The sequence below is a fragment of the Labrus bergylta genome, chromosome 13 (genome assembly GCF_963930695.1).
Source record: "Labrus bergylta chromosome 13, fLabBer1.1, whole genome shotgun sequence".
Taxonomy (NCBI): Eukaryota; Metazoa; Chordata; class Actinopteri; order Labriformes; family Labridae; genus Labrus; species Labrus bergylta.
In genome coordinates this window covers 25,283,675-25,350,903 of record NC_089207.1, presented here as the reverse complement: position 1 = coordinate 25,350,903, position 67,229 = coordinate 25,283,675, and the positions used below count along the sequence as shown (strand labels likewise).

Below are 67,229 nucleotides of genomic sequence, written 5' to 3'. Positions count from 1 at the left end.
TGCAGAAAGGGAGTGTTTCTATTGTCATTATAACTCAGTGATTTAGAAGAGAAAGCCTCAAAATTTCACCGGGTTGCAAAAACTCAGAGTCACACTGGGACTTGGGCCCATTAAAACAAAGTATTGCTCTTGTGTTGTGGAGGATCCCTCAGAAACCAGCCTGCAACACAGTTTTGGGTTGATCCATAGCAAAAGAACCGCAGATTTAGTAATTGAAAGTGACATATTTTGAAAATGTGTCTAACAAGCCCCAGATTGCAAAAACGTCCCTATGCACACACACACACACACACACACCAACATTCAGATGGATAACATTTGGTTTACTGCAACATTTTCCAACACGTGTAGGCTGTAATTACCGCCATAAAAACGCAGAGCAGCTGTCAGAGGACCTCTCTTTTTGTTGTGGATGACAAGCTGAAGACACACATAATGCACTTTGTATAAGAACAAATAGAGACAGCTAGTACACCCTAACTCACACACTCATCAGGTGGCGGGGGGATAATGAGACTCTGCAGCAGGTGAGCTCGCCTGAGGTGATCTGGGATGGAAAAGATTAGCAAAGGACTGAAAAAGAGGGGAACACAGGAATGCATGAACAAATAGGGGAGTATGAGGAAGATTAGCAAAGCAATAAATCGGCAGATGTAAGTTTCCTATAGGTGAAACAAACACAGCTGAGTTGTGAGGCTCGTAGGAAGGTGGTCTTTGGAGGATTCATAAGGAGAAAACAATACTGTTGGAGGAATCTGCATGGACGGATGATGGATATGGACAGATGTGGTCGTTGGAAAAACAATTCTAATAAGGTAATGTGTGTGTGCAAATAAAAACACAGAGACGAACGGTTATTCTACAGTGTCAGTGTACTTTTCCTCAATGAATGAAAAACAAACTGCAACAGCAACTTTGAGTGTCAAACTAACTTTGTTGATTTACTAGAGAGTGGTTTGTTCACCAAAGATGCAGCTGACAAAGGGAGTCAAACAATATTCATCAGAGCACTTTAGTCCTCTGGAAATTATTACACGGCTGCTGAGATGAGGAAAAAACGTGAGAAGCCAGACTTGGGATGTAAGAAAAGGGGGCAGGGACAGGAAAATACTGCGCTGGGAACTAAAGGTAGGTAAAGATGAAGTGAAGGGATGGAAGGACGCAGGAAGAGATAGATGGGAGGAAGTCAGGGGATGGAGAGACATCTGTTTTGTGTCAGAGGCTGATAGCACGGCACGGAGAGAGAGAGACAGAGTGGATGAGACCGAGTGGAGAGAGGGGGAAGAAAAGGACGGACTAAAGAGGCAAAAAAAGAGTGCAAAGAGAGTGGAAAACATTACAGAGAAAGAGGTGCCTAATTGGAAGAGACGGGCATTATCACACACTGCATAACTCTCTCTCTCTCTCTGTATCTCTGCTGTTACTGTGTGAGCTGTTTCCAGATATTGTTGTATCTCATTAGGGAGACTATTTCTGTGCGTAATGTGTTTTAGGGTCTCTGTGTGTGTGTGTGTGTGTGTGTGTGTGTGTGTGTGTGTGTGTGTGTGTGTGTGTGTGTGTGTGTGTGTGTGTGTGTGTGTGTGTGTGTGTTTGTGTGGGGAAAGAGAGATTGAAAGAGTCAGAGATTAAAACAGACAGACAAGAGAACGACGACGAGGAGAATATCTACAAAGAGAAGAAGCCATAATAAAAGATGAAAGAGAGAGCTCGGTGTGGGAGCAATAAAAAGACACCGTGACATGGAGCGAGCTGGTTAGTATCAGGGAGCCATAATAATACATCGTCTGAGAGAGGCAGGAGGCTTGCAGCGGGGGACTTTGAGGCTTTACTGCCCCCAAGAAATACATTTCGGAGTCATGAAATCAAAGATATTTGCAGGAATCTGGACACATTTTCTCTTTAACATGGTTTTTATTTGAGGATCATGGTTAGGACATTTATTAAGCCATCTGTAGCTTTTCTCAAGATGGCCATGCATCTTTATATATGCCCTACTTGTCCAATGCTTATCCTATCAAACCTCTTTTATAAAGTGAGTAAAGATTTTCTGTAAACACAACGCTACCATTTCCATTTTCAAACTAAAGTGTGACAGCGCAGCGGTGAAAATTAGGTTTCTCTCGACACAAAAAAAAAAAGGGCCTAGGGACTCCAGCTAAGGCCCAGACTCAGTAATTATGCTCTCCTCCTGTGAGAGACAAGAAAGAAGGTCTTGCTAATGTAATCTCAATTTGATCTCCTTTAGGGGAGGCAGAAGAAGGAATAACAAAAAAAAAGAAAAGGGAGAGAAACATAAGGAAGAGAAAGAGCATCGACTACAGGAGATGGTATGGCAGGGACAGACTGGCAGTAAAGGAAGGATAATATCAATCCGAGGCTTTTGTGATGTCTTCTTACTCCCTCGTCTCTGTCACAACCTACATTTATATTAAAGTCACTGAAGCGCTTCTCCTCTCTGCACAATGACTTTTACAAAGAGCATCAGATATACTAAATATACCCTCATCCCCATGTGTCTCTTCTAGCCTAAATGTTACAATGCTTTGACACCATGGGCACAGAGCTGACAATCTCTCCTGCAGTGACTTGCAGGAAAAGCACAGACATATATTGTATATACATATTATACTGTTTTCTATATGCAGCTCATAACTGTGTGCTGCTGAAGCCAGCAGAATGCTTTGTAGTGTATTCTCTGACTGCAAAGCAACTCATAATGCTGAAGAGGCTGAAGCACAAACAGGATTAACTTTGCCAGATAAGAAAGATGAAACAAAAAAAAGATTGAAAGCAGACTCTTGCAATGTGATGCACATTTCCTGGACGAAAAAAAAAAAAAATGCAGATGAAGTGTTTGCGATTATGTCGAGTATGCATGTGAATCAGTTCATGAGCGTCAAGTCACATTTAGAGCAGGATCCTTACATGTATGTCAGTAGATTTACTCAGTGAGAATCTTGGTTTGTTTTGGTTCTATGTGTGTCTTTAATGTATATTTGAACAAGTGTGCTATGTGTATATTATCTTATGATATATAACCAGTCCAAAGTAAGCTGCAGTTAGCCGGACATAATGAGATCCTTTCCTGATTGTGTTTCAAGGAATTATTTTAAGCTCACAAAAACATACCCCATCGAAACAGAGCCCTGTGATCCCCTTTGAAACATGACGTATTGACTGACTCTGCTTTACGAAAGAGTACTGTTAGATTTGATAACCAGTTAGCCAATGGAGAGCTGGAGAAAACAGAGTTCAGAGTGCCCTCAAGAACCAGAAATAGTGTTTTTGCAGAAAAGAACAATTAGGTTTAAGCAATAGGCCTACTTCAGTACATGTACAGAACAACATTTAAACAGCCTCATGTTCATGTGACATTTAAATCCGTTTGTCATTCAATCATTTCCAGTAGACTTCACAATCACTGATGTCTCACTGTTTTTTGTACATTGACAGATGTAAAAAAAACAAAAAAAATAAACCAGATAGATCGAGGGGGTAGGAATGCTTTTTTTCTTAAGTGAATCACATAGCATTGAAAAGACATCTTCTCTGAAGTCTGAGCGCAGCTGCGTCGTACTTTCGTTCTGTTTCTCACACACTCTCCTGTCAACTCTTAGAAGCAGTAGCTTTAAGGACCAGGGTATGATTTTCTTCTTTTCTTTCTGTTAAAAGAAGTTTTTCCTTGCCGTTGTTGCCAAGTGATAAGTCAGTTTTGATTAATATTGGGTTTCTGTTGCAAAGAGCGTGATTCCAGCGAGTATACCCTGCGTTAAAATGTCAACTTTTGTTGTGATTTGGAGCCATATAAATACAAAATTCATTGGATGTTGTGACAAGCTTTCACATTTTTCTTTAATGACCTGCATGTTTATTTTGTGACCTGTGTTTCTATGACCACCGAGTGATGAAGCATATCAGCTGTTAAGAACTTTTAGCAAGTCTTTAGCCCACACAAGCTGAAAGTCATATCTATCCTTCACACTGTTAGCTCCAGCTTAACACTATGCCATATCCCACAGACAATAGCGTGATTTAAAGCCTTGAATTTTTTTTGTTTAATGTGCACACCTATTGCGATTGTGAATCACTAGCCCTATTCAGACAACCCATTCAAGGCACAATATCTACACCGCTTTGTCGTCCTGTCTTCACTATTAACGACACAGACGCATAATGGGGGGGCTAAGTGATCCCACCTATGAAGAGGGGCAGGAAGGGATCGGCGGAGCCAGCAGGGTAGAACAGTACTTTTCCTACAGGAACAATCGACGTTAACGTTTTGAAGCGTATTGCCTTGCATTGCACTACTGCTGCTGCATGGCTAAAAACTTCACAATAAAAAAAGGATCATAAAACACACAAGAGCTATGAAGATGAACAATATTTTATTATAATTGTTTGTTAATCGGTTTTATTGTCCATGTATGAAGTGTGCATGTGAGGCAGCAATATACAAGTGTGAGCATGTACTCCATTATGTGTGGGCATGCAACTCTGTGATAATGTGTATTCAGATATTAATATATTATCCTTTCTTGAGACTGTTAATGTGTGTGTGTGTGTGTGTGTGTGTGTGTGTGTGTGTGTGTGTGTGTACCAGCAGCTTCATGAAATACAGGCAGTGCCTTTAGAGATTTAACAGAAGAGGTTTCTGAGTCAGCAAACCTGAGGGGCTCTGACTCATCTCTCGACTGGTGGGTGCTGCTTGAGTGTGTGTGTGTGTGTGTGTGTGTGTGTGTGTGTGTGTGTGTGTGTGTGTGTGTGTGTGTGTGTGTGTGTGTGTTTGTGTGCGTGTGTGTGTGTGCGTGTGTGTGAGAGAAAGAGTGTGTGATGTTGATGCATGTGTGTACAATCAATGTGATGTCAAGTGTAAATGAGCCACAGGTTTAAGTCCAACATGTGAATACGTGAAAGGGCAAAGGATGGTGATGATGATTGGTATGCCACGGTCAACTAACACATTCACGAAATAACGGACGCAGTGTCTCATCGTTCTTGCTTTAGACACATCATATTACAGTGGCAACATCTCTAAAGACTTTCAGAAATTGACTGCAATTAAAAAAAACACACACATGTCGAAGTCTTAAATAAGTCAGAAATTAATAAACTGTTGCAAAAAACATAAAGCCTAATCCCACCCCAAGACCCCCTGAATACAACAGAAGATCTCCAGGCCTGTATGGGGCCTGGTACAAGGCCCCATACAGGCCCCATTTTTTTTTACTCCTCAACACTCCTATTTCCACCATGTCTAATATATGTGGCATCAATGTAAATTTCCCCGTTGTGGGATCAATAAAGGATTATCTTATGTTATCAAATTCCCCGTTGGAGCTGACACACTTTGGTAAGCTACAGCTAGATAGAATTTCAATGACATGCCAAGATGCTCTTTCAGTTAATTAGCTTTTTACAGCATAAAATAGCCTATTTTGAAGCTTCACATAAACTGTAGATGAGAGAGATTAAGTCCAGATGAGAAAGGGCAGAGGGCAGGGAGAGGCGATGGAACTAAAGGAAGAATCAGCTTAGTAAGGAACACTGAACAAACTAACAACTGACTAGAATAACTAACAGAAAACTAACAGAAGACAGAAAGTTAAAGAGAGGAAGAGGAACCAGAGAGGGGATAAAGTGATGCTGGGACCCAAAAAGGACAAAAAAAGAGGAGGAGGGGAAGGAGAGGGAATATACCCTGAAGCACTGGGCTCATATTTAGACAGACTCACAAACAGAGGAGTCAGCCTGCCAACTCTACTTACCCAACTGATTCAGATTCACTGGCTGCTGCCGACTTCAATATGCTGCTCCGATCAAGCGTTCCTAAACATTTCAAGTTGAGAAAATTCAAAACTTATACTTTTGCCTCAGGACCTACTGTGACATAGAATCGGCCTTTTACCCTCAAAGTGTGGCTCCAAACACCAACACTCACTTCTTCTGCTTCTAAGTAGAAATCTATGTCTTAAAGAAAAGGCATATTAAACCTCTAGTATCACAACACAGTGGTTTGATTTGGAACGAGTTAGTGCGATGCATACTTTAATGCATCCACTGTAATAATGAGATACTATTACGCCTACAGTGAGACACAGAAAGAGCATGATGGATTTTCTCTGAGTTATGTTACACCCTTTGGTTGCAACACAAATGAAAAGAGCTCTGTTGTTCAAAATCTTCCTCAGGCTGTTACTGCAATCTGTTGGGACGATTGAACAATGGTGCAAAAAAAGAAACCAACAACAACCTCTTCTCTTTCTCCAGTCTGGCGGCCGGTTGCAAAGACTGCAGATTCTTTTCAGTGGAATAATCAAACGAGAAATCAAGAGGAATCAATTCTTGGATCCTTACTCTAAGTGTTTTGTGCATGGCACCAAAGTGAGTGTGATTGTGTGCTCAGGCAAAAAGACTATCATACAGTAACTTAAAAGTTCTTTGAAACTTCTTCAAGACAAGATAAAGACGTTGGATAGGTGATGTACATTAGGATTTTCAAATGTCATTTCAATAGACAAGAGGGGTTTCATAGATGCTAATACAGAAAACTCTAGCACTGAGACTTTTTACTATATATCACTCCGCTTCAGGAGTTCTTTTATTATTGTGCAAAGCAGGTGCTGTACAGGAACATGAACTAAAATGTGACAGGGTAATAAAGAGAGATGGTGAATACTGAGTAAAGATATATAGATAGATAGATAGATAGATAGATAGATAGATAGATAGATAGGTAGATAGATTAAAGCCAATCAAAGCCCATCATACTGTACTTGATATGCATTGTTTCAAATTACGCCATAACCAATCATGGGTATGACTCAAGATTTCAGAAACTGAATTATTTGAGGTCATGTCAATAGAACCCCTAACCATGCATAGGCCATGTTTATGAACTTTAAATGACTGTGAATTTTGTAGATGAAGCTTTATGTAACATTCAATGGCAGTCCAAAGGTGCAATTTGGTAGGTGTTTTAAATCAGCCTTGAATTTCCATACCAGACAAGATAGGCAGAGAGGCATCTGTTCATGACTGATAACATAAAACGCAGTGTTGCTGACTATAGTTGATATAGCATTGACCTCATTGAGGCACATAAAACAATTAACACAACTAAATCAATGTTTCTTTCTTGATTTTTGCAGGCTGTTGAAAAACACAGATGAGGGAGTCTTTCAAGACAAAAATTTCATTACAAGGTTCACATTTATCTGGGAGTACGTCACATTTCATTTTGTTTTATGGAATTTTAAGGGCTGATAACCGTCTTCACCCTGTCCTCAACTGGCTCCACCCTGATGAAGTTCAGCTGGTTTAAATGAGGAAGACCACCCTTTTGTGGCAAACTATTTGTTTCACTTGCTTCAAGCTGCTGTCATCTTCAGACAGAAAGATGATCAAATCAGAAGACACTCTCATAACAGATGAGGTCAGCGCTCCACTGATAATACTGTCTTTTTTCCCAAAACAATTAGGCCTTTTGAATCATTTTGCTTAGGAGTCTTAAGTGGAAAGCAAAAGAAGGAAGTGAAGCGATAATGCATGAATGACACCAGGAACACAAGCCCAAGTGTAGTGCTTGACATCAAAGAATGTGTCTTGGCCAAGTGCTATTCCAAACTAAAACCCAGTAACCTTGAAGGCCCTCAATGAGTGATGTTCAGTGAAGCTCCCTGTTGTCACAGCTGCTTGTGTGCAGGGAACTCTCCACTGAGCAATAGTGGCTTTATTCAGCAATACACCCTTTAACCTTAACTCAGTAGTTTTTGTGCCAAACAGCACATTTCTGAAGGGAAATACATTGTCTTGTCAATAACAGAATTGGTTGCTCCAACACAAAAACACACTGGGGATGCTTTCCAACATTTTGTCAATATCAGTTTGAAACAGGTGTGAGGGATGACCTACATATTTTTAATGATGGTAAAAGTATGACCTCACTCCTACCACTCCCATCTCCTTTTATTTTCTTCTCTTTCCCCTCTCCCTGATTCTTTCCATTCCAACGTACTCTCTTTCTCTTGTGCTGTTTTTTTTTACCCAGATCTGGCCTGAGTCCACTCTTTCTTTTCTCACCCTCATTGCTGTTTTTCGCCCAGCAGAGTGACTCAACATTCTTACCCCACCACTGTCTCCCTCATTCATTTGTTTCTCATTTAAATTGAATGATTTAATTAAATATACTCGTTTGTATTGTCTGTGACCATAGTTAAGCGTGACATTGCTGAAACATGTTTGTCAAAGTTCAGAAGGCAACATTCATTAACTTAGATGTTAAAAGATTTATTTCCCCCCAGAATCAAAGGTGGGGTTTGGCAAAATTCAGCATTGCATTTAGTATTTGTCATGTTCCTATAGAAGGCCTTTTGTGTGGGAAGTTTCATACTCTTTAGGTTTGTCAGTAAGGACACACAATTCAGTCCAGTAAGAGATTTGTAATATTTGAGAGATGAAAGGTTTGGAATCTGATCAGAAATAGAAACTCATCCCATCATTCCCACAGCATTACTGGGTGGTGGCCCAAAATGGGTTAAAATTATCAGTGACAGCCTTGGAAGCAAGAAAAGTTCACATGGAATAAGAAGAAAGCCTTTGTAACAACTGGTTGACATTGAGAAAAACATTATGGTTTTTGTATTAAAGTATATGACTACTGTAAGTGTCAAAACGTTCTATAGGCTACGTACAAATTTAGCTTTTTCCTCTATTTTAAGGCTGTGACTCAGTTGGTAGAGTCGTCACCTCTCAACTGGAAGGTCAAGGGTTCGATCCCCAGCTGGGCAACATGTCCGATGTGTCCTTGGGCAAGACACTTAACCCCGAATTACTCCCGCTGCTTCAGTGGCGGTGTATGAATGGGATTAGTTACTTCTGATGATACTACATAGCGATCACTAACATCAGTGTGTGAAAGGGTGTGAATGGGTGGGTGTGACAGGCGGTGTAAAAGCGCTTTGAGTAGTTGGAAGACTAGAAAAGCGCTATATAAGCTCAAGTTTGTTTACCATTTACAAGGCCATATAGCACTATGTTACGCCGGTTAGGCTGTGCTACATGACACTATGCTACTGTATATCACACTGTGCTATGTTGCGCTATGTTAATATTACACTATAACATGCTACATTAGTCTACATAGCAATGCAAAATAATATGTTACACTATGCTATATCATGCTAGGCTACTTCAGGCTACAGTTTGCTGCATTAAACTTTAAAACAATGTTTAGCTGTAAATGTTTTTATTACATATAACATTACATTTGACTTCTTTACATTAGGCTACTTCACATTGCTCGACTTATATTTCTGCCACCTCATGTTGCGCCAATTTTCTGTTGCACTACTTTTCGTTGTGCCACTAAACTGATGAGGTAAACTCTAACTTTTCTCTGAGATCACACTGCAGTTTTGTGTTCACAAATTGAATGAAACAAAGCGTATCATTTGTCATTGACAGCCTAATAGAAAAAGCCTTAGTCTTAAACGTACACTTTTGTTTTTTATTAAAAACAGCTTTTTGTTTTTGTGACATTTTGGACATTTTTCAGAGCTCTGATCTAAGTGTGCACCTTATTTACAAATAAAACTGAATTTTAGCTGACAGCTACATCTTTTTCACTGTAAAGCACATACAGAACTCTGTCAAATCTTGCAGCCCTTCTCTCCCTCATTCTCTCTATGCTTTTCAGTCTTCTTCCAATCCCTCCCTCATCAGGATAAAACAGCAGAACATTTTCTGCAGACTTAATCCCTCATGTTTTTCCAGGACATCAAAGAACTCTGCTTTGGCCCTTTATATTCTCATCGGATGTTGGCTTTCCCCCCCCCCCTCAACTATCATTTTCCTCCTGTGACTGTTTTCCCCTCTCAAGCTCTCACCATTTCTGTCTCTTCTTCCCTTCATCATCCCTTTCTCTTTTAAGAGCCAGAGGCCCTCTCTCCATCCCAAGCTGTCTCTCCTCATCTCTCTCTCCTCCTTCCTCACATCAATATCCCTCAATCTCTCCTCCTCCCAGTAAACAGAGTGACCCTTCAGACTGCTGTCGCCTCCCCGCCTGCAGACTCTCCGCTGTCTCTCTCACACTCCCTCTCCTGTGGGTAAACATGACCCATGCTTCGATCATCCTCTTGTCATTTTGTCATTATTGTGCCCCCTGAACCCTTGACTCTTAATGTCCCTTCTCCTCTTTCTCTCTCTCTCTGTTTCTCCCTCTCTTGTCCCTCTGCTCATCTCACTCTCCTCCTCTCATGTCTCCGGTGATGACAAATACTTCTATCAGTCTCGAGCCATCTCTCAAGAAAGCCGCCTCTCCTTTTCGCTCCTTCAATCTCCTGTGTCGTCTCTCTTTCTCTCTCAAGTTGAGATGCCCCTCTTCAAACATCAGTCAGCTCTCTCTTTGCTTTTATATCTCCCAAACAGAGTGACCCAGACATCTCCACTACATGGCTTTAAAACGAGCAGCCTCCAGAACTTTACCCCAACTGTATATGCTTTTTGAACTTTTAATGGCATGAACGCACTCCTGTAACCGCCTCCACCTCTCTGGGGAAGGCTTTCCATTTTTTTTTTGGAAACCTGCCTGCAAAGATTTTCTCACATTCAGCCGCACGAGGATTAACGGTTTAGGCGAAGATGTTGGGCAGAGATTGAAGTCAGTTCTCCAATTAATCCCAAAGGCCTTGAGGAGGTTGAGTTTTGGGTTTTGGTGCAGGTATGATGACCAAAATGGAATTAAAAAAAATAAACTTCTAGGGGCACTAGTTTAGTTTTGGCACAGCAGGCGCCCGATACAGAGGCAACCGTCCACGTCGCAGGTTCGACTCCCGATCCAGATGTTTGTTGCACATCAGCCCACACTCTCCCCCCTGCGTTTCCTGACGATCTCCAACTGTCCAATCTATTAAAATACCACTACATATACTTCACTGTGTCAATTAATTATAGGCTGTACAAAACATGCAGCAGAATTTAGCTTTCCTTTTGTTGAAAAATGTAAGGCTTAGCAAAGAAAGAAAAACGTATATCTTTAATTTATTTCAAGAAGCAATACAATACGTAGAAATAGCTCTCGTTGCGCAAAATGTCCCATTTCAGAATGAAGAAACGTTGAATTATAATCATTTATACATCAGTCGATTTATAACCTAAGTGGCGGCTGGAAAATGGGACTAATTTTAATAACTATATGAACCGCTGGGAAGTCGTAATTTCTCCCTTTGGATTAAAACGTTTTAAACCTAACAAAGTCTTTAACAATATATTTATTTTTGGATATTATTTCTTAGTCTTAATCTGAATCAGAAAGGAAACAGAAATCAATAAATGAATAGAATGGAATAAAAAGTGCAATTATTTTATTCTAAGGTGTTGTGAAGAAACAGTTTAAAGTAGCTGATGTAGAAATACCCAAGTCGGACAAACTATTAGAGAACAAATTCAGTTATTGAGCAAATGTAGTTAGAGTATGAACGATAGTGTAGTGTTCCTCTAGCTTTGAGAGCTCCTTCTGTCTCCCTCTTTACGTCATCCCTACCTCTTTTTTTGTGCGTGTCAAGATTATAAAGGTTCTTTTGAAGAGATTGACTTTCTCAGTCTATTTCTCAAATAGATTCCCTTCTCCCCTCCACCATGGTACTTTTTTTATCCTGACTTTTTCATCCTGCACCCTAAGCCCGACAAGGTTTTGATCTGCATCTTGCAACTATTTTCTCCCTCTCATCCATTTTTCAGCCTGTCTCCTCCTATTTTCTGCCCCATCATTATCATAGGCATGTCTTCCACCACCTGCCCATCTCCCTGTCAACCTCTGACTCACATGAAACAAGTATGTCCACCCTCCTTCTCCTTCTCTCTCAATCTCTCCTTCTCTTTCTCTTTCTCACATATACACACATTTTTCCTCCCATGAGCAATAAAAAGTTTCTTTTCCATTTGTCATCAGCCCGTCTGTATCATGTTGGTCACACCTCAAGCACTTCTCCTATTGTTATGCCTCCATTCTTCTCCGTCCTCTATTCCCACTATCATTCGTTCCATCAGACATCAGCCCTCCCTCCTTCACTGACCATCGCACCATTTTTCCATTATTCATTCCTGCTCCGTGTCCTATCCCTCTGCTCTTCACCAGCCGAGACCCTGTCAGGATGACTTATGGAGGGAATATCTGCTGCTTTAGCTTTAAATACTTCAAACTGGCTTTTAGCTGGATTATCATTCTGTTGGTCTTAATCTTAAACGTCATGAATTTTCACTTTTGATTTTATTTTATTGTAGAGAGTGTCTGTCCCTTTTGTTGAGGTTCTGCTTTGATATATTTTTTCAGATTTTTTAAATTTTGTTAAAGTGCTTGTTGTTTGAAATGGGGTTGAAGGTACACAGCAATAGCCTCCGTTTGGAGCAGCTGTCGAGTATCCACATGGAAGCTAAGCTATGTTACATCACATGAGGTCACCAGAAACACCATCTAAATAATCCTACAATAAATACATGTTTCAGTTTAGATGTACACTATATTATATGATCATTTTCACCACTTCAACATGACACCCTACAGCCCCCTCCACTATGTTTCTGAACTTGCAACATTGAATGTATGGCACTTTCTCAAACAGCTGAAATGGGCATGATCCATGGCACAGCATGTGTAGAATTACAACAGTAATTAAAAACAGTTTCAAAGTTTCTGACATCAAGATGAGGCTGTGAAATATAAAAAAAAATGTTAGCTTGAATCTGAAAAGTGTTTTTGTACATGCAGTGGAGAAGATGTTTCTTTTGACTGTGGCTCAGTGTTACTGTCGGTCATCCCTCAAGAAGATTGAAGTGTCCTCGGGCAAGAAACTGAACCCCAAATTGCTCCCATTGCATAACAAGCGACAAATGTGAATGTGTGTGATTGGAATAGTACTGATGGGCAGCTGGGCACTTTAAGTAGCAGCCTCTGCCATCAGAACATTTGTAGTGTTTAAACGCTTTGAATGGTCAGAAAAGTGCTACAAGTCCAAGTCCATTTACCATTTACCCTATGGTCAGCAGTACAAAGATAACCAACCTGTAGATTACTTTAAATGGCTTCTCCAAACTCAGACCATGCTGACAGCTATCTGCTGTACATAGTGTACTCACTAAAGCTGAGTACCTCACATTATCCTCAAAAATCCCCAAACTGTCTTCTTGAAATCCAAAATCCAAACTCTATTAAATGCTAATTTGAAAGTACTTTAGAGCTGCAGCTACTTTCAGTTTCTCCTATTAGTGTTACTTCTTTATCCATAGGTCTTCTTGAAGTGACCTTGAGTGTTAGCAGAGTTACCTATAATTAATAATTATCATCACACATTTCAGTTTCACAGTAAGAATTTCTCTGAAGACTTTCTAAAGTTATTTTGTTCTTCTTCTGTCATTGTTTGGACACATTGTTAGAGTTTATACACTTGGGGGGCCACATGTATTCGTAAATATCTATCCAAACAATAAGAAGCAATGACAATTGTTGTTGTTGTCATTACAGGGTTTATGGTTTTCATTTGAAAACCTAGAAGGCCTGAAATTTGATGATTGCACCCACTGACTGTGAGAGTTCCAACACCCATGGGGTGTTTTTTTTTACCTAATTAATGTCAGACTAAACTGACTTTTCTGCCTCAGCAAAGGAAGTCTTGGACAATAAAACACAAACTCTGATTCTGTCCTACTTAGTGGTTTTGTAACCACCAACAGGATGAGTGAACAGGTCATACATGTAGTTTACAGGAAGACTAACATACATTGCAGCTGACATAGCTGTGACATTAGCGGCCTGCATTATAATAGCCTCGTATACAGGATGTGTGTACAGTGTGTGTGTGTGTGTGTGTGTGTGTGTGTGTGTGTGTGTGTGTGTTTGCATTTGCACTATATATACAGTAGGTTGAGGTGTCAGATGTCCTATTGGGTCTCTCTTTGAAAATCTGTAATTCTCCTCAATAACCCTTAATGCTTTGACGAGTTCCAGTAACCTGGAGTCATTTAGCATTTTGCTGCAGTCGTTCCTTTTTCATCTTGAATCAAAGCGTGCCTCGGCAACAAAAAGCCAGAGAGCTGCTGCTTTCAAGAGCCGCACTGAAAAACAGATGAGAGAGTTGGAGCCAAATTCTACCAGTTTAAGAGGCGTAAAACTTGCATGTGCGTGTGTTTGTGTGTGTGATAGGCTACAATTGTCCCATAAGCCTAGTTAATTTAGCTATCTGTTCCTCATCAAACCCCACCTCACTAAACACTTCCTGTCAGGAAGGAGGGGCTTAATAGAAAAAAAAAAGTGTCTGCACTAGTGTGTTGCTTTTTGATTCAGAGGTGCATGTGTGCGTTTCTGTTTCTTATTTTGTCACCATGAGGTACATCTACATGTGGTTGTGTTAGTATTTAAGGTGTGATTACAGGATTGATCATAATGGTGAATGTATGTGGGTTTGTGCCAACATTTAAATGGAAACTCCTGCTTAATGCCTACAGCCGTGTCCTCTGAGTGGGGTAATATTGACCATACACAACATGACACAAACTCAAACCGCATACATAAATCCACACATACACAAAATCACATTGGTTATGGTACAGTAAATAAAAACCCCCACAGGTCTCAGAATAAGATTTACATTTATATTTAAGAGCAAAGTACAGACATGCAAGATTTTTAAAGGCTTAGAATCAGAGAGAGTGTGTGTGTGTGTAGTACAAGTTCCCCAGCAGAGACAACATTTCATCCCCTGCAGCCTATAGCTCACACTGTAACAATTTGCCCCAGATCTGCTGCATGCATGCGCACATTTATAATCTCACAAACTTATACAGTACACACTTGAGGTGCAAAAAAATCTGCCTCTGCTGCACTGACACTCATGATCTAAATAAGCATGAAGCTACACAAGCAAACACATTCCCTGCTCTGTAATGCATCCTATACATATAAAAACATTCACACTCACACACAGATCCAATTGGCAGTAAGAGCAGCATAAACATCTCAGTCCTGTTTTCTAAAAGCCTCAGTCATTGACAAACCTGCCACAGACTCACTCACTCTCTGTCACACACACATTTTTACATTCTTCCTGATGTAATAGTGTTGTAATGCTTAATATATTGCCACAGCAATATATTGTGGTGGGCGAGACCACCTTGCAGATCGAGTAGCAAACAGATTGAAAGATGGAATAATATTGTTCTTCTTGTAAAGTTAGATAAGTAGTAGAAGTGTTCTGCAGAAATTTGCACACCAGTGATATCGCTCCCCTTTTATGAATAATCCTTTTTAAAGTTGTTTGTGTGTGTGTTTTCTTTTATTCACTCCTGTGGTTTTTGAGGCTGTAGGCACTTCAACCCACTGCACTAAAATGCATTTTGAGACAATAATAATAAAAGGCGTAAAAAAAAAGTGCACGCTGCGTTGGGCATGGAGTGAAGATTTTAATAGTATGTGAAGGCTTTACCACCAAGGTCAGATGTGAGTTAAACAAAACCTCCGCTTAGCAGAGCCATGACATGGCCACAAAACACTCTCACTGCCCTCATTTTCATGTATATAAATAGATTTTTCTATTTCTTTGCTTCCCACACTCACACAGCCAACAAACAGCTATTGTGTCTGAAGCTCCAATTATCTTGTAAATCTTCTCACAGTGACTCTAAATACAGACAAACAATGCGCTTTCAAGGAAATTAGGTTGTTGTGGTGAGTTTACTGTCTGAGTATTTTCAGTCGAGAACAGAAGCAAAAACACAATTCTTACTTTTCTTTGTGTCTTGGAAATCCGTCGTTATGTCAATTTACATAATTTCCCTGAATGTGCTTTTTAAAACTTTAACACAGCCCATCATGGTAACTTAGAGTAGAATAGAGTGAGCAGAGTGTTAAAGCTATAATTCAACAGTTTGGGAAAGTCATTGCTTCATTTTCTTTTGTAGAGTTAGTTAAGATCTGTGTGTTATAGAACAAGCTGAACCTGGAACCTCAGTAATCTTTCAGCTTATACTGCATTTATACAGTATATTTTTTAAAGTACACTTAAAGAAAACTTGTTTCTTAGGGGAAACCATTTCTTGATGAACCAGTTTATCTGCCTTGCACATCTGGGCAGAATCTCTAGTCACAGTGCAGGGTTGCCTGGTGGTCAGTAAGCAGAATGCATGGTAGGCCACCCCTCGTCTACTCAGATCACCTAATCTGAACCTTCTTTCATCCCCGGCTCTAATTATAAAACAAACGGTTAATCGAGCCTTCGCTGTTTTAGCCCCCACTCTTTGGAATCAACTCCCACACATCTTCAGATCAGCAGAATCTTTGTACAGGTGAGTTTTTAGATGCTTTTTGAATCTGTCCAGACAAGCCTTTATGTAACCCAAAAAACCCTTTCTTGTGCCTACTCTTTTGTGTGTGTGTGTGTGTGTGTGTGTGCATGTTTTCCTGTTCTTAACCTAGCCTTGTTGGACGTGTGATTTATTTATGTGCATTTTCCTCACTTTATGATTACTTTTATCTGTGAAGCACTTTGTGTTTTTAAAAGTGCTATATATGTTCAATAATTTAATCATGTAAATACTGTAATATTATCCTCATCAATATGCATACTGCTTATGTACATACTGTAAGAACTCTACCTCAAGTATCTGTATCATAATAGCATATATTTAATCTCGGCATTTTTTGCACTACTCACAACTGCACTATTATCTTATTTAACTTTGTATTTATTAGTCTCTTTTTTTTGCTTATATTATGTTTATATTTAATGTTATTCTTTTGTTATTTGAGAGCACAGTTACCAAAGACAAATCCTTGTGTGAATCTAAGCATACATGGTCAATAAAGCTGATTCTGATATATAAATAAAGTCTTACTTGCTTACCTTTAGGTACCTGTAAATGTCTAAAGGTAGCACATCTGTCAACCGCAGTGCCACAACTTAAAGTCAGACAGACTCAAACTAATGTGGCTGCTCAAGAAAGAACAGCCACAGCATGCAGAGTAACAAGTAAAACCACCAGTCATGTTCTTCCATTAGTGTTTGTGTGTAAACTAAACAATACAAATACAATGTGTGAAAAGTAAGTGTGAGAGGAATGTTAAGTGGAGTGTTTTTAACTGAGTCCATAGAGAACTCCTCGTATACAGAGGTTATACTCCATGTTGCATCAGCTGCAGGTTTGACTCCCTTCACCGTTTGATGCATGTCCACCCCACTGTCTTTTCTGAACGTTTCCTGTCTCTTCAGCTTTAAAAAAAATCAAGGCTTAAAAGGTAAATATTGATAACAAACCTTTTGTCAATCAAGCCAAGCCAGCTGCTCGCTACTGCTACCTACCTCTCTTTATGCTAAGCTAGGTTAAAAGTAACTCACCTGCAGCCTCCTTCTGAAGTGAAATGAAAAGTCATCTGAGGAGACAGAGGGTTTGTTAAATTACAATACATGTTCCTGTCATTTTAAAACAGTAAAATGTGTGTTCTGAATGACGTGTGTGTGTGTATTTGACATTTAAATGGTCACTATTGGTTCTGTTACTATAATTCAATCATCAAGATTAACACAAACATTTTCAAGTCCGGCCTTTGTCAGTGAATTTAAATGACAGTGAAATATAATTGCAGAGACCGTCTTGGCAAGAGAGAATTTCCTCAGCAAAGATATTCTGCCACAGCCGAATGAGAAAGTTAATTTAAAACAAAAAAAAAAAAACATTTCTGGTCTATAACAACATCTGTTCTTGGCTCCATCCAAAATGAAGGCAAAAGAACTCTCTACTTAATATGAAAACAACAGCTCCTTCCTTTTAGGTGTTTGTGTAACATGCTTGATACTGGGGAGATATTCCAGTGGGTTACGGCTGCCAGGCTTTATTCTTATCTTTTCAAGCTGTGTGTGTGTGTGTGTGTGTGTGTGTGTGTGTGTGTGTGTGTGTGTGTGTGTGTGTGTGTGTGTGTGTGTGTGTGTGTGTGTGTGTGTGTGTGTGTGTGTGTTTAGTTGTGCACACAGGGGTTATAAAAATGCTTTATGGTGCCTCCTGAAATACTGACCTTTACAGAAAAGCAGTGATGTGCTCAAAACAACATGATATACTGTGTGCATGTGAGAGAGTGAACGCTGTGTGTGCACGTGGTCACATGTGCGCGTGACATGACGTACAGCCGGCGACGTTCTATCCCACCAGCTATCATTAACTTTGATGCAGAGCCAAATGTCGTTATGTATGGTCGACTGCATGATTTACTGTTTACAGAGATATAATGGAGTGGATACTGTAATGAACTTTCTGTGTGTTGGACGTGCGGGTCTCGGTCTCTAAGTAAAAACTAATACAACCGTGATGGCAACAATTACGGTGATGATGATGATGATGAAAATCCCCTCCTCACTTGGAGATGTTTTAGAAGAAGAGGAGGAGGGGGGGGAAGCAGAACATGGAGGAGGGGATGAGGAAAGCAGTCTGGGGAGGTGGAGGAAGAGAAAATAGAGATCAAGAAAGGATAGAAGGAAGGGGACCAATTACAGGCTGCAGCTGAAGCCAACTTTGATGTTTTGACATGCAGCCACTGCTGCAGGGAGAGAGCCCGAGGGTTGACGATGAGGATGATGATAATCAACGATGATGACACTGATGATGGTGAAGTCTTTAGAGTCTTTTATTATTAAAGATCTGTGACCCCTTTTGGTCAAACCAGGACTCCCTGCTGGACGTCATCCATCCTGCCTTGAGCAGCATTTCTGATATTACTGAAGGTTAACGGATGAGACGGCAATTATTTTCTCTGAAATCAACACGTATTATATTGCTAACTAATAAAATGTTAGATGTATAGGAAGTGAAGGTAGGAGAATTGAACAAAAACGAGGGGGGGGGGGGGGGGGGGGACATGAGTGGATTAGGAATAATGTAGAAAAAGAATTATAAGATGACTGCTGGTTTGGTATCTTTTTGAAACACAAAAAAAATAAACATAAATGCAAAAGGAGAAGGATTTCTATCCTCCCACATGTCCCCTCACAGTGTGATATTATTCATTATGTCACAGCAAAATCAAAATGTCAGGCGCCTACAGTGAGTAGTGATGTTACTTTTCTTTTTTTTAATCTCTATCCCCCACATTCTCTCTCTCTCTCTCTCTCTCTCTCTCTCTCTCATACAGGGAGAGGGCAGAGTTTACCATCGTCCAAACACAGTGTGGCTCTGCCCTCTAATGGCACACAGTAACAAGTACCGTCTTGAGGATTTTTATACCAATATTCTGTCAAACCTTTACTGAAGGAGAAATTTTAGGAACTGACTTAAAGCGAAAGCTATTGGTGCACGGGTGGCCTAGCGGGTAGTAGGCCCGGGTTCGAATCCGCCCTGTGGATTCTTTCTTGCATGTCATTCCTCACTCTCTCTCTCTCCTCTGATTTCTGACTCGATCCACCGTCTTTTCTCTAAAATAAAGGGCCGCCCCCCCTAATATAATGGTAGGGGAAACACTGAGGTTTGTTGAAGACTTTTGTTTTTAATTTATGTAAAGATGCGATAAAAAAAAGTCATTGTATCGTGCCAATTATTCAAATGAAGGTATAACAAAGTTTCAAAATGTTTCAAGAGATCTGTTGAAAATGCAGTATAAAAGTATTTAAAGCAGGTCTGCAGCCGAAACATTGGACTGTCAAGTGTTTGAAACGTTAAAAGCTTGAGGATGCACCCTCGACCACAGACAAGGACTGCCCCCCCCCCCCCCCCCCCCCACACACACTTTCTTCTGACCGTCTGGCAGCTATTTCCATTAAAAATGTTCCGCTCCCTCTTTGCAGCCGCAGAAGGGAAAAGTCCCACAGCAGGGCTGCAGCCAGGGTCTCCACAGAATCTTTTCCCACGTGAACTGACTTTGAACACTGCCAGCGTCTGTGCTGGACTTTTCAGAAGCATCATCAGACGCCCGTTTGTTCGGGAAGGTATTTTTATGTTTCTCTACAGCTTTAGCAGTCTGCTCAAGGATTTCAGCATATCGCGGCTCAGTGTCGGGAGTCAGTGGACGGGACTCTGAAGGGTCGTGGAAAAGGTCATACAGCAGTGGAGGGTTGTGGTGTGTCACATATTCTCCATGGCACAGACAGACCTTAGTGTCATAGCAGCCAACGGCTCCAGGGGGGGAAAAGTTGGGTGTGAAAAAGTGCGCCTTAAAGATGGAGTCACCTGGAGAGAAATCACATCGGGGTGTGTTGTTAAGAGCAGACAGAGCAACAGGTCAAAGGTAATCAAAATATAGGTTGTTTAAGATTGAACTTTTAATTTCTCCTTTTCAAAATGGCCATACTAAGACAAACATTCAAAAGTCCAGACACTCCTCTGTTCATCAGGCCAACAGTTTGTTAAACTGTTCAGGACATCGTAAACAGGAAGTGGCTATAACGCTGCAACCAGTGTGAGAGAGTTTACCTTTACGTTTTTGAAGGACACATTGCTCTACTAAGCACCAGTCTGATGAAATGGATGTGCCATGGTTTGTTCTATTTTGTCAGTTGTTCCCTGAAATGACCTCTTATCATACCGTGCTGTTTATGTAAATGCCTGAACAGTTTAATGTCATTTTCACATCAACACAAGAGACAAACTCATACAAGTCAAAGATAGTCCTCAGCTATATATTTAAAATCCCTCATTGTGTCTTGATGTGTGAACTTACTTCCAGGTGGGTGCCAGCGTACAGCATTCAGGTTCATTCCGCAGTAATGGAACATGAAGTCATGTTCGGATCGCTCCACTTTTCCCTCCAACAGAGGCATGAGGTTATGGCCGTCTAATTGTCTGGGATAAAAAGTAAGACAAAGAGAGGAAACAAACAAAATAAGCCTTAAAATCAAGGAAAGAGCGCAAACTACAACCTCCAATACCCAAAGAGATTAAGACCTTCTGTTGTATGATAAACTATCTAACATCCTAACATATTATAAGAAAACATAAAAACTAAATTACTAAATTAAGGATGAAACAACACAAGTCATTTATATAAGAATGATTAATAGGTAACTGTGTTATTTACATCAGTGGTTCTCAACTGGTGGGTCGGGACCCAGCATTGGGTCGAGGAGTCACTTTTAGTGGGTTGCAAATTTGTGCCTGGGAAAAAAACTTTTTAAACATCTTCGTTTTGTTCAGTTTCTTGCTTCAGTGAGATGTTTTGTAACGGCTGAGATCCATACTGCACAATTTTTTGGTAAATCTGATTGGTCAAAAAAAAAAATAATCCAAAATTTGGGTCATGTTTTGGAGGTGTTGGAGGTGGGTACTGAGGCCAGACGAGTTGAGAACCACTGATCTACATCGCCTACAATGCTGGCTTGATTACATGAATTGGTTTGTGCACAGCAGCCTCCTCCAAAATAAAAGCTCTTTTTTTATTTTTCTAATACAGATAATGATGTAGCTTTGGACCCCAAGTGTTATCATCTGGCAACAAAACAGTTAGATCATTATTATTAGGTGTGATTTTATTCAATGTCTCCCACATTATGTAACTTTAATTGACTTCATTACTGCAGAAACTTTTCTCTGACCTCTCTAAGAATAATTCTCTGTGGACAGTGCATGGAATAAAAACACAAAGCAACATACAGTACGAGCCGGTGTTTACCTGTCAGCGTGTGTGTCCTTGGCCAAATATTTCAGAGTTGGATACAGGTCCATGAGGCTGGTGGGTTCGTCCACTACTCTCCCAGCTGGCAGCCTGCCAGGCCAGCGGAAAATACCAGGCACCCTGATCCCCCCCTCCCAGCCACCCATAGCTTTCCCACCTATAGGTGAGAAGTTACACAACACAAATACCTCTATTATTGCAGTAGATGCAGTAAACATATACAGGTCTTATTACAAGAGGGCATTTAAGCCACTAAGCCACAGACTTGTTTGAAGAATGATTTCATAAAATGCTGCTGAGAAAATGTAAACCCCAAGAAGATTACTTATATAAAAATATAAATATCTAACCTTCTTTAGCTGTTAATAATGCTTTGTTAAGTGTTTAAAAGATGATTTGAGAATCACTCTTTGGCGTCTGCTGTAAACAAAGAGTCATTGAAAAGAAATGTGAACCTTTATAGATGCTGTTCCAGCCTCCTTTCTGGCCAACTTTGGAATCAGAATCCTCGAGGTGTCCACCGTGATCAGAAGTGAAGTACATCAGGGTGTTGTTGGCAAGGCCCAGGGAGTCCACTGTCTCTGTTATTTCACCTAGAATAACATGGTAATGTATCATTAGAGACAGAGGTTATAGTTTCAAATAGATTAAGAAAGTTTCATTTACAAGTAGATAAAGAACTTTCCTGGCATGTATTACAATTTGGTTAAATGTTTTTATAGTTAGCTTTTTTCCCCCTAACCATTAAACACCACAAGCACAAACAGAATTAAATGTAGGGGTCATAGAGATGGTGGGATGTTTGCATTGCTTAAATCATTGAGCTGGCCTCTCTAACAAGTTAACCAGCCACAAACTGGAGGCTAAAATGAGAAATGAGATGCAAAATGTACCCACCAATCATCCAGTCCATTTCTTCTAGGTTGTCACCATAGCGACCATGGCTGCTTTTGCCAGCAAAGGCAGGGGTTTTAAAAAGCGGCACGTGAGTATGAGCCAATGAGAAGAAGAGGAGAAACGGACGGTTGACGTTCCTGAGAAACAGAGGAGAGGGAAAACAACAAGAAAAAAACTCATGAATGGTTTTTTTTGTCAAGTATTATGATACAGGGTTAGGTGACATTCTGACACCTGGTAGAGTTTATTACTAAGTAGACCTCCACTAATGTTTAAAAAAAGAGATAACATTGCTGTTCAAAGTTTATATGAAGTCTATCCTACATATTCGGTTCTGCAGCAGTGCACCATGTGTATCTTATAGCAGTTAAAAATGATGAGCTTTGGGCAGAGAGCAACAAACATGGTATGAGAACTAACAAACATTGTTGTTGATACAGTTTTTGAGTTTTTGATGAAATTTACTAATAACAGTAATGAGGATTCTGGGAAAAAACACTGTTACTTTTGAAGTTGCTTTCGAGTAATCTAAAAGATGATTTAATCGCCTAAGGACATAAAATAATTTCCAAACTCAGTTGGGGAAACATCAGCTGCATTCATGTGATTTAGAAAAAGTACCTCAGGAGAAACACAAATTCACAACTTGTGTCTTTGTGCAGCCAAATAGTAATTTAACCACTGACATACAGTATGTCAAACATTCAACTGATGTAAGTTACCCAGAATTGTTTATTGCGATTGTACAACTTTCCTTTCACAGATTATTAATTTTTTTTTAAAGGAACAAGCTACACATTATTTTGCCGCCGCCCTCCTACCTCTTTATAAACGTCTGTGCTTCTCCCAGCAGCCTCTGCGGCAACGTCTCCACCGTCATGGGCTGCTCGACCACTTCTTGGTTCCTCATGAGGATGCAGTTCCAGGTTGGCAGGAGTTTAAAGGGTATGCACCACACGGCGGTTGCTAGGACACTGAGCAAAAACAGAGCCACCAGGAGACCCAGGTTCATCTCGAAGAGGCCAAACACATGAACACACACCTGAAACAACAAACACACACCAAGTGGCTTTAAATAGAGAGCAAATGAAACCACCAGCATACAGTACACAGCCAGAGAGGGCAAAACGAGCTGATCAGCTTTTAATACACAATCAAACACAATGCTAACTTAAAATATTACTGCTAAATGTATATGTTTTTAAAAGTCTCAAACATTTGTTTAACTTTAGGGTTGATTTCAGGGTCATTTCTCTTTTGTACATATTCGGATGGACTTCCGTGATTCTGCCAGTAGATGGCAACACATACCATAACCAAAACTATTCATTTTGTGAAACAAGCATTGCATTGTGTATTTGTTCAAACTGTTCTCTATTCAAAGTAAGAGCTGAACAAAGTTTTATTCACTCCTCTCTTCGTGCAGAGCACTCAGTTGGTACTTAATCTTACACAACAGACATTGAAGCTTAAACAGCTTAATTTCCACTTCCATCCTCAATTTTTTTAAATGATTTTATAACTAAACACATGATGGCAGAAATAAATTGTCTACATATTAAAGGAAAGAATAGAAAAACATGTCAGGAAGAGATTTTAAAAAACAAAACTGAAATCAATCATTGCAAAGATAAGACTTTATCTTAGGGTCAGATACCTCCAAAAAAATCCATTTAAGAGCCTTGCAGTATAAATAAGACCCACTTCATCAAGAGTTTTTGAAAGAAACCAGAGATTTTTACAAGCAGAGCAAGTTTATATTTTTTATATTTTCTAAGACTGATGCAAAGTATGCATGCATGTAATAAATACAGTATCCGTGATTGGCTTCCTGAAGTCCATACTGCTCCAAACTTTTGCATCCCCCTCTGGCAAAATGTTCCTCTGCTTCGTTGCAGTGCATAAATGAATGAAACACATCCATCCACATTTACCGTACTCCACATCTAAGAGTGAGAGCATTTCCACTCGAGTGGACACACGTCCTGCCAGCCTTCAGTTCAGTCTTCATCTGTAATATTAATGAGTTTTAGGGTTCTTCGTTTGCTTTGCGTGTTGCACAGCTGGTTTCCATTCATCTCTCTATCACCAAGTCTTCAGTGTATTTTAGTTTGGACATTATTATTCTGCTATCCCCTAAAACAGGTTTCAGGCTGATAAGACTGAGTTTCACAATCGCAGCTTCTGTTTCCAGTCTCTTTTTTTTTTTTCCCAAGCCCGTGGCATGTCAAACTGATCACGCATTACTTATTTTGCTTTGGGGTGAACAGTACAGCCACTCTTTGTTTTTCAATTTCTTCTTTTTTCTTTGGGACTGTCAGACTCAATGTATCTCTCTGTCTTGTACGGCTTTGATTTCACATTCCAGCTGCAATAGTTTGTTCTCATATTAGCTGCCATTAAAAGTATTTTTCAGATAATGCGTTCATGAAATTGGTTAACAACATCACCCTCACCAGAGTAAAAAGTCCAGCCCCGAGCATCATGGTCAGATGTTGGAGCGTGTGCTGGAGGTCTGCCAGGACGTCACTCCCCTCCCCGGGCACACAGTCATTGAAGAGGGTGAAGGGCAGCCCGTAGAAGTAGCCGAAGCCGTGCTGGTTTGGATGGTGGCAGTGGTCTCCTCTGTGTTCACAGTTCACACCTAAATGCCACTTACCTGCAGAGCCAGTGAGAAAAAAGAAAAGAAAAAAAGGAGCGACTGAAAGGTGAAAACAAGTCAGACTTTCACACACAAAAAAAATGCTAAATGCAAACCATATAAACCATATAGTTTGCTGTCCATGCTTGTAAAAGTGTGACAATAATAATTTACTTTAATGAATCTCAAATTGTGTCTCTGAGTTCAAGCACTTGAAGAAATCACACTCTGTATTCTGTAATGTCACATCTAGCTGTGTGTAAACATTCATGTGTTATTCAGTGCAGGGAACTCAGCTTTGAGCCCAACATGACGACCTGTGAATAAATGATCCCCATGACATTTCTCACCCACTAGACCGGTGGTGTATCCTTGCTGCTGCAGCCTCTTAGCGAAGGTGGTCTCAGTTGGTGGCAGCCCACCTGAACCACCGAGGAACAGCAGAACCTGCACACGGCCTGTGCTGCCCAGTCCTACGCAGAGCACACATGCAACAATAAGCAAATATGCACACACACACACATCAATCGTCCTCTGTTCAAATAGGACCAGGATGCTCCTCTTTACACTGTAAATAGTTTTTTAGAGTCTCACTTACCTGAGCGCGCTGCATAACGCCCGGTCATGAAAGCGGCTCGACTTGGTGTGCAGAGAGGAGCAGCTGCAATGTGCTGAGTCAGCTTTACTCCTTCAGAAGCCAGACGGTCTACATTTGGGGTCCTGTAGAGACGAGACAGGTGTAAAATTTGTATCGTGCAATATGGGTTCTTTTCTGTTGAATTGTATTTAATTATTTTTAGTATTTTGCATTTGTTTGTTCTTGCTGTTGTTTATGTTCTTCTGTGTTTGGTTCAGTTTGCTTTGTTCTTGTTTTAGCTGTTTGTCAAAGCACTTAAACCTGTGCTTTTAAAAGGTGCTATATAAATAGTTATGATTATAATTATTATTATAAAATAGGAACAAGAGAGACAAACAGGGTGATCAAATCAGTATACAGGACACAAAGAAGCAGCAAATGAATAAAATGAATAAACAAGCCTATAGGAATATCATTTTAAGTATTTCCTTCCTCTGGTGTCCTCCCCTTTTGTCTTTCCCCATGTTGTCCAAGAACCCCCCCCCCCCCCCCCCCCCCATTTTTTTGAGCTTCATATTCACAAGTATTTACCTGATGGTGTCATTACCGTAGCATCCGATATCGCCGATGCCCAGGTCATCCACCATTATCAGGACTATGTTGGGCCTCCTCTCCACCTCCTCCCATGTGACTTCACTCCCTGCAGCCAGGAGGAGGGGGAGGATGAGATGTGCCAACAGGGCAGCCCTATGAGTGAAAGACACAGAGGCATAGTGGAAATATAATTTGACTTAGAAGAAGAATTCACCACCGGCAGTAATAATTATCTGACAGAGCATCTACACAATATTAAGAGCAACAATTTACCGCTTGAAATCAAACTCAAAATGCAGTTTTTGCCTTTTAAATTACTTGAAATTATACCACATGACTATTTTGAATCTTTTCCTGAGGGCAACTGTTCATCCTCACAATCAAAAACTCCAAGGATGTCAGTCCTCTTTGCTCCCCACTCAGCTGTCTAACACCATCTGGCACAATAACAACAATTGTGAAAGTGTCTCAATAAACACGACGTCTGATCTAATCAGTACTGCAGGTTTTACAACTTGGACATTTGCCCTCTATAGCAGGAGGCATTGATTTTCTAGAGAACTCTTCCCTATGTAGTACTGACTGCTCTCTGTTAGCCTAAAGTCTATGGTCACATGGTGTTAAAGTAATGCAGGCTTTACAGATATCAAAAGGCAAAATTGAAAATGCACATGCGTTAGTAAGTGGCAGAGTATAAACACAGTCTGCAAAGAGTTGGCAAGCAAAGCAAAACATCAGTGGACGGGTTGATTTGTTTACTTCCTCATTCTTTGTTTACTCGGCAGCGTTCAGGGTAGCCTACAGCAGTCAACATATTTGCATTTTGCAGTTTAAGGCAGACAAATTTCACACCCCCGTAGACTCACCTCATAACGGTACAGTGCACCGATTCATAAAACCACAACGTCACACACTTTCTACTCTTCTGCGCATGCGTGGACCCTCCTTCCTGAAACAGTTGACTGATATTTGCCTTAATGTTTGTAGAAAACGCGCACACAAAAAAGGTAAATATTTCGGATAGATGGTTTTATGGTATAAGGGCCCCAATGAAAACTAAATGTTCTGAAACCTAAATAGTTTTTTATATTTAGTTCTGTTTATTTGCAGACATGAGGGATTTAAAATAGTTTGAACGTTGTGTAGGGCAGAAAGAAGAAATCTCACCTATAGCCTGTATGAATATCAGTATCCTGTTCAAAAATAGAAAATGAAATGAAAAATAAATTCATCACATTTAAGTAGGCTATTGTAGCATGGATAAAAATGTGAAGGCAATCAGTCAAATGACATAGACAGCCTCGTTGTGTTTACTAGTTTAAGTTCATTGATAGAGAGGCCCTGAAGTTCCAAAATGTCAGAAGCTGTTGTCTTGTGCGCACAAGATAAGTATCATGCAGATTGTTACGATAAGATATCCCCCCTTTTCATCAGAGATAAAAGGAAACCCAACAGGACAAAAGATGAAAGTCCCTTGAGTGTATGTAAACTGAATGTCTTAAGGAGACTTTCAAGGACCCTTGAAAACACTACACTTAGTGTTGGAAAACAGTAGACAGTCTGTCATTTGATAAACCTCACTTTCTGTTAAAATGAAGCTGAATCACTGAAACATGTGTTCTGAACTTATTACAGTTGTGTGATAGCCAGACATAAATACAGGATGCTGTATGAAAAAGTGTTTTGTTAGGTCAAAATGAAACTTTCCAGAAGTGAAACGTAAGAAAGAGAATTTCCTAGAGTACTTTGCTTGAGTCGTTTTGTTGTTGTTTTTAACAGACACACTTCATCTCCAGCATATTTTAAAGTGAATCCAGAAAACTTGCCCTCCACTATTTTGGATGTGGTGATCACGAGTCTGTGAGTGAATGTTTCCTTCTCATGTGAAGTCATTTCAGTCACTTTATTATTCTAGTGTAAGTGTAAACCACCGAAGACAAAAGCAAAAAACTTGTAAAATGACACATCATTTTGTATTACATCAATATTTTGTGTTCTTATTTCATGTCTTGTCAGCTATCATGTGACCAGGTCCCTGATCCCCAGGGTTGGGCTGATTTAACATCAGTGTTGAAGTTTGACTTTAATAATAACTATAGGCCTTATGGAACCAATCTTTATTACTTTACCACTTACTTGTCATGCAGTTTCACAATACTCTTGAAAAAAGAATCATTATCAGACTATACGATCTGATAGCAATCTTTCATCTCTGAGCTTTCTTTATGGTCATGTGTATCTCTCAGACACCTCACAGCTTGTTTGAACTATGGGAGAAAATGTATCAAGTTATAATTGTAACTCCATGATAGCGTCCATATCAAAGTCATCCCCGCCGATCTCCGAGCTGTGGTTTAATTAAGTTGTTTGTAGTGTGAGTGTGATGACTTGTGGCAGTGAAATGAATACATACAAATAAAATGTGTGCACAGGTTCTCACATTCTGAAGCCTCAGGTGTACAGCTTTATGGAACATTTCATCATAAATCATTCACCACGCTGAGATGTATGTGTGTGTGTGTGTTCTCTTGAATACCTGACATATCAGGCATTTCAGGTCGTGTAAGAGCCTATCTGAGGTTTTATTAGAGGCAGACGTCACATGCAGGTGTATTTCTATCAATGACAAACGATAGATGTGCTTTTAACTGAAATGTAAAAACATTTCTAAAGTCAAAGTTTTGCATGCGGGTCATTTAATGGAATATTAGCGTACACACACACACACACACACACACACACACACTTTCACACCAGACGAAGATATTTGGCACAAAGAATCCAAAACACCAACTCCCACGAAAACTGTTTAATTGACTCCTCAAACATTATTTACACAATTCCAGAAGAACAACACAAGTGCCAGATGACAAAAAAAAGAAGACACTCAAAAAAAAACCATTTAAATAAAAAGGAAGAATCACTTACCTAAATCAAACATGAATTGTCTAAATATGTTTAATGAATCAAGATGTATACAGGATAGGAAAGTGCTTCTCCCGTAGAGATGGGGTTATTAAAATCACCTGCTGTTTCAATGCTTGTTTCTGATAATGATGCTGTTCATTGGGACCTCTCTTATATGTTTCAGAAGCAGTTTAAGGCAGGACTGGTCAGGGCTTTTACTGATGCCTTAGAGTGAATAGAAAGTACACTTCAGGACCCAATAAGTCTTCAATTTCCTCGGTTTACATTCTTGTTTGGATGCTATATGCTCCAGTTATCTGTGTTCACAAGGAATCCGACTGTTTGTCACCACAATGCGCAAAACAAAAGTTGTCCTAATTACCCTTCCCTTTTAAAATGTGTTGTTGTTTCAGTCCTCATTGACATGAAATCAGTCCCAGGAAGGTTTGTGAATGTGCACTGCAGATCAGCAGAGTGCTTCTGTTTTTAAAGGATTGTGGGTTTTTGAAGGCATCAGCGGCTTTTTATCTGAAAGCTTGTACTTCTTATTTAACGGGTATCTTGTGCATTATAACTCCATGCTATTGTTGCAGATGCAGTGAGATAATCTGGCACACTTTCCACTTGGTCCCAATGTGTTGAGAGAAACTCAGTCTATCACCGATTACAGGATAAGAAGGCGGAGCTAAGATCCTGCGACCAGGCCCACAGTTGATACAGTAGGTTAAGTTGATATGTGACATCATCACGGATAATTAATATTTCTCAGCTTGAGGCAAGGCTGTTTGCAACAGTCTCTGTCCTGTATTGCAGCTATATGATGCTTTACAAGTAACACACTTTACATGAAGTGCAGCATGACGCAGAAACTCTATGACCCTATTTGAAAGTTTAAAGGGAGCAGAGCAAGTACAAAAAACTGCAAGGCAACAGAAAGACATTCAGAAGTTTATATTTTTGTGCTACAGCTGCAGGAAAAAAAAAGGAAAATGGCTGGCTTTTTTTTTTTTGTATTATTTTTTTCTAAATGCAGTAGCGCTGCTTCTGAGGCATTTCACAATAATATTCACAAAATACCACAGCAAACAAGTGGACTCGAGACTATCTGTGTCAGCTCTGAGGCACCACTGCTAAAATGTAAAATTCCTATAAAAAATCACAGGAGGATGGAAATATGAATGATACAAAAACCACTGTGACAGCAACTGGCTTGCTCAAAGAAAGAGACACATAACGAGGAGACTTCTTTTTTTTTTAGCGCTGATATAAATGGAGTTTGGAATGCGTTATTGGTAAATATAAAAGTACTAAAAATAAAAACAGCCTGCTGGCTCACTGTGAACACATATACAGCAGCTGTCACATGAATGTAACAGTTTCACATACATGAGCACTTCAAGGTGAGGCTTCTCACTAACCAACATGATCATTTATGAATGGATTTTAGATCATACATTCCTCCGTTTTTTTCTGGCTAATATATTTAAATTACATTCATCTACTATGTTGCCTCTTTTCACTTCCATCGCCCCAGCTCTCTCTGTGTCTGTAGATTGTTCAAGCCAGGCTGTGTCAGTGAAAGGCACTAGAGAGGAGAAATGACTGCATCACAACTAGACTGACACACAGACTACATCAGAATATTGTCTTGTACATTATTACACGATCTCTTTTGAGCTTGTCAATGTCAGGTAGACTCTCGACAAAAGGCTGGAATTCACTTCAACTCAGTGAATTTTGATGTTGTCTCTCTCTCTCCTTATTTCCCAACAGGGAGAGTATATATCAAATAAACGTTTGTGAATATTTTAATCAATTTTCAATGACATATCAGATTTTTCCTTATTGTTTTTTGTTGTTGTTGTAAATTATTGCAAATGCCCCCCCCCCCCCCCCCCCCCGTCTCAACTAAACTGACTGAGAAGTGTTGATCGTCAAACAGGATAAAAAAACTAAGCCCCTTCACCAATTAAAAAAGGACACACACACAAAAACAAGCACACATACAGTGACATCTGTGGCCCACTAAAAACACATTGGACCATGTAACTGCATCACCATAATCCTTGGATTATAATTCTTTTTTCTTATTTTTTTCCCCCAAGGATCCAGGAGATACAGTGGTAGTTATTAAAAGCCCCCTGTTATCCATTTACCCTGCGTTTGTGCTGCAGACAGTTACTATGAATAAGACAATATGTTTGACATATGTTTCATTTTAAGTGACTCGTTTCCAGGATTTTTTCTTTGTTTGATCACATGGATGGCTCAAATTATGACGGTATAAGCAGAAAAAAAGTCACCGATTATGGAGTATAAAGTTTTGGTCACTGGTTTATATTAATTACTAGAGCTCTGTAGTAGCCATATGAAAAAAAGTAGTTCCATAATTGAGCCATCTTATGGTCATACTACATTTGAGATTGAATCTCATAGTGTCCTGTCTGTTTAAAGTAGAGAGTTGACCAATTCTTTTAATAAATTCCTATGTTTTAACAATCACAACATCCCTAAGGTTCACATATTTCTACTTACTTTACCCACTCTCTTACTCGCTCCCCCCCTACCATATACCCAAACACACAAGAATGAACACACAAATGCTTGTTCACACACACGGACACGCACACACTCATTCAGACACACATGCACACACATTAAAAACAGACACACACACACACACACACACACACACACACACACACACACACACACACACACACACACACACACACACACACACACACACACACACACACACACACACACACACACACTGCCCTACTGTGGGGCCTCACAGTAATTTAGCTCCACACATAATAGAGCTGAACAGTGAGTTGCCACTCTGCTTGCCGGTAGTTGTTCCAGGCGGTTTTGTGATGTCGCTGGTCTAGGAGGAGTTCAGCAGGTTGCTAAGGACTGCAGGAAGGAGAATAAATACAATGCAAAGGTCAGCACAGTGCAACGGACTGAATATGTTTGATTGTGAGAAAGAAATGCATTTAGTGTGTTTATGTGTGTAAAAAGTGTCTTACCCTGGGGATCGGACTGGGCCTCTGCTGCATTAGCTTTACGTGCAGCTTCCGGATCTGCTTCTGATCACGCAGACCCACAAAGTCACACAGATGCGAAAAAAGCAAAAAAAAAGAGAAAAATGGGCAGACATGTCAGTTTGGATTACACATGCATTAAATTAACTGAGCATGAATTAGAAGTGTGACATCATTACGTTCGACAGTGATAGCACCCTGGGGGATTTACTGATAAAGCGAACACTTCTCAGCTCTAATTGCTCATTATCACCACCATGAAAATGTGGTGCCTAACCTTTAAAAGGACTTGTTTCAAAGCAGTCAAGCCCTCCCGTTCATTTTCAATGGAGCAGTGTGAGGCTGTCGAGCCGATTTTAATTGCCTTTAACTCATTCATATTCATGAATACTGATAGGGCTGTCTTAGCGATGTTGCAGGGGGATAAGATAAATCCATTTCCAAGAGTAAAACTGATGAATTTATCATTCGTAAAACCTAGCCATTACTACGGATATTCACAGTATAAAGTGTGAGCAGAAACTGAAGTTTACCCGACACTGCTTAAGCTGAGTGGCCTTTTGTTGATGTTGACTGTAAATGTTAAATGTGCTGAATCGGTAGTATTGGTAGGTGTGTGTGTGTGTGTGTGTGTGTGTGTGTGTGTTTGACATGACTGTATCTGGCATCATTTTCTAAAGGATAAAGCTGAGTTTGTTAAGGCTCTAAGAAAGACTGCTGACCTCCAATACTAAGCAAAAAATAAATAACTAATGTTGCTTTTTCTTGTATGTCAAAGCACTTTGTAAAGAGTTTTTAAAGGTGCTATTTAAATAAAGTCATTAATATTATTTTTACAAGTGTTACCAAAAAATGGTGGTAGTTGCTTTATGTTTTAGACTCTGCATGATCCAAATAAACATTATGCACTGTCATTATGCTCTCCTGCATTCTGGCATTGACTATTTAAGGATGTGAACTTCTGATTTAGGACCAAACTACTTCACAGGCTTGATGTTGTGAAGTTATTGATGCTCTTGTAATATGGGCAACCATATAAACAGGAAAAACAACTTTGCTTGCAGGGTTTATAAAAAAAAAACCCACAAAGGTCAAAAGGTCATGAAATAAGCTGAATTTCAGTCATACATCAAGGGGCATGTCCAGACTTCTAACAGGGATGGGAGACAGTATATGTGCTCCCACATGTCCAAATAGCAATTTCTGAAAAAGTTCCGTCTCATCTTATCATTTGATCTTTAAAGCTCCTGTGAGCAGTTTTTAACTTGTTATGGAACAGACTGAAATGAATAGTAATGCCTCTATATGAGCAAACAACACAATCAGCCCACAGACTGACTTTTTCTGTGTAGTACATTTTAACACATGTGAGCACTGCCTCTAGGTAGGTGTCAGACTTCAGTCAAAACAATTGTTTTTTTCATAGATTGCATAGATTGACGGGGAGTGATACCTTTGACTGTTGAAGGATTGTACACGTGGAATACTTCCACGTGTATAGGACAAGATCAGCAAAGAAATACAACTTTGTCCACAGGGTGTCCCAAATCTACATTTATCACAGATCCTCACAGGAACTTCAACTACTTTTATCAAGGTTTTCTACTGATGTTATATTCCTGCAAATAATCTAAAAAATAACAAAAAAAGAGTGACAACATACACATCTCCTATGATTATTTCTTTAAGGAATTAAGGAAGTAACTGACAAGATTTATCGAGGAAAACAATGTGCTTCATTGAAGTGCCATAATAGCTACTATCAGCCTGTTGCTACCCCGCCCCAAAAGGTGATTGGAACATAAAGGCCACCTCTGGGCCGACAGCCAGTCATGTCTTATGGGATGGAAACTTTGGTGGTCTATCAGATTTCATGGGGGGGGGGGGGGGGGGGGGGGGGCACGCCACCCCAAGCTACTCTCTAGAAACGCTCCAGCTAATATGGAGCCCTGTGTATAAGAGTTTATGTAAATGAGATATTATGATGAGTTCAAGTCAGCAGGATACTTACCCTGTCTGTTGTTAAAGCACAGTTTCTTCTTCCGATAGGCCATGTAACCGGCAGCTGCTCCGACTGCGGCAACTACGACAGCACACAGGATGCCTGCTAAAGAGCTGGAGCCGCCCTCTGTGGAGAGCAAACACACAAAACGGATCATTAAAAAACCTGTGCATCAGAGCTGCTAAACCCCGCTCCATTCTGTCAGTACCATTTCAATTACCATTTGTTATCCGGACATGTTATTGATTTATCATACAAATGGGACTTTGCTGTGTGGGATATTTGTCAGTGTTACACCTACCTAATGAGACTGTAATGTTCAGTAACACCACTGGGTGCCATTTCGCAGTTGAAATAATGAATGGCAGCTCAGCAGCAAGGCTCAATGACATGACATAATGAGTGTGTTTGTGTGTGTATGTGAATGACGGGGGTGGGGGGGTGGGGGGGAGAGAGGAGGAGAAATGGAGAGCCAGATATGCATCATCTTGTTAAGGCATTTTCTGATCTCCTTCCTGTCATCAAGCCTCTGTCTGCACCTGTGAGCCTGTTGCCATGACAACGTGGATCTGAATAGTTTTCATGCTGTGTCATATCAGACAGTAAATACCTCCCGTAGACTATTAAAGGCTTAGAAAACAGAAGCACAAGTCGGCGTACAAAACCAGGATTACAGCGATGAACACAGATAAAATAATGAAAGTATATTAGCGCATGCTCGTGTTTAATGTTCTACAAAGTGATATTACTTGTGCAAGTATCAAATTCATTACTTTGTCAGTAATTTTTTTATGATTTTGTGCTAGTTTACCATATTCACAGTTCAGGGACTAGAGTAAACTATACGTAACATATGTAGCTGGAATTTCTACTTTTCTTTTCACTGATCAGATAAACACTTAAACACCAAATCACACGTGCATCAGAGACTTCAACAATGTGTATCCCTTCATACTTTACATTATTCAAGAATGAGGTAGGTGCATCAATGGTGGGCTAAATGATGGGATTATTAGTTGGCTGTATCCTGATATCAAAGCACCCTGAACTTCCTTTTTATTAAAAGATCACAAAGCAAACGTTGCTAGCTAAATGTAAACTATAAGATAAATAAAAGACAAAAACAGTCAGACTGGATTTTTAAAATGCAAGACTGTCGTAAGGTTTTGTTGACACTCATTGTTCTAAGTTACACGTCTTGTGAAAAAAAAAAAAACCTTTATTGTCCCGTCTGTGGCGTCAGTCATCACAAAGTAATAAAGGCAGGATATGCTGAAGTGATTATAGAGAAAGAGAGGGAGATGGCACGGAGAGGGGATGAGTCAGCAATGAAACTACATAAGAGAAATCCAGAGAGTACAACAAATCCAGCGGTAAACAAAAGAAGAAACAGTTAAAAACACAAGGGAGCGCCGTGAGTCAGAGTACTTGAGTACAGAGGGTGATTCAGGATAAATGACCTGTTAGGCTGTGAGTCAATGAAATTTATTGGAATAAAAACCGGAGTGTGTCACGAGTCAGTTAAAGGAAGTGCAGGTAAGTGCAGACAGGTATGAACGTGAATCTGCAAAGCAAGCCAACAGGGAAACACCAGTTTGTCTGGTCTCAACTAAACTGACAGAAAAGTATCACTATGGAAGAGTGGAAACAGAAACCATGGGAGCTGTTTGTGGTCAGCAGCCACAACCCCTATCACCTGACTGTTTGCTACACGGCTGAGGTCAGAGGTCGGGGGGGAAAGTATGCAACAATAGTCTGTCTAAATATCAAGATCTATAGGGGACTTCCTGTCCTCCCTTATAGCGTCTGTAAAATCAAATAAACATACTGAACTTTGACTTTTAAAACAAAAAAAGGTGCAGGGATAAAACCTCAAAATGCAGAAAGTGAGAAGAACATGTTTAAGCTCGTTTTTCAACAAGCCTTCCACCAAATATTCGATAACTCATTTGAAAACTGGTGGATTGTTTTAATCATTGAAGTGGTTGGATGTCCACCAACCACTTCTTTACCTTAAAGGTAAAATCATGTGCTTGTCCTTCTTTTGAACTTTTTTTTTTTAATACTATCCAAGGATACTTCTAGAATCTCAAAGCGTGAAAAAAAAAAGAGGAAGGAAAATGTCATGCAGCAGCAGCAGCAGAAGCAACACACCTGTCGCTTTGCATGAAACGACAAAATAGGGGAGTGCGCTCGGAGTAGTGCATAGGAAGGTGGCTTTATGTGTCCAAAACAGAACAAAAAAAAAAACAGGAAGGGGAACTCACCTTGGGCATCAGGTTTGTCTGCTGTAAAGAACAGAGGACACACAAGTACAGTTAGTAAGATGAAAGTGAATGACGCACAAACTGGTTTAACAGTCGTGCCTTGCAGTAAAAGAGGAAACATCTGTGGAATGGCTGTGGGAGACTGACATGTGATTTGACTATTGAAACTATGGGAGCTGCATATTTAATGCGACACATGGAAACGTTTATCTAAACAGGCAAGGACATGCACCTGTCTCTCTGCTGTATCTGATTCCCGCAGCTTAAGAACCAGGAGCGGGGAAGTTTCCTGTTCTGTGGAGGAGCTTTAAGAGCTTCCAACAGATGCAGCGTGACGACACGGTGCATGAGAATTCATCATAAAATTCTCCTAAAAAAGGTCATTTTTAAACATCATTTGAACATACACAATAGGGAAGAGCATTTCCTGTTTACTAATGTATCCTGTTTTTTTATTGTCAGGGGCATGCCAGTAATATCCGGTGTGTTTCAGAGCTTTATGAAACCTATACAGCTGCTGATGCGTCTGCAAAGCTACAACTGCATCTGACTGGGATTTGTGTGATTTGGACTACAGATGGTGTTATGTGAACATGTTTCTTGTTTTTATCCACTAAGTGAGCATAAACACACACAAGAAAAAAAGCCTTACCATCTCCTGTGGCGCCAGCAGATTTTGCTAAAAGAGAGAAAGAAAGAGAGACGTGATTAAAGGAGGAGTTACTGGTTCAAGTTTTAATGGGTTAATGGTGCATGTAAAACACTTTGACAAAAAGGACAGAGAAGAGGAAGATTACTTTCTTTGTGCTACTTTCTACCTCTGAGGCTTTACAGGTTTAGAGTTTCTGTAACCAGTCTCTGCATTAGAACACATAACAGTGAATGAATTGTCCCACTTTGACAGTTTTTTTACACAAAATGTTTTTACTAAAAATAAGGATGCAGACACTTATCCTCTACGTCTCTCGATCGATACGCAAACAGCCCCTTATTATCTCATTCTGCTTGTCTGTATACGCCCGTGACATCATTTCTACCTGCTTCAACTTGACAAAAGGCGCTAATCACAAAGCACTAAAGAGGAGCGGTTTACACCAGATTATAATGATTATAGTGACCTTCATCACACGGGGAATAAAAGCGATAGCGCTGAAAGAAAAGCTGCTTTTAAAGCGTTGCTGTCAAACTGTTTTTGTGGCTGGTGAATACACTTTCTTCAAAAACGATGGGGGAATTTGTTGTCTTGCCATGGGATTACAGCTCACTGAGTAAGCTCTGCATTCTTGCAGTAGCAGAGGGGTCTTGTGCAACAAACAGTTTTGGTAAAAGTGAAATGTTACGGTTGTGATAAGACAAAAAGTTGGCTACATAAAGACAGCTGCGTCATTGTTCCATGTCATTGTTGTTTACAAAGTTTTAATACTAAATTGTACGATTTGAGGCCAGAACAGAAGAGAGGACAATCATAAAAGCAGGACATGTACAAATAAGGGTCTGTGTCCACGACCAACATTTTTTGCACTGGTAGCGCACATGAGCTCAATTTCAGTGCGCTTTTACCCAGCGTACTGCGGCCTCCCTTGGTAGAAACTGCTCTGCATGCTCAACATTTGCTTTTGTTGAAGGACATTTTTAAACAACCAAAATGTAAAAGCAATGGAAAGGAATCTTGTCCTGGCATAAGCAAATAGTCTCAGTGAATGAGATAAACACTGCAAGGTAAAGGATTAGTTTCCCTTCCTCTACTGTTGTTGAAAAAGTTAGGATCAAAAGTCCCGCCCCTTTGGAAGTTATCCCGCTTCTTGATTTTGATTGGCCTGTGAGGGAGAAGTGACACTGACATGGGCAGCACTGTCCCAAAATTCGAACGATTTTCAATTGAGAGCGCAGTGACAAAAACAGCTGACCTCGAGAGGGTTTTTGCATATCGGACGCTGGGGGGCCACTCACACTCATTAACACATCCATATTAGCACTTCACACAGGATGGAAAATACATCTTTATTCCTTTCAATTTTGTTTTTGTATTTGACTGATTCCTTAAAGACACTTATGTTAGCACTTACATATTAATTAGATTATATTAAGTGTTGTACCCATTTCCTGTTTACATGTAGTTGTGTCTAGGATAACCAACAGCATGTATTCAACCTGTAAGGGAAGGCACTCTCATCTTACCAGTGCCTCACATTATACCTTAAAAATTGAAGGTAATTGGTTACAATAATAAACTGAGTAGTGATTGTTAAAGTGAAATACTTACGCCCAGGGTCCAGACTGCGGCTCTTTCCGGGCTTAGCTGGGTTTTCCACGGCAGGACCCTCTGGCAGAGCATCTTCCAAGTTGAATCCTGAATCTGAGAAAACAATAAGATACCATTGGTGACAGAAATACGATATCCATCCCTGCAGCAAAATGTACTTCTCACGGCCCCGCCCAAGAGGGATATCTTCCAGATGTTCAGCTCAAACATGTCAAACACACCGTCCCAAACTTTTTAAATATGATGATAATCTCTGCCATGGTAGAAGCACGCCCCACTTCAGTCCCTCATGTCCCTGAGTGAAAGCCCTTCAGAGGCGTCCCCGATAAGGACCCTGCAACACTACCTGCTCTGAGGGTGTGTGACAGAGATCCTGAGAACCAGAGCGGACTTAGATTAAAGGATATCCTCTGTCCTGAACAATACCTTCCCCTGAATCTACATTCATTAGGGGAAAACCCCGAGTGACATTCTACAACATGTGTGAGTCAGAGCACACAACAGTTTGAGGCTGGGCGGGGCGAGGCAGCATCGCTGAATGATTTTTACATCTGATTGAACCTCAGAGGTTGCAATTACCCAGGGACCTTTTTACATATAACGTCCTGACACTAAATCAGAATGAGTTAGTGTTTTTGTTCACACTGTAAGGCGCCATTAGACAGATAAGATTATGTATGAGCGATAATGAATGAAACTAAATTCAGAGCCAAAATTCACTCCAGACACTCTTATTCTCCTGCGTCATTTATTTCATGTGCCTCTTTCTTCATTTACTTGACGTCTTCAGTTCTTCAGTTAACCTCTTCTCCTTTTCATTTTTCATTTTCTGCTCTCTTTATCGCTTTCATTTTATCCTGCACCTCACTTTTCCTCTTCTTTGTCCCCAATTTCATCCCTTTCCATTTCTCACCTCTCTTGCACTTTTTACCAGAGAACAAACCGCAGTTAGTTTTTCACATAAGAGTAACCTTTTAGAGCCTCCTTTTCCTTAACACTCAATTAAAACCCTGAGTAACAGTAAAGAGGATGTCTTGCTATACCCCCAATTTAATTTAAACAACATCAATAAATCAGCATAAAGGATGAGATTAAAGAGTAAATGTAGGTTTGAGAAAATGTGCTTTTAATCCTGATAAATACATATTTAGAAAATGTGGGTCCTAACTTATGAGGTAATACTACGAGACGCGCCAGAATCCCACCTTAGAATGGTCCTGAGGGACTTGTGCTTTTAAAAGAGAAGCACATCTGCTTTTCATTATTTGTTCAGATATTAGGGAGTTGCAGAAAATGATACATCATCTAAAAGCAGGACATGTGCATTATCTTAAAAGGCTGATAATACATCAATCATTTCAGGGGCACTCCTGGGGTCGAAAAAAAATATCCCAATGGAGTTCTAATATATATTGAGATATAACAAAAGGTTCTGAGTTCAAGTAAAACACTCAGCAGCTGTATTCAGAGCAAGGTTTCAGACAAGCTCTTTAAACAACTCAGACAGTTTAGTTATTTTCAAGAGCACACTGCGTTGTTTTTTTATTTAAGGTTATATAATGCTGCTTTGTTGAAATGAACATTACCAACCTCTTCAAAGCATCACTTAAACAAGTCAGCGTCTCTGTTGATTCAGAGTTACCATAGTAACTGAAAAAAATAATGGTTTTAACCCTGAGGAGCTTTAGTATGAAGAAAATAACTTCTGAGTCATAGTTATAAGCAACGATTTGCGGAGCCTCTTTAGCAAAGACCTCCCGGTTGTGGTGAAGGTCGAGGTTTAAGTCATGTGGGCGAGTCTTTTGCTCAAATTACCGAGAGGAAGCAAACGAATTAAAAGGAGGAAAAATAAGGCAATTTTACCTGCATTCTGTTTAGGTGCAGCGGCATCATGTGTAACTGTTATAAGAGACAAAGAGCGAGATCATGGATTAATGAAAAGTATCCAAATGCTGAGAATGGACAACACAGAGAAACTTTTATGAACAGCAGTGCTGCACTCATCTGCCACTGCGGGATCTTCCAAACAACATGAAAAGCAGCAAAAGTCTCTCTTTAGCTGTAACCTTTATTCTACCAGGAAAATACTCCTGTTGAGATACAAGAGCTCTTTTTCAAGAGAGTCCTGGCCATGACAAGTTTCAGACAGAGATCAAACAACCAATCAGAAGCATTCAGCAATCAAAATGTATCGAAGTTCAGCTGTGTCAAAAGTAAATCTCCATCTTGAGTTTTCCCAGCTATTTAAAAAAAAAAAAATGTTCCCAAAAGCAGGAATATGTTTATCTTTCTCTGTATATTTGATCTATTTTAAGATATGAAATCATTTCAGGAGGTTTGTTGTAATGCAAGGAGTCTTTTGCTACCCAAAACCCACCACGACATTGAAAATTGGACAGAATGTGCCAGAGCAAAGCAGCAGAGCATGAAGTTTTACAAACAAGTTTGTACAGTTTCCACATGTAAAGGACACACGCATGTCACAGCGGTGAGCTCATCTACAGTACAGAGAACATGTGTTTCACTTTCTCTACAACTCATCTATCTGTTCCTGCACACACACTGACAAGGTACGTGCTCTTTCAGAAATGCCTCAGCAAGAAGTTATGTTATGAATTCCTCCCCATCATTTGTTTCCTTCTTTTCCTCCTTGTAAACAAGTACAATAGTGTGAGAAATATGCACTCAAAATTCTATATATGCTCACTTTCAGGGATGAGGACGGCTGTTTGGTCGTCTTTGTCAGCTGCTTCAGTTGGCTCTTCCTCACGACCTGCATCATCTGGATCTGCTGCTGGTACCACCTTGTGGAAACAATAAATACAGTTCTCATTAGCAGAGCAGCTCCTGAATCACGCCTGTGTTATAAACAAATGTTAGCGGTTGTATTTCACTGGAATGGGAGGGTTTGTTTGTCTGAGCAAGTTTGGAGGCATGCCACGGACCTTCTCAGGAATGGGAGTGGTGTCGTCGCTTGTGGTAGTCAGCTCGTCGTCGTCTTTCTCTGTTGGTTGTTCAGCCTCTGGATCAGCTGCCGGCTCTGGATCAGCTGCAGGCTCTGGATCAGCTGAAGGCTCTGGATCAGCTGCGGGCTCTAAACAGGAGAGTGCACCAAAAAAAAGGGGGAGGGGGGCTGGTATTAGTGATCACTCATTTGCACATTGACAAAGTGAAGGAAAGAATTACACCTGAAAGGGAAATTTCAAGGAGCTGAACTTAGAGGGCCTTATTGATCAAACGTCTTTTGGCACTCAGCCTCATGCTGAATCGATAGATGAGACTGACTGTCGAGGTTTGTCCTTAAGACATCCCTTTTGCTTTTCAGGATGAATCATATTTGCCCTGCTTGAATGGGAGTGCAGCTAGAAATTTAGAAAAGCACCGGACGTGGGAAAACTAAAAATGAGACGCTTTTCTGATACTACAACAGAATTGTCAATCTTTGCTGCATTGGTTGATTTTTTTGGGGCTGAACACAAAAATTAAAAAATGTACCGTATAACAATTACTGCTGGAAATGATTTATTTCAATCGTACTATTATTTTCAATGTCAAATGAATTAACCACCTTGTGTAGTTGCTTCCTCCTCTGTGTCTGCTGCTGCAGTATGCCCTGCCTCAGTGTCTTCATCTGCAGGAGTTGGTTCAGCATTCCCAGCTTCAGGGTCGGTGTCTCCCTCTGTCACTGAATGAGGTCCATCAGTGGGCTCGATTTCACCAATGGCTTCGGTGTCAGGAGTGGGCTCAGGCTCAATTTTGGTCGGATGCACTTCCTGTATTCAGCACAAAGAGACATATGTTGTGAAATGATGTTCACATGAGGACAGCTCTGAGGTGTTTGGCCTTTTCTTCGTGTTAAACAAGATTTGCACACTGGAGCTTAGCTTCGGGAGGCAGTTATAAAAGGCCAGAGATGCAGAGCAAATAATGAGAACAAAACTAGAGTGCATTCATCTGCACAAAATGCATACAGGTGCCAGACAAAAAGAAAAAAAAAATATTAACTGCAGAAGAAAAAACTGAAGTTGCTCATTGGGAGCTGAACAGTGTATGAAGAGATACAGATAATAAAAACAATTACAAATCTGCTAAATACAACTCTCCATACCCAATCAAGATGTCTATTTAAGATGTCTTAGTTTATCAATTAATGGTTGAAGGTCACACAAGGCACAGTGACCTTGAAAAACACTGGTGGCTCTAAGCTGATAGGGGCCTTAAAAGTTTCTGGGGGTCCAATTCTTCCATTTTTGCTTCTAAATATAGAAACGTATAGTTTGATTGAGTTTGGAGTGAAGATTTGAGCTAATACTATTCACCCATATATAATTCTGACTGATACCAGTATTGCAATAATATAGTATCTGTGAGTATGCAAATCAATGCACTACTCCAATACCATCATTTATAAGCACTGAAACTGACTAGTTCATTCTCATCAGTGTCATATATGACAATAATGCATTTCATGATAGCCAATGATTGCAAAGAGTGAAACACTAGTCAAAGCCTGCGAAATGTCAGAAATCAGTGTTTTCTGATGAAACCTAAAACCTGAATGAAAGACATTATAAAGAATGTTTTGAATCAGGGTTGCTCTAACTGTAGCTTAAGTAGCTGACTTGTTGCTAGGTGCTTAGCTTGTTGTTTGTATTTCTTCTGTCCACTCAGCCAAGACAAACAACTGATGAAACAATCAAATCCCATCGACAGAGAGTTAGTAGAATAACCTACAGCTATTAGATAATTATAATCTGTGTGTTGTTCATTGAACTTGAATCAAATGTGCACTTGCTGCTTGCTATGGGCCAATACAAACCGACAGAAAATATTCACAATTTCTTTTACCTCAGATACGAGTTCAGTTTCCTCGTCATTGGCAACGTCTGCTGCTGCCTCTGCTTCGGGGGTCGGTTCCTCGGAGGCTTCAGGGGCTGGGACTTCCTCTGTTGTTGCTACATCATCTACAACAGAGATGTGTGAAGAGAGAGCGTAGAGGAATCATGAAAGAAGAGCACACTCTACAGTGACATATCAATTTTTTATTTTTTTTTAAGTGGGAAGAAAGTAAAGGGCTGTGACGTGCTGCTTCAATAAACATCAAACAACTGACAGAAGTCTGTGAAACTTGGATTTCCTTTGTAGGAGAAGAAAGGAGGCAGACATAGCAACCCAAATCAATGTCAGTGTTTGAAATGGAGGGACTGCAACTTGACAACATAACATCCTTAGTTTTCAATATCTTTGAAAATTTTTTGCATTCCAAATAAGAACAAACTACAAATTAATTAGTCCCTACAGGATATAAGAATAATTACTGTAATTATTGGTAATTAAATACTGCATGCCTAAATCCATCTGTTATCACTTAAAAGCATTCAAATCATCCGTCACAATTGTCGTTAAGCTGTTGTGGGTTCAACACATTATCTAACATGACTATTTCCAAAGACACACACACACACACACACACACACACACACACACACACACACACACACACACACACACACACACACACACACACACACACACACACACACACACACACACACACACACACACACACACACACACACACAGAGCCCCACCCTGCTCTGATCGGCGCCTGATGTTAACGCTCGAGCCACAACTGGATGACAGACACATTGATAAAGTCCGACCTGCCCGAACATCATACGCAGTCTCGACCTTAGCGATGGCATAGCAGCTGTGTGCTAATGAGAAAACACAAAGTGTCCCCTGGTCATTTTGTGTGTGTGTGTGTGTGTGTGTGTGTGATGAGCATAATGTTGGCGTGTGTTTGAATCAGCACTGTGACATTCCCCCCTTGCATGCGAGAAGCTGAAACAGCAAACTGTGCCCCAACTTGATCGTTCTTCGCTCTGCTGAGTTCAGCAGCACCCTGATGCTGGTCCGTCTGGGCAGCATGTCCTTTCATAACTACAGAAGAAATACAGTCATCTGGGACATTTCTGTATGAGATCGGATGTACTTCCTGTGAGCAAAATAGTATCTAAGATGGACTGAAAAAGTAGAAAATACATTTTCAGGAAGGCAAAGACATGTAATAAAGCAACCATAAAACTAGAATCTCTTTCTGCCTTACTTGGACAGCCAGTCGAGGCAGATGGCTGTCTACAAATGAGTAGTTCTGCTGGAGGTTTCTGCCTCTTACAAATATTTTTTTTGCCACTGTTGCCAGCAGCTTAACTTTTTTTGGACTAACGTATGGTCTCTGTAATGACTATAACAAAGAGCACAGTCTATGCAAAGTGTCATGAATATACTTTTGTTGTGATTTGGTGACATATAAATATGATTGAATTCATTGACCGTGACACAGGTTGAATTGTGATGACACATCAACAAGTAATAAAGCCTTTGCTTATTAGTTTCCTCATTCTCTTCCTTAGTACGATCAAAGAAGATAATCAACTTTTTTACACATCGCCATCATGTTTCCAAGAAGTATATCTGCATTTGCCAAGGGAGATGGTATCAGAGTCAGTGAAGCCAGGAGGGAGAGCAGCATGAACACATCTCAAAATATTTCCATCACACAGTGAATTCTCTGGAGGTGAGCAAAGCACCGGTGACAACCTGGCTTTCATAACGCGCACAAACACACACACACACATAAATCTATGCCATATATAAAGAAAATAAAAACATACACACACACAAGTGAGTGCCCACAGGAAATGGCTAAAGACACGCCACATGCACTCGTTCACATGACATGGGGAAAAAAAAATAAAAACAAGCCCTCTTTGTTCTGAGTTTTTTCCAGTAGTATGTCACTGTATTAAACAGCACTCAGGGCTTGATATTCAGCAGGGCTGCATGTGTGAATACATGTATGAGCAGGTGTGCTTGTGTGTGAGTGGGTGTTTGTGTTTCAACAGACTTCCTTGAAAACAGTATTTAACTGAGTGTACCAACATTCAGAGACAAGATGCAAAGATTAGGATTACTTGCAATTGTACAGCACAAGTAAACATAAAGACTACAATCGGTGCATCTTAACGCTATTTAACCTTTATTTACAGAGCACTTTTCCAAATCAAAGTGCATCAAGGAGGTGATTAAATCATATAGCCTGTAGACAGATATAGGGCTAAAAAAAAAAGTTAATGTTTGAAGATGGAACTTTTATTGATATTTGAGTGTATGATTAAGTATGTGTACATGCATTTAGGTTATGTTCTCCTTTCCAGTATATGTGGGGGCACGTTTCCACATGGCATTGTCCTTACATACACGTGTCGAGGTATGTGGCTCTCATGTAACTCCTATGTGTGTGTGTGTGACAAAGTGAGAGAAAGGTACAAGGCCCACCATACTCTCCCTCTCTTTCTCTTGCCACTCTGAAGAACATTCTGTTCCCATCTATCAGTTTGCCACTTCCTGTTCTAACTACCTCCACTACACTCCCATAAACCCCCCCCCCAGCATACACACCCACCAACACACACACTTAACACACACGCATGTATGTGTACAGCCTTGTAAAAGCACCTTCTCCTCCCCTCTTCAGTGCAAACTTACAAACAACCACATGTTCACACGCACGTAAAGTTTGTGTGCACACTCACTCTCACATATTAAGTAAGCTGTGTCCTGTTTTGTGTTAGGGCGGTAGTGAAACAATTTGTTGCACATCCAAGCCTCTCTCGCTCTCTCTCTCTCTCTTCTCTCTCTCTCTTTCTTGTCTTTGAGATTGCCTCCCCCCTTTCTTCTCCCTTCCTTCTCTCCCAAAACTCTTTACTCCCTTTGTTTCTTTGCCACTGTCCTCCCTGGAGGCTGGTGAGTCATCTGTGTGTCTCTGACACAGCCGCACGCGATTGTATGGGACTGTACAGCATGTGCAGAGTTAATCTGTAAAAAAAGGTCCCCAAAGGAAAACCCTTAAGTTAAACCAGTTGGCACATTTGGAAAAAAAACATCATACTTTGAGTTAAGTTGTTTTCTTTAAAAGAAAAAACATGTATTGGTGGTGATAGTTTAATAGATAAACACGCTCCCTGACCACTTTATTAGTTACACCTATACAATCTAAAGCTATAACATATTCTTACTTTATAGAGCCTCTAATAGCCAGTTTATGTTCAAACTTTCCAAGAAACCATTTTTATTATTGTTGTAGAGTTGTTGTTGAACTGGACTGAATTAAATATGTTTCTAATATTCTTCTCTCATGTTTATTGAAAAGGGTGTGGGGCCAAACTTACATTTTTTTTTTTTTTTTAATCGAAATCCACTTGAATAAAACAGTGAACAACAACCTCCATCAAATAAATGTTTATTATCTCTGAAAACTAAAATGTCTGTTTTTAATCAATGTAAAATGAATAGACTAATCTGATAGTAGACATGAACTGTCACACAAAGCCAAAACAGACAGGGTACTACTTATACATGAATACATTTTATGAATAGATTTATTTGTTTTATATATGCATATATATATCATATTTTTTAGTTATGTACAAGGAGGATATTAATACCACTAGCTCCTGCTTAGCTCTTAGCAAAGTGAAAACAGGAAGAAAGAAACAGCTTAGCTTAGCATATACGCTAAAAAAGGAGTGAACCACTTTTTTTGCTTAGCATACAAGGTGAAAACATGGAGAAACCACTAGCTTGTCAGACAAACTAAAAAGCAGTGAAACAGCTTTATAAGCTTAGCATGCAGGGTACAAACGGGAATAAACTTAATTTAGCAAACAGACTGAAACAGGGGGAAACCACTAGCTTAGCTTAGCTTAGCTTAGCTTAGCTTAGCATACTAACTGAAGACAGCGGGCACCTAACAGCTTATCTGGCTCTTCCCAAATGTAGTAAACTCTACTTTAGCACCTCACTATTTGAAATGTTATGTTTTATTTAAGGCTTTTCAGGGTGTGTGCCAAACTACCTTTTCCTTGGCCAGGTATAGTAACTTACTGTATAGTCTTGGCATCCCAGTGAGTAAATGGTCAGGGCCAAGATATAGTCCAGCATAAAACACCATATAAAATCACTAATTGTTTTTTTTTTACACTTTGTTCTAAATAGAAGTTAAAGTAATGAAAACCAACATAGGAGCTTTGGAGGTGGTGATGGATGGATTTTGTTGGCTGGACAACGCAACGCTAAATGTTTGCCCACTGTTTTCAGTCATTGTGCTAAGCTAAACTAATCAGCAGCTGCGTGGATTTCCATATGTAAAGGCATTAGTGATATCAATCTTCTTCTGAAACTCTCTCAACGAGGCCAATAAGCATTTTCTTGATAACATCATTAACTAAATGCCTTGCTCTGAAGTGAATCATTCTTCTAACTGTATGTGTGGGCAGAAGTCTGTGAGCATAATGGATGAACATGTTCCTACAATTTTACTGACTAAGCTAAATGCAACATGGGTGTATAGTAACTTAAGGTGAAGAGTGGCTGGTAATGTACAGGATACATTTTGATATTTAATATATTCCTTCATGATTTTTCTTTGCCTGAACTTTGAAAAGACTCCTGATAAGTTATCATCATAATAATCATGAATACCAATTTCCCTGCTCTCTATGTTGAAGAAAGCATAACTTTGAAATTACATAAAGTGCATGTTGAGTCATGTCAAAAAGAAGCAAATCACAAGAAAATATATGTCTGCTTTTTTTCAGAGCAGGTAAAGACTGTGCTCTTTATTATAAATCTTAACAGAAATTTACAGCAAATATATCAATTATAAGTTTGTACTCTTTTTAACAAAATAGCATTTTGTGTTACTTGTAAGCCCGTTCAGCTTGTTGCATCACATTGGAAAGCTTTAATGACAACAGTCAATTGAGCATGAAGAGAAAGATAGAACTTATACATAAATCATGTCTCACACTTGGATGTTTGGTGCTTTAATGCAGGTGCTGCTGTTTTCATAACCGAAAGGTGATCTGTTTATCTTGGCATCTAAAACTTCTCTTTTTAAAATTGAAGTTTTTTTTTTCCTTTCTGTCAAATTGACATTTTGTTGAGAGATTCACAAAAGCACAGGGTGGTAAATTTACTTTACACTCTTGAGTTTATATCGCTCCTTAAACATCACATTAGTTGAGTCCGATCTATCAGTGTCAAAAGCAGAGGAAATGTTCTCTCCTGTTCGCTGCCTGTCGTGAGACTGTGAGAGAAATTGGCAGTTTTTTTTTTTTTTTTGATTGAATGAGTCACAATGCGTGTACATGCGTGCACCAAGCCTTTCCCTGTAACACTAAACCAGACTCTGTTTGTATGTGTGTCTATGTGTGCTCGTCAGGTGATACGACAGCACCTCCATAACACATTGTTCTGCCAGGTATGGTTCTATTGTTGGTTTGTAGGACAGAAAGTGCTGTGTTTACTCAAATCATGGACACCTTAAAACTGCCCCTATGGGAGCAGAGTGGAGAGACTGTGTGTGTGTGTGTGTGTGTGTGTGTGTGTGTGTGTGTGTGTGTGTGTGTGTGTGTGTGTGTGTGTGAGTTTCACTTATCAACTTCAAGTGAGATTTATGTGATGGGAGTTGAAGGTGTAAACAAAGACAAGTCTATGCTCACACACCTGGTACACATCACACAGCTCTTTTTGCTTTCATGTGCTAGTAACACACACACACACACACACACACACACACACACACACACGCACACACACTTTACATTAATGAAGAACTCCCACATGTTCTGTACATTAAAGTTAGTACCCACACCCCCGCACTCACATACACCGACACACAGATGCTGAGGGCCCAGGGGGAGAGTAAAGAGCTGAAACTAGTTGAGTTTGTTGGGTGTTGTCTACAGCTGGAGCTGGATCTAGTTACTGAGACACTCCCTATCCTTCACTTCTATAACTTAAACACATCATACACGATCTGCACACATGCAGCTGACCCCAGCACGCCATCTTTTTTCAGCCTTACTAAGTACTACTAAGTGTGTATACTTGCAAGTAAGCAAACTTCGAGATTTCCTGCATCCATTGGAGCTCGGAGCATAGCTACAGTTCAGCAATTAGGGAGGAAATGTGTGTGTGGGAACAAAAAGAAAAAAAAAGCGGACATATGTGTGCCTGTGTGTGTGTGTGCATGCGCGTGTAAAGGGGTGTTTCCCCTCCCTACGTTTATCTTGTGATACAAAGTGAACCAGTAGAGTGAGATTAACCAATGCACCAACGTTCAACTGAAAGTTTGTTTGCATACAGATGATTGTTACTTGGGCTATCTTAGTCTATGTCTGTCTCTCCCTGGGCTGCACTTATCTATTATCTTTATCCAACATCTCCTCTACTTCCCTCGTGCATGTGTGCATCTCAATCCTCCCCTTCTTTATAACTGAGTTTTATTGCTCGTTCTAACAATGTGAAATCATTGCATGAGCCGCAGGGAAGGGCAGGGGCCCATGGGCCAGCTGTGGAAGAAGACGGGAAAAGAAGAGTATAGCAGATAATGAAGCATGAAGATGTAAAGAAGAAATCAGACTGGAGTTGAAGAAGGCAGAAGGGATCAAATAAGACAGATTAAAAGGCGAGGGAAAAGGAAAGTAAGAGAGAGAAAAAAAAGGAGGGAAATTTACTTATATGAGAACAAAGGGTTCACCACACCCTTTGTTGGCCAAAACTCATAACCAAAAAGGTACGGCCACATTACATGACACACATGTTTTAAAACCCTGATGTCTGGGCTGCAGATGCGTGAACAGTCGCCAGCATGAATGACGAGTTGTTTTAATCCGTTTAGTCAGAAGAGACACAGGCTAGATGAAGAACAGACTATAGCTAAAAGGTGAGGGAGATTGACATGCCGACAGGGAGGCAGACAGACTGACTGGCATTTACACTCACACACAGACACAAACATGTACGGGTGAGTAATGTGGGGGGAGAATGGCAGAGGGAGAGGAGAGAAAAATGAGAGGGAGAGGAAGATAGGTGAGAGCAAGAGGGATATCTATGGAGAAAAAAATGAAGGATACAGACAACAGATAGTCAGACAGACAGACAGACAGACAAATAGACACAGACAGACAGATAGATAGATAGATAGATAGATATATAGATATATAGATAGATAGATAGATATATAGATAGATAGATAGATAGATAGATAGATAGATAGATAGATTTGCTGTTCACGCAAAGAGGAAAACCGTCTGTAAAAAAAAAAAACTGCGGACTGGGCTGAATTAATTGGAGAATAAATCATTACCTTGTGCCTTGGCGCTCGCGGCCAGCAGGCTTCCTAATAGCAGAATCCACAGGTATGACATCATGGGAACACGGTGTTCTGGCTGCTACTGAACCCGGGGATCACAGTGCCTTTCCTCGGCTTTCAAACAGGACAATTAAGCAGACCTGGAGGTTTCAGGTGGATCTGGGAGGGCGCGTGCGTCGGTGTGCCGGTGCGTTCTTGTGCGTCGTATCAAAGCCCGGTTGCGTCTCCAAGGTGCTCAGATGCTCGGCTGAGTGCGCGCCGCCGTGGATCCGATGCCCTTCCTTTTGTCTGGATTGGAAGAGAGAGGTCCAGTCTTTATTAAGGTGGGCGGGGCCCTTTTACCAAATACTGGCAGGCAGGAAGGCAGGCAGGCAGACATCAGGACTGTGGAGGCATTACTTTCCTTACTAATAAGCAATGTTTTATCATTCAGGTTTGATGACTAATACCAACAATCATCAGACTCGGGTTTTTTTTTTAGCCCCAGAAACAGCTTAATTAGTCAACCCTTAAACTCCTTATGTTTCCATGAAAGTCGTCATCACTGAAGAAACGGAGAGCAACGGTTTCTTTAAAATAAAATGAGAAAAGTGTGTCCACGTTTAGTGGGGATGTGACCACCATTATCAGAATGTTTCCCCATCTTTATGATCTTGTTCAGTACTATATGTTGAGATGCAAAGGGGGCTTGAAAGGCACACTTTCTGAAAATGATATCCCGTGTCATTCTTAAGCCGTGTGTCTTTTCCATTCTAAATTATACCTTTTCCCTAAATGTGGGTAGGCTTAACTGCTTTATACGGCCTAATAAGCCTGTGATTTACTTGGATTCAATCCACTATCCAGTTTGTGAGGAAACTACTCTTGCTGAATTAGGGAAAACTAAGGCTTAGGTTTGATTTTAATGTTAAATTAATGTTAGGTTTCCATTTGAGAAAACCACACATGGCCTCATACAAACCAGCCAGTCCACGGACCTGAAAAGAGAACATGTGATTTTCCGTTCAGGCTCCTCTTCTTCTCCAGACCACTTTGGTAAAGCCGCTTCGGTGCCAATTTGGAAATGTCACCTGCTAACCGGCAGGTGGCGCTGTTTCTAAAATAAATGTCATAATTAAAAACTAATAAACGCTGTTTGTCTCTGGTGGGATACTGGGGTATATTTACGACAACTCACCCGCTTTACTGTGTTTAATTCTTTTTTTGATATTTTTTTAGAGAATGACTTCGTTTATTTTCAAAAACACATACATGTATGATTTATTATAAATGCTAAAATGAACATTTGATGGATCCGCAAATGAAGAAGCCTTTAAATAATGGTTTCACCGTTTCCTGTTTTTCTTTAAAAGGAAAGGGATTAAAACGCTTGACAGCCACCGAGACAACATCATCTCATGACTGCAAACACAGATAAGCCCACCTGATTTCCATCCACCGTCACCACAGGTGTCATGGAAATAAACAAGCCATGCATGCGGGTTAGGCAGTGTATTACTTTGACACAGCTGATTTACGGCAGCCTGACATTTAATAAGTGCTTATTTAAAGCCAGTTCCTTTTCATCCTCTCACTACAAAGAGAAACAAAATACCAGGAAACTACTCCTATATAAAAATGAGTCATCAAGCAGTCTGTCTCAGTGCAGCACCACATGTTCCTGATGTTCAGTATAGTCTGAGACTCCTCTGCATGTTATTGGTTATAGAAATGCAATGCACACAGTTACAAAAAGAAATATTTTTATTAGTGTCTTAGCACAATGATTACATAAAAAAACAATCTCATTTCTTGTTGCTTATTTATAATAAAAACGTACAGCAAAGCTTTAATTTGGGATCATTTCATTAGATTGGTTATTATTTTCACTTACATGTCGCATTGATTTTTACACCCATTTGTCCTCCTAACACGAAGATCAGAAAACAAAGCAATAGTGGCAGATTTTAAATGTAGAGCAGATCTCGTGAGCCAGATCTTAAGGATGAAACAAACATAGTTAAAAATGTTCACAAATTTGGTCGTTATTTTTCATAAAAAAGTAACCCGAGGCATTCTTGGAACTAAGGCTGATTATATAATTTGGTGATAAAGAAAGAGGCTGAAAGAACGTTTTGGTCTTCACAATCTAACCTCTACCCTTTTGTGCAAAACCAATGTTCTTCTTAAGGCTAGAGGCTCTGGCAGTCAAAGAAAAGACTCTTGATTTTCATGTTTGGTGCACGTTGTACATCAGGCAGCGTGTGCGGGCACCATGATTCTGGCCTTCATTAAGGAGGACAAGATATTTAAAAAAGGCTTTACTGTAACTGAAACTGTGCAAAGCCTTTATGACTTTTGACTCTATGCTTTTAGCACAAAACAAAAAGATCCACATCTTTAACTTCCCTTCTCCTTTTGTCTCCTCCTGAAATACACAGCGTACAAGTACCAGGTTGAAGGCTCTTTGGTCGGCTATTGATTAATAGCAGCATAAAGACTGACTTCAGCATGAAGTGTAGAACATCTTATTCAAGAAAAGGAAACCTGCTGTAACTATAAAGGGACTTCCTTAAGTGTTGCCCATGTTGCCCTGCACTTCTCTCTGATTATTTTGGTCTGATTCATTAGCTGACATTTTTATCAGATAACATTCCCAAAGACAGGAAGGTAGTGAATTAAGAATTGTCGTCAACTTTTCATGTTAAATTTAGCTACAGCATCCCTGATCTTATTTGTGCCTGAGAGAAAGTAGTGGTAGAAGAGTACAGCAACAATCCTCACAATGATTCCCTTATGTTTCACTGTTCAGTTCTGCTACATGTAGGAGGTCTGGGGATACAGATTACAGAGTCTCTTCCAAAGAGTCAATTAGAAATTCAACAGACCTAAATATACAGTCGGTGACTCATCATCAAAGTCTAAGATAATTGTTTTGAGTGTAGTTGACAATACATTGTGTTTTAAAGTGTAAAATTAGACCAAACAGGCTGAATGATGGTCACTGATGTACAAAAAAAAAAGTTCTTAATCCGGCCTTCTTTCAAAATGTTTGAACTCAGACTTCTAATTGTTGCAGTTTTATATGAACCACTAGCTCTCACTCCATCACCTTCCTTTTTAAGAGATAAGACCTTTAAGTATAAGAACTGAAATAAACTACACAGCTATTCCTACTGGGTAGTTATCACACATTAGGATTTTCCTCTTGGACATGCTGCCAGATTTGCAGCAAAAGATGGACATTTGTTCATTTGAATCATCTGCATTGTGAATTTTGCGCAGAATCGTATCTGAATACCACACAGGGATCTTAAAGGTTTGGAAACGTTTGTGTGAATTGTGTGTGTGTGTGTGTGTGTGTGTGTGTGTGTGTGTGTGCGCGCGCATGTTGCGAGAGAGAAAATGTGATAGAGTCCTGTCAAGTGGCTTCAAATCTGTGTAGCAAAAGGAAATGAAGTCAGAATTTCTCCATAAGACTGCAGGTCCCACTCTGAACAATCTGTCTGACTATTGCTTTGGTGCAGGAGAGTGATTGGCTGCGAAGTGGCTCACATTTTGTTGAAACACTCCTTGGCATTGGACCACACCTGGATTCCCTGAGACAGTGAAGATTGAGAGAGTGAAGGAGAGAGCACAAACAAGACCATTTTCTGTAAAACAGATGGGGAGCTACAGTGCAGAAGAATGAATTTAATGAACAAACTTCACAAAAAAGCAGTATAGAAAAGCAAACAATACAGGACCCATACCTTCTTACACATGCTGATCTGCATAATGGCATAGCTGATTAGAGCTTCCCGCAAATCATTGTCCTTCTGCTCCTTGAAGCGCTCGATGTCTTCCCAGGCAGCTCGCACAAACTCTCTGAAATCACAATCACAAACAAAGACACATGCCGCTGTGAGTCATTTAGTGGAAGAGGAGGCACAGGGGGGAGTATAGAAAGACAAAGGATTATGTCAACAAACAATGTGGTGGTTGGATTGCTCTGTATTTATTGATGTGCTTTTTCCTTCTTTTTCATTACTGGCCTAGGTTGTTTAAAAAAAATCTTGGGGTGCTGATCCTTACACTATCCACTACTTTGAACAAATCTTCTTATAGATAATCAGCTGCAACCCTCTTTGTCCTGAAGTTGTGGTAATTTGTGAGTGTATTTTAATTAAACGGTTGAATCAAGTCATCAGTCATTATCCAAATTAAGTGCAAAAAGTGTGCATAACAAATCGACCACTAACTGATTTTTGAAATGGTGAAGATAGTTACATGACAGACATCTAAGTCAGCCAGTCAGATACATTTCAAAGACCTAATTTTCAAGAAAAACAAATTGAGAATTGTGGGATGGGTGTTGAGCTCACTGGCACTCTGTGTTCTTCTCCTTCAGCGTTTGCTCTCCCTCCTGGATACTCTGCTCCAAGGCTGCCAGCCTGCTCTCCCTCTGCTCTGGGCTCTCATGGCCAAACAGCTTACTGGTCATCCCCTTCAGGGAAAACACTCGCACCGTCTGCACACAAACACACCAGAAAATCAGGATCAAGAAATACAAAGTGTCTTTGATTCACATCTAAATCTGTTAATCAATATATTGTGCTTGACGTAGCGGCACACATTTTGTATTATGCCTCAGTCGTGTAGGGGAAAACAAGAAATTGTAGAGTTAATGTGAGTGAGAGTGCTGTTGTGTTACCCCTGTAGCCAGCTCTTCTTTCTGCTGTTTCTTATGTGCAAGATCCAGAGCTTCCATCTCCAACTCATACTGGACCAACTCATGCTTCCTGCACACTGACCTTCATCACACACACACACACACACACACACAGATGAGATGAAAAATGTTTTAAATCAACCAATCACAACTTGCATCCCGAACAGTTAAACAGAAATGACACATAAAGTCAGACATTACTGATCTCCATCCAGGCAGAAAGAGCCCTTTCATCAGTGCTTTTTGTAAGTTTGCATTGCATGCTATACTGAAAGCTAAAGATTTACATGTCTAAAGTATTTGCATTAGTGCTGCTGCATGCTGCTTTGTTTTGGATGAAGTTCAAGAATGATGGCAACATTTAGCAGAAGAACATCAAGCTGTAGTAGATTACTTATTGGACCGATCTAAAACCTTCATGGGTCAAGCTTATACCAAACATAAATATATTAGCAGGTATTCTTCTTGTGAAGAGGAAATGACATGGTTAAAAGAGACCATGGGACTCTGCATGATTAAAATGCCTTTAATTGACATGGCAAAATCTAGTTTAGTATAACTTGTGTTATACTAGCAAGCAGTTTGGAAGGGGGTGGGTATTATCTCTGCCAACACTTACATCAAATATTTGTATTATCAGTAACAGGGAGATTATTTTAATGAAGATGAATCTATACATCAAAATACTATTTGATGTATAGACATAAAAGAAGTCCAACAAAACATCACAGGGCGGCACTTTGAAATATTTTGTTTAAAGCTCCTGTGAGGAACTTTCAAAAAGAACTTTCTTTTTGACGACCTCTGTGGAAGCTGGTGTCGTACTGTACTCATGTCCTGTTTTGTTTTTTACAGTTGAAGGTATCACTCATCACGAGTCTTTGCCATAAAAAAGCTGTTTTAGCAGTGTGCAGTTAATCTCCTTGACACCTACCCTGCAGTAGCAGCAGTTTCAGTCATTAGTAATAATATTCCATCCTGTCTCTGATGGTCTTGTTTGCATATGTAGTTCATAAAGATACATCATCAGTATTCATTTCTTCACCAGTAGTACTCCTCACAGGAGCTTTATCGTGTGAAGCAGCACATTCTCCCACATGGGAGCCGGAAAGAGTCAAATGTTTGGTACATGTGCTTCAGAATGCCTCAATGATTATCACTTACTTAGAAGTTCATTTTCTTTCTCCAATTTTGGTTATTCATCCAATCATTGCAATTCTAGACTAATCAAGGAATCATGCCGCCTTTAGTCTGATGTAATTTAAGCCCCGCACTAAAGGTCATAGTGGAATACATTACAATCAGACCAGAACATTCCAGCACGTTGAATACACTTATGTGTGACGCCTGAATATGAACTCCAACATGGTGATGGTTAAGACTTCTTTAAACCTAAAGTAATGACGTGTGCAGACTTAAACATTTATGTGGACCTTATGGAAATTAATATCAACAAGCAAACCATTCTGATAATCTTTAAATTCTAAAGACAGCGTAAATTTAACTGACTCATATTGAATATTGACTGAAATGTTTCTTATTCAGCTCAATATAAAGTACTGTATGTGTCTCTGTCTTCAATGAACGGCAGAGGAGAAACCCGCCGCACACCAACTCAAAAAAGTGAAATAAGGACTGAAACGTTTGCTGCTGTTTGTATTTCACTTGTTTGTACTGTGAGCACCTTTTGCTTTGAGTCTCATGTCTTAATTATAGAGATTATTGTTGTATTTATCTCGTCCTGTGGACTTTTTGTGGCTTTTAAGCCCAGTCCAATTGGCGTGCGGGTAACTCCTCTGCCATTTTTCAAAATGTTCTTCTAGTACCAAAGCACTTAAGATCACCCTGGAGTAGACACAGTTTCACAGTAACGTATCTCTCTCTTTGATACCATGATTAAAAACTTACCTGACAGCTTCGGTGTAGTAGAGGTATTCTTTCAGTTGGTCTGCGTAATGCTCTTCTTCCTCCAAAATGTCGTCTATTGATGCAGCATACCTGTGTAAACGCACACAAAGTCAGAATCATCAGTGAACCAATAGAAATGTGTGGTTTAATGATAATCCAATTATGCAGAAAACACATTTAACAGTGCAGTGTAGTGTCTGAGTATTAATTAGGGAGAATCTGAAGTGGACTAAGTACGTGTCCATGTGGTGGCCAGCACTCTGTAGACCGTCGCCCATCTCTTTCTCTATCGCACTCCACTCACTGGAGAGACAAAAACAGAGGAGCACTTAAGACCATTCTAAAACACTTTGTGTCACATGTTAACAAACACACTTCTACATGTAATGATTTACAAAATTACTCTCAAAAGCAAAAAAAAAAGTGACTATTTCAAGTATTATCAAAGAATGTGAAACATACACTTTCCCTATCATAGGGCAGAAATTATACAACAAAAGAGAATTCTGAATCAAAGTATCTCCATAATGAGGGAACAACCCTGTTCCTCCACTTGCTGGATGCATCAGTTTATGAGTAACTTAAAGAAGAAGTGTAAATCTACATTTATTTGACAAATAACGTGTGGTTTTTGAGGACACACAAAATGGAAATTTGAAATGATGTACAGTATGACAGAGTAAATGTTTCTAAAATAAACTTAAACTAAAAGGCTGCTGGATTCAGTCTGTGCATCACATTTCTTTACTTAAAATTGTGTTTGGTTTTTGCTTTATTTAATTTAAATTTAGAGTTTAAGAGTTAAAGGTGACCTATGTAGTTTTGGTAGGGAAATGTGAAAGTTGGAGAAGTATACAGATTCTGTCTTATATGTTCATAACTATACACAAACTGTCCTCAGAGGAAAATTTGGTCCCTGGAAAACTGTCTGAAGATAAAAATGATACACAAGAAGTTATGGAGGGGGGCCCGCAACAGTGAAACCGTAACTCTACTGGTAGCTTTTTATCTCCAAACAGTGTTCCAGGGGACCAATTTATGAGGAAAGTTTGTGTATTTTGTTCAGAAAATATAACATACAATTGTTTCACTTCTCTAACTTTCAAATTTCACTACTAAATCCACATAGTGCACCTTTAAAGTAAAATGAATGTAGAAAAGAAAGAGTTGTTAATTCTCACCTGAACACTCGGCCATAGTTACCATGGACCTTGTAAACTCCATACAGCCTGTCTGCTACTCTCTAGAAAGACAGCAATCACATCACATAGTCTAAAAACATTTGTGTTTACCTCGGATGCTTCCTTACTAAAAACATCATAATAAATAATAGGGCGGCTACATGAAATAAATGCTCAGGTTACACACTACAAGATTCTAAAAAAACCTGATCCACTGGTCAAACTAAAGCAGACAATATTTGTGTTTGTGTGTGTTTTTGTGTTTGCTGAAACTCACCGCCCGCACCCTCAGTAACTGAGTGATAACAGTGTTCAATTCATCACTGTACTGTTTCAATGCTGTGAATCGCCTGAAGTACAAAAGAAATGAGATCATATATCAAGCTGCATTAGACCAACTCTTTTTCTTTCTTTGTTTCAGTCTGTGTTGTTCTAATTTTAAACTCTAATTATCACGCGTCTTCTTACTGGTTCTGCCACTGAGATCAGAGATTTTAATTAAACCAAACATTCTGTCGTTGGCAGAACAATAAGCAAACTTGTGTTTTTAATATTTTTTGGTCTATTTGATACGTACTTGTCAGGGTTCTTGACTCTGAAACTCGCACTCAGAGACTTCAGTCTGGAGTCAACCTGGCAGGAAACAGAACACTCACATTTAGAGGGTTTTATCAAGCATATGGCAACACAGGAGAATCTGTGACAAGGTACTCTGTTATGATGCAATCTGCATATCATAAAGCCTGCCAAGACACTGAAACGCAGTCAGTGTATGTCAACAACATAATTCATATTCAAGCACTTCAGCAGAAGGTACATGAAGGTACTAATCAACTGCAGTGTGTCAAAGAAAAACAGGTCTAAATGTTTACCTTGTCTTGGAAACCTGTCTCCAAAACAGCCTCCCTCCATCCCTTCTCCTGTGGAGAGATGATTGACAGATGACAGACACATAACAGACAGGATTATCAACCACACCGTGTAACATCTGGGCTTTTTGGCAACAACATAACGCCTTAAGAGGCAATGAATAGAGCTTATTCCTAGAGGCTACAGAAAGAAGACTAGTTCAAAATGTGAAATTTCAGTTTAAAGCAATTCTCTTTTTTTTTTTCAATATGGCATTTCCTATCTATTTATTTAGTGTCTGTATCCTCCAGCACTGCAGCCTCTTGTTCTGTTGGCCCTAGTGCTTCAAAATGCTTCAGAATGAAATCCCTGTTCGATACTATGAGTGTGTGAGAGTGTGTCTGCCTGCATAAGTAAGGGGGAAAGACTTTAGTGAGACATTTGGTGTAAAAAGCGTAACGGCTAACCTCCGTCAGAAAGAGGAAGAAGATTTTGTCATTGGAAAGGACAGGATGTGATGCAACTCGCAGCAAGAAGTTTTCCAGACCAACTCGCCGTCTCTCGACGAAATCGGGGTCCAGGTTGTCTGCTGTCAGCTTGTGCCACACAAACTCGGCCTATCAGAAGCACAATCCATAGAGTTCAAATGTTACTGAACATATTCAAACAAAGCAGATGTATACCACCAACTTCAAATCTTCATTCAATGAGTAATAGCCCAGAAAATGAATCATATTTACTGAACCCTTTTCTTTAAAATCCTATATCTTTTTGTGTCACTCACCCTTTTCTCTGGTAGAGGGGGGATGATGATGTATGAGTAGGTGACCAGGAGATACGTTCTGAGCAGCTCAAACTCACTATAGCGTCTCCACAGGGTGTCAGGTGCTGCAGGTGTACTTCCCTCTGGGACAGACTCAGCTGGACTACAGAGTCATGAATGTAAATAAAGGTAGGTATCAATTGTATGATAGGACATAGAAGCGGGAAAACATTTGAACTACAGTACTTGTTTAAACAACGTGAAACACAAAATGAAAAATCTATCTAGAGCCCGACCGATTAACCAGCCAGCCGATAATATATGACTTGATTTATTCACCAGCCAAATAGCATTTCATTTGAGTTTCATTGTATTCCACTTGCAGTTCTCTTTCACCAGCAGAGGGCGCTACATGGATTGCAACGAGCATTATCAATCTCTAGAGTGACAAGCGGGGACGCACGTACATTAGCGGTTCCTTTCCAGTTGAGTGACCATCTTGTCTTCGTTACACATCTTTTCCACACGTGTTTGATAACTGCATTTCACGGATAAACGCTATCATATGTGTATATCTCTCCATGGCTTAAGATCAAACACAGACCAAAGAAAGATATCAGCCAATATATCGGTATCAGATTTTCTCTCACTATATCAGATATTACTTTATAAATGATCTTGTAAAAGGTGAATAGGTTATGATACTATTTAAAAAGATTCAATACCTATAGACAAAACTTCTTCAGTGAAACTCAGATTGCTTCTAAAATGGAAACTGAAAAAGGAGGGGGTCTACCAAGTTAGTGCTGCTTTGCACTTGGTTAAGTAAATTCATTAAACTTATAAGTTATTCAACTTTTTATTCTATCCACTGACTAAAGTTTTACACCACACACTGTTACAAACATTAAAGTTATATACAAAAACAATATGTAAAAGTTACAGTTATCATATTTTGTCTAAATATATTTCAAGGTCTGATTTCATGTTCAGCTATCTTTGCACCTTAGAATCCAATCAGACAATAAGACACACAGAGGATCCCCGTCCTGTCTGAAGTTTCCAAACTGCAGATAGTTAAAAAAAAAGATACAACAGTGTCAGGCAATACTAGTTACAATGTGTCTTGGACTCTTTAGAGTCTCTGCAACTCACTTACAGGGACTAGAAACTACTAGATATTTCCTTACTGTGTTTAAAGAACTTTATAATCCATAGGTCTTAAGTCTCCCATAGGGCGCAAATGAGGCTGAGATCTGGTTACTACACAGTATGATTCACATCATTTTCATTCCCCTGTAGATATGGGGCATTGCCATCCTGCAGAGACTCCTTTAATCAGGATTGAAATGATTCATACTAGACTGCTTTTCCTTTCAACTGTCACCTATCTGAACATCCATTCAACATTTAGCTTTAACAGTAAACGGACAAAAGGAAATGAAGAGGTGAAAGTGTATACTTCCTTTTCGGTGTTAGTGGTCCCACTTCAACGGTACTGAAAGATGTTAAATACCACGCAAAGTAGCAGTAGGTTTTTCTCAAACAATTGATTCAATGAGGAAACAAAGTGTATGACCTACCGTGTTTCTATGAGATAGACCGTGTAGGTTTCCTGCATGTTAACCGTGTTCTTCCCTGTTCTCTTTTCTGCCTCTGAAACACTGATCTCCAGTTTTATTAACAGAGATGATCCTCTTTCCACCATCTACACAGACAAGAAAGAAACAGTGAACAAGGGAGACAAAAAGGTTACTAACAAAGAGTATTAATGTGATGCATAAGAGATCAGGTGAACAGACAGGTGCATGCAGGACTCAGGGTCTGAGAGACATAAATAAATAAATAAGTTAAATGTATTCTATTAATCAAAGGCATTAGAGGTGAACAGAGAGGGACAGACAGCTGTTTTGTTATTGATTAGTGCTTCTCTACACAGGGTTATGGCAGACTTGTGCAGGTCACAAGACAGGACAAGATACTACTCCCTACACAAAGTTAGGGGGAAAAAAGCTATTCTCTTAGATATGCTAAAGTTATTTTGTTATCGAAACTTCAACAAATTAGACTAGACATGCAGGACACAAAGGACTCGGTTTAATTTAATCCCAGCAAACTTTAGGTGTTGTGTTTGAGACTTGCTAGCTAGCAAGCTGACGTCATGAGTAAAGTTTGCGTACTTAGCTTCGAGCTCTTAGCAAAAGCTACTTAGCCAAACTTTGTGACATTAAGGTTTGCTTGCAGAGGTAGTAGTGACATTTCGCCCTGAAACCAGTTCACGTCCATACAGCTACAGCACTTTCTGTATGTCTACCTAACTCACAGCTAACCTTTACAACACGTCCCGGCCTTTTAGAGGAAAGTTTTCACAAGTTAAACAAGCTTCTGAACAGCACAAATACAGGTCATGGAGAATAACCAAAGGTACGACCGTGTTTATTAAGTTGTTTTCGGATTCCGTTGAAGTGATATCGGTGTTACCGATTACAGCCACTGCTTCGTTACTTCCAGAGTCTGCCATCATTATCTGGTTTCCGAGGTGCTGCTGTTGTCAGCTGAGCTGGCAGACAGGGGGCTGGTTCCTCGGTCTGCTATGCGCATGCGCGGTTCAGACTGAGAGCAGAGATCACTGAGCACTTTTTTTAATCAATAAAAAAAAAAATCAGATGATCGATTGCTCATAAATAAGAAGTAGATCAAATAACACATTAAATGACATTATTTTTTTTCTACAATGGTTAAAATTATGTAATTAAACTATCAATCATTCCTGGAATTAGTCAGATAATATTATTAGGTCAATAAAGGCCACAATAACACAACATGCAATAATGAATACTTTAAACTGATACTGATATTGCTCCAACATTGCAATTCACCATAGTGGAAAGAAGCCTACAGAGTGTTATTGTTGTTAATAAAGCTGCCCAAAGTTGCAGCTTTCTTGTGTAAATGTGACACTGAACAAGATGAAGGTTCAAACTGCTCCACTTGAGAAAGTTTCCATGCAGCTCTGCTGAATTGATGAACCCATTACCCTCCTTTGGCATCATTTGCATGTTCAAAAGGCTCCTTTGACAAGACTGACATCTAGTGGTTAGGGATAAGTTATTTTCCATTTTGGTCCCAGAACTCATGCCTTTGATTGTGCTGCTGTTACTTCTGTTCCTTTCTGGAAGAAAATAACTAAACTTAAATATTTGAGTAGTGCTCAAATGAAACTGATGCTGTTTCTAGACTCTCATGTGTAAAATAAATCTCATAGTGATTACAAAGCAGTTGAAAGAGGAGACAGTGTGTACCTTATGTATATTAGACAGTGGAGCTAGAACACGTCTTTAATAGGTAAAGCCTTAAAATTGAAGAAAATTCAAGTTTTATCAGCTCAAAACATGCTAAACAGTACAGCAGACATTCAAGAAAAACACAAATGTGAAAAAAATCTGACTGTTTCATAACTATTCTTGGTAAAGTGATGTGAAATAAGGGTCCCTAACTGATTAATATCCTCAAATTGTTGACATTATTGGAATCCATCTCTCATTGGTTGTAGATGGTTGTGGGCCCAGATGTGAATGAGAGGGATGAGGTTTGCCTCAGGCTAGTAAACAGCACAGAAACACGGCCTTTTAGTTCCTGTGGTCACGCTGTTGTGCAGCGTTTAATGTTTAAAGAGAAGGGTGGAGCAGCATTTAGTAAGGAAGCATTTTATATAGATGCCACTGGGCATGGAGAGGGGTGCTGTGAGTTGAAACAGAGAAAGAGAGAGAGAGAGTGAGGCAAAGGAAAGCTTACAGGGAGAAATGGTACCCAGTTAAGATGCATTAACATGAATTGATTTACTGTGAAATGATCAATGTCACACATACAGCAGGGATGGATGGAGTGCTGTTTGGATGTGGTTTCTAGCTAAAGCGTGTCAGGAAACCCAAAGCCTGTGCTGTGACCAACTGTAGTCACAGCAACAGCATAGTTACCATTCTTTCCTGCCACTGACCTCAGACCAGCCACCACCACTTCCTGTCGGTACACAGGGGCACGCAGACATACACATTTGTGCACACACACACACACACACACACCTCAAGCCCTATTTCGATGAGTGTAATTGTCTATTTCACAACTTTTTGGTGCCTCAGACAAACAGTTTTAACACCAAACTACTATAACTTTTGTACAGTGTTTGTTTGTTCCTGTCTTGTCTATATTTGGATGTTCTGACTTAAAAAGATACTGAGTCACTTCAGATGAGTCTGTATGTATTTCCTACTGAGTCATGCCATGCCTGTCATAAGTCCTGAAGAAAAACAAGTATAATACATTATTTTATATGGATCAGTTCAATATATTAAAATCTGAAATATATAGCAATATTAGCAATAATAGTCTAAATTGTATTGCTTTCACCCTACGGTCTTTTTTAACTATAATTTGGGGTTAAGTCATTATTTTTTTTGTGCATTCATAGGTTAGAGTAAACAATCATCCTGATAGTGAAAGTTGTATTTATAGATGAACAGTAGAGGGAAGCAAAAACCTAGTAAAGTGACACATCAGTTTGAGATGCAGAATCACAGCACATCACTGAGGTTGAGTTTACTGATATATGATTATCCATCCATCTAGCCATTATAACACTTAAGGGGGGGTTGATTGCCAATCAAAGTCATACTTTACATCATTTTTACATCATTTTTGAATCTTATTATATGTTTTACAAATCAGCAATAAGAGTCATTATGGTATTGGATATGGTGTCAAACTAGTTCATAATTAACATGAACATTGTCATGATGTTGCCGCATAAACAAAATAAAGTATACTTTGTTTGATATACACACATCACAGGATGGAGAATATTCAAATGTGCACTTCCAGAGAGGTAAATAACAGAAAGAATGTTGTTTTAGTGAGTTCAACTTCAAACAAGTGAGTATACTATACTAAGAATGTGTGGTAATTTAATTGTTGTCACCAACAGCTATCTAAGATGCATTTTGAACAAGGACATTTAAAAAGAAAAATGTAAGTAGAAAAAGAAAAAAAAGCCTAAAAACTGAATCGTCATTTGGTTCAGGCTAAGTCTCATTAGCACTGAGTTGAACCTTGTTGTTCTGGCATGTCTCAGGGGTCAGTTGTCAGGGCTCATCATCAAAACGAGACAACTTCATTCATTCTCCTTCACAGATCTATCTGCACCGTTATTTAGTTTAATAGATTTAGTTTATTTTTTTATATATATCAGATTTAAATGTCTTGAATGATTTGAGAATAATTTAATAAATGGTTCAGATACCTTGAATATATATCATCTTTGACCACAGGTCTTGAAGCTGAGGTTGAACTTTGTGTGCGTGTCTTCATGTGTATGCTGTACACAGGGCTGGTCACGAAGGTCATAAAGAGGAAATCCTTGTGGTCAGTACAAGGGAACACATGTTTTGATTCATGTCATATTCTCCGTCCTTCAATTTCCTCTCATTCATCTTTCTATTCTTGATTTGATGGTGATGAAAAAAGTCATGCGGTGTGTTGACCGCGGCCTGCGTTTGAGTGGGTCAGCCTGTATGGTATGGATGGTATGGAGCCAAAAATAAGTTTATTCTTTTACCTTTTTAAGAAAGTGTCCATCACCTATTTCTTATTCCAAATAAATACATTCTGGTATTCTTGTTATCGACATTCTGTGCTTGGAATGACCAATAAAAAAGTGAATCTATATCTTTTAACCTGTATTTAAATGGTTCAAACTGTTAGTTCTTGTAAGTGACCCTCAGTTTCAGAATTATTGATACAACCTTTAAAATCATGCAGCTAAATTATCAGATTATACTTCAAATCAATTTTTCAGAATGTTTCACATTATAACCTTAAAGCAGTCATTTAAGTTTCCAAAATTAATAAAACAATCAAAATATCAATATAGTCCCAAAAGCTAGTCGTAACACAGTCTGTAGGGATTTTGGATGGAAATTGGAGGTTAGCTAGTTCAAGTCCCGGTCGGACCAAAGTACAGTATGGAATTGGGATTTTTGTTGCTGGGAAGGAGCCCTTGAGCAAGGCACTGAATCCCAACATTGATCTTCATTAGTGTTCATATGTTCCTATTGTGTGACCAAAACAGAGTGCCAAAACTGAATTTCCCCTCAGGGTTAATAAAGTATATAGTCTGTTATAAAAGTGACACTTTACATTCAGAGCAGGTCCAGGTAGTCTTTGTTGTTTGTTTTGACTCAACATTTGGACAAGCACCTGGCAACATTGGCAAGGAAAACACTGCTTTAAACAAACAAAGAACAACCAGACTCTTTGGTGGACAGCCATCTTCCACGGCCATTTGTCAATATGCAAATTAGTCAGCCCAATGTTCAAGGTGGCCTTCTGCAAACTCAGAAATAATGAGTCCAATCACAACTTGTATTTCTGTTGAAATACTTGTGATCCTGTACATTTTCTTCACTTTTGTCTCTTTTGACCCTTTTCTTCAACACATTCTAAATATTGCCTCTGGTTTTCTACCTCCCATCCATCACCATGGCTGCTGACAAATTAAGACATGCAAGTCTCATTGAACGCTTCTCTGCATGACTGATGCTGCCTACCAACCAGCACTCTCATGCTTGCACACTTGCATCTGTACGCATTTACAGTACATGGGCACTTAGTCTCTCTCACACACACACACACACACATATTCAAATACACATGGCGAGTGTGAGCAATGCAGTATAATAAGCAGCGTGGCAGCGATGTGGTCAGCGTTGCCCCATGTGCAATCGT

General features: G+C 39.7%; 3 protein-coding genes across 6 annotated transcripts; all 3 read right to left on the bottom strand.

Annotated features, from left to right (window-relative positions):
* Positions 1–18,637: 18,637 nt before the first annotated feature.
* arsh (arylsulfatase H) lies at positions 18,638–27,287 on the bottom strand. Of its 3 annotated transcripts, none has more exons than XM_020635675.3 (11): positions 27,213–27,287; positions 26,344–26,499; positions 25,774–25,895; positions 25,526–25,648; positions 24,991–25,193; positions 23,356–23,576; positions 22,535–22,671; positions 22,093–22,230; positions 21,635–21,794; positions 20,687–20,808; positions 18,638–20,196 (listed from the first exon to the last, which is right to left on the bottom strand). In XM_020635675.3, exons 1-11 carry the CDS (start codon positions 27,215–27,217, stop codon positions 19,787–19,789), a joined length of 1,797 nt encoding a protein of 598 aa, XP_020491331.2. In that variant the 5' UTR covers positions 27,218–27,287; the 3' UTR covers positions 18,638–19,786. The 3 variants fall into 3 exon arrangements, with proteins under 3 accessions (XP_020491331.2, XP_020491330.2, XP_065818451.1); XM_020635674.3 differs by having other exon boundaries at positions 27,106–27,232; XM_065962379.1 differs by lacking the exon at positions 27,213–27,287 and having other exon boundaries at positions 26,360–26,499.
* Positions 27,288–29,140: 1,853 nt separating this feature from the next.
* Positions 29,141–51,358, bottom strand: si:ch211-39i22.1 (CD99 antigen-like protein 2). Of its 2 annotated transcripts, XM_020635664.3 has the most exons (12): positions 51,053–51,357; positions 43,684–43,799; positions 42,404–42,608; positions 41,781–41,929; positions 41,543–41,639; positions 40,699–40,734; positions 38,836–38,928; positions 37,225–37,251; positions 36,573–36,593; positions 34,315–34,431; positions 32,289–32,348; positions 29,141–32,172 (listed from the first exon to the last, which is right to left on the bottom strand). In XM_020635664.3, exons 1-12 carry the CDS (start codon positions 51,114–51,116, stop codon positions 32,144–32,146), a joined length of 1,014 nt encoding a protein of 337 aa, XP_020491320.2. In that variant the 5' UTR covers positions 51,117–51,357; the 3' UTR covers positions 29,141–32,143. The 2 variants fall into 2 exon arrangements, with proteins under 2 accessions (XP_020491320.2, XP_020491321.2); XM_020635665.3 differs by lacking the exon at positions 40,699–40,734 and having other exon boundaries at positions 51,053–51,358.
* A 1,425-nt stretch (positions 51,359–52,783) lies between these two features.
* Positions 52,784–63,040, bottom strand: snx4 (sorting nexin 4). Its single transcript, XM_020635679.3, has 14 exons — positions 62,881–63,040; positions 62,033–62,157; positions 60,471–60,612; positions 60,154–60,303; positions 59,710–59,757; positions 59,415–59,470; positions 59,115–59,187; positions 58,838–58,899; positions 57,894–57,959; positions 57,657–57,746; positions 55,731–55,830; positions 55,402–55,547; positions 54,790–54,904; positions 52,784–54,636 (listed from the first exon to the last, which is right to left on the bottom strand). Exons 1-14 carry the CDS (start codon positions 62,971–62,973, stop codon positions 54,589–54,591), a joined length of 1,314 nt encoding a protein of 437 aa, XP_020491335.1. The 5' UTR covers positions 62,974–63,040; the 3' UTR covers positions 52,784–54,588.
* Between the last annotated feature and the right edge of the window lie 4,189 nt (positions 63,041–67,229).

What these genes read in the sequence shown, in the direction of transcription:
- snx4 (XM_020635679.3), bottom strand. Translation starts at nt 62,973, where the DNA reads ATGATGGCAGACTCTGGAAGTAACGAAGCAGTGGCTGTAATCGGTAAC. An exon ending in AAAACAACTTAATAAACACG is followed by an intron (nt 62,158 to 62,880) that starts GTCGTACCTTTG and finishes TTGTCTGTGTAG; the next exon opens with ATGGTGGAAAGAGGATCATC. An exon ending in CCCCTCTACCAGAGAAAAGG is followed by an intron (nt 60,304 to 60,470) that starts GTGAGTGACACA and finishes TGCTTCTGATAG; the next exon opens with GCCGAGTTTGTGTGGCACAA.
- arsh (XM_020635674.3), bottom strand. An exon ending in GGGCTGGACTTTTTACTCTG is followed by an intron (nt 23,577 to 24,990) that starts GTGAGGGTGATG and finishes TTGTTGTTTCAG; the next exon opens with GTGTGTGTTCATGTGTTTGG. An exon ending in CTGGAACAGCATCTATAAAG is followed by an intron (nt 21,795 to 22,092) that starts GTTCACATTTCT and finishes TCTCACCTATAG; the next exon opens with GTGGGAAAGCTATGGGTGGC.
- si:ch211-39i22.1 (XM_020635664.3), bottom strand. Translation starts at nt 51,116, where the DNA reads ATGATGTCATACCTGTGGATTCTGCTATTAGGAAGCCTGCTGGCCGCG. An exon ending in CCGCAGTCTGGACCCTGGGC is followed by an intron (nt 37,252 to 38,835) that starts GTAAGTATTTCA and finishes TCTCTCTTTTAG; the next exon opens with CAAAATCTGCTGGCGCCACA. An exon ending in TGCTGGCGCCACAGGAGATG is followed by an intron (nt 36,594 to 37,224) that starts GTAAGGCTTTTT and finishes TGTTCTTTACAG; the next exon opens with CAGACAAACCTGATGCCCAA.